The sequence below is a fragment of the Chiloscyllium punctatum genome, chromosome 2 (assembly GCF_047496795.1).
Source record: "Chiloscyllium punctatum isolate Juve2018m chromosome 2, sChiPun1.3, whole genome shotgun sequence".
NCBI lineage: Eukaryota > Metazoa > Chordata > Chondrichthyes > Orectolobiformes > Hemiscylliidae > Chiloscyllium > Chiloscyllium punctatum.
The window spans coordinates 83258430-83330518 of record NC_092740.1 but is presented as its reverse complement, the minus strand read 5'-3'; the positions used below and the strand labels follow the sequence as shown (position 1 = coordinate 83330518).

The 72089-nt window shown below is 39.0% G+C and overlaps 1 protein-coding gene across 1 annotated transcript; it reads right to left on the bottom strand.

The window, feature by feature from the left end:
• Positions 1–18884: 18884 nt before the first annotated feature.
• On the bottom strand, positions 18885–70178 carry tmc1 (transmembrane channel-like 1). Its single transcript, XM_072591762.1, has 17 exons — positions 70066–70178; positions 62605–62695; positions 57282–57363; positions 55973–56079; positions 52793–52891; positions 52472–52614; positions 46784–46928; positions 43807–44001; positions 36311–36490; positions 36053–36208; positions 29825–29953; positions 29625–29692; positions 27856–28095; positions 27229–27354; positions 25460–25538; positions 22374–22461; positions 18885–19318 (listed from the first exon to the last, which is right to left on the bottom strand). The coding sequence occupies exons 1-17, from the start codon at positions 70161–70163 to the stop codon at positions 19062–19064; spliced, it is 2283 nt and encodes a 760-aa protein (XP_072447863.1). The 5' UTR covers positions 70164–70178; the 3' UTR covers positions 18885–19061.
• Between the last annotated feature and the right edge of the window lie 1911 nt (positions 70179–72089).

The following is a 72089-nucleotide window of genomic DNA, read 5'->3' as shown; positions in this document are numbered from 1 at the left end:
ATTAGGTTGTTCAAGCTATTATTTAAGGCAATAGCACAAGCTCAACAAGTGCACATTTGAAGGAGCTGAGTGTTATCAATGTGGGTGATTAGGAAATTTCAAGAAATAATTATCAAACAGCAGAGTCTATATCACCACAGAAACAGAGGGTAAATCCTATTAATGGAAAAATTCCTGACAAAGAGAAATTATTTGGAAAAGAAAAAGTCTAGAAATTAATGACAAAGATCAACAAAGTAAGCCAACATTTCTAGATGAGGTCAAACATAGCCAGCAGAAAATCTCGACTATCATCTTAAAAGAGCAAGTGTTAGAAACAAATTTTAAATTCAACACAAAGGTGGATATTTCAATACTGGCTGACACCTTTGCTGACACCTAAACTGCAACCTGTGAGCTAAAGCTACGAGGTCCACAGGCACAGACCCTCAGTTGCGTGGTCAATTTACCACTAAATGATGAGAAATCATTGAGAGTCTGTGAATACAACAGAACCAGAACACTTCACTACTAAGTAGAATTGCATGCAATGAGCTAGGTCGCTTAGAGATTGTGGATACAGTGCTCCACACTGACAATGAAAGAGAATTTCAACAGGAATTTCCAAAGTTATTCAGAGGTTTGGTCAATTTTTTAAAAAGGCGCAGCACATTGCTCTACAAAATAATGTTAAGCTGGCCTGTCATCTCCCTCCAAGGAAAGTTTCTTCCCCATTATTAGAAAATGTGAAAGGTCATTTAGACAGCATGAAAAAATGTGTAAGTTGCAGTGTACAAGCCACAACAATTCATTGTTTATACATACAAAAACTCAGCAGGTCTGGAAGCTTCTGTGCAGAGAAAACAGGATTAGCATTTTGTGACCTGCTTTCTCTTCACAGATGCTGCCAGACCTGTTGAGTTTTTCCAGCAATTTCTATTAATTGAACATCTCTAATTGCACAGAGGGCTTTTAAGAATCAACCATGTTGCTGTTGGTCCAGAGTCACATGTAGGTTAGACCAAGTAAAGATGGCAGCTTTTCTTCTTTAAAGTAAACCGGATTTTTTAAAAAATCAAGTGATTACATGGTCACTTTTACTTCCAGATTTTTATTGAATTCGAGGTTTCACTCCTACACTCATTCATTGACTACCTTTGATTCATTAACAGTGAAAAGCTGTTTAAATATCCCAAAGCCTTCCAGAATAAACAGTGAGTGACAAAAAAAAGGTGTGACTTATCTTCACCCCCAACAATCCAGATCTACAAGGAGGACTTTGATTTCAGATATAATTGACATTAGTAGGAAAAAGTAGGAGAGGAATAGCAATCCAATTGTGGTTGCCACTCTTCGGGAGATTCAGCTCATAGTGTTCTCCAGCAATTTACCTTTGTGTTTCTGGCTTCCAACAGCTGCATTTGTTTTGCTGCTAATTCATGTTTAACTTACGGTGATTCTTGTTTTTAAAGTATAGCATTGAGTGTTTTCTTTATTTGACTCTTGTATGGTTAGATGATTTCGTTGAAACAACAGAATTTTGTAATTTTATTCTTTTAGTAAATAACTGGGATTTTTCTAAAGAAAAATTGATTTGCGTAACTTAATTGACCAGTACTGAAATGGAAAGAAAAAGATGCCCAGCGTTCCGTGAAGAACTGGCCTTGATCTCAACAAGTAAGGTGGTATAAAGATTGGACTGATCATTGTTGAAATTGACATACAAGCGTATCTCTTTCACTTTACTCTTAGAGCCAATAATGTGATTGGTAGATTTCTCAGACCACATGCAAAATAATTATTAGATGTCTGGAAATAGACTAGCAAGAGCAGACTCAATCACATTCCTCATATTTGTTTGGATCAAAAATATCAGGACAAAGAAGCAGTCAAGATCTTTGTTTCTTTAGGCAGAACGATGTTGTGCACAGTAATGATCAAAATTCAATAGAACATGTATTTTTTAATTTATTTTACTGGTATTTTATACTAAAAACTCAAAAGTGCTGGTGAAACTTAGAAGGCCTGGCAGCATCTGTGGAGAGGAAAACAGAATTAACATTTCAAGTCCCAGATGACTCTCCTTTGGATCCAAGTGTTGGTATACATTTGGTAAAGTAGATTTCATTGATTCATTGCAAGGTTTGCCTTGAACAAGCACAGAAGTTGTCACAATGTCATTAACAATTTAAGGTGCTATTTAAATACAAATGCTCTCCTTCCCTTCTCCTAACTGTGTTGCAATAGCTCAAAACTGTTCTTTACCTCAAATGTGGTGCTCACAGTAGCCTTTGTGTATGACTTACTTGTTCCACTTCTCGAGTAAGTAAATAATGCTGGTTTTTTTAATACATTGCTTCTTACTTAATATTTTGACTCCATACAGTGCTTCAAATAAAAATGGATTCTCACTAACGTTCATTAAAATCACCGAGGGTATCTGGCAGCCATTGATCCCCCTCCTTTTTTTAAAAAAATTGCCTTTCAGACCAACTATAAAGATCTTTCACAACATTGTAGACAACCTGGGTGGCACAGTGGCTCAGTGGTTTGCACTGCTGCCTCACAGCACCCGGGTCCCAGGTTCGATTCTAGCCTTGGGCGACTGTCTGTGTGGAGTTTGCACATTCTCCCCGAGTCTGCGAGGGTTCCCTCCAGGTGCTCCAGTTTCCTCCCACAGTCACAAAGACGTGCAGGTCAGGTAAATTGCCTATAGTCTTAGGTGCATTAGTCAGAGGGGAATGGGTCAGTGTGGACTTGTTGCGTCGAAGGGTCTGTTTCCACACAAGAGGGAATCTAATCTAAAACCTGGATAAAATTGAAGGTACTTGCAGTGCTATAGCTAAGGACAGAATCATTGCCCTGTGTTGGTGCAACACCAACTCGAGAGAATAATTACAATATATCTATTTTTAAAAAAAGGGTCATCAGTAGCGAAGCACAAAATTAAACACAAGTCTTCTAACCTAAAGGTGGATTGGCATATGTGGTGAGAGTTTCAACATCAGAAAGAGAAAGAGGGGAAGAAAATGAACTGATTAATCTCCATCTTCACAATCAGAGGTGTCTACCCAGAAGTGGTCTCGATATTGATGTACTTCACCTTTGGGTAGCTTAAACCAATTACTTTTAGATATTAAACCAGTTCACAAGACCATTCAAGAACTCAGCAGTTATCACTAAACCAGTAACCTCCCTTGGCTGGTCTCAGAAACAAAAATTCCCAACACAATCAAAACAGCTATTCCAAGATTGGTTTAAAGTCAAATTATTCAGAATAAGAAGATGTTTTATACTGTATCTGGCTGTGTTGTATTAGACCTGGGATTTGAAAGTTTGTGTGCAAGAAAAGCAGGCAAGTGTTGAATTTCCCAGGTTAGCATTCTGTACCACTTTGAAAAATATCCATTTACTCTAACATCAGACTTGGGTTTGACATTACCAGTAGATTTCACTATTTGCCACAATGCTGGCAGGTAGGCAGGTGTTTAATGTGTTCCCAGGTCTCTGCCAACATCACTCTGAGTCTGCAGCATGAAGGTCCACAAAGCAGAGTGACAATGAACATGCCTCTATTATTTCACACCCAGAGATGAAGAAATTTAATATCTTCCAAAGTAGCTTTGCTAACATTTACAAATGTGGATGATCACAGCCATAAACCAATAACCCACCTTTCATGATATCAAGTCTGGAACCATTACCATTGTATTTTGTTTTCTGGGGTCTTTTAAACCAAAAACAATGCAACATGTTGTATCTGGTTTCATTTTGCAATAGTGTAAAACAATAGGTAACACTAGCTATTTAATTTTGGCAACACCAGTGTTTCATTAACAGCCAAGTATCAATTTATTAATGTGCGTATTCCTGTAACAGTTCAATACATTTTGCATGAAGGGCAGCTATCAATTTTACAACACTCATAAAATATTTACATTAAAAACTCAATGAAGCAGTTCCTATTCTTCCTCTATATCAGGTTATGTTCTGTCCTTAAAATATACTGTGCATTAAAGCTTTACAAAGCTTTTCTGCAGAACATTTTGCCACCTATTTTATTTCACATTTGCACATTTCATTTCACAAATTTCTGGATGGAGTTCTTAGCTGTTTCAGTTTACAACATCATTTATACAAAGCTGTTAGAAATCAAAGATTGAGATGTCAATTATTTTTAAAATAAACTGTGAAAAAGATTGAATTTTCATTGATTGACTGTTTTTCTTTAGAAACAAACTTACTAAATGAACAACCTTCTGGCCCAAAAAATTCATCAAAAAATAAAAAGAATATTAATAAAAGGTAGGCCCGACAAGGACAGAGAGTATTGGCCAGAGGTGGATTCAGAAGGTGATGGGCATTCTCATTTGGACCCATGTGGCCATCAAGGAACCTATCTAATGAGATCCAACCAAGAGGGAGATCTTCTACTCCTTCTCCATCCAAATAGTCTGCAAGTACTGCATGAAGTTCCTCCATGTGTGTATTCTCTTTCCAGGATATTGTCATAACTCCTTTATCCTCCACTTAATCTTCCAAGACATCCCGCTTTGTTGAGTCAAATTGTGGAGGTTACAAAAACCAACTCAGCTGTGAGACACTCTGGGGTGTACAGCATTTTCCATCCTAACTGGTCCAGGTATCTGAATCTCACCTTCACGAGATTAATGGTCCCACTTCTCCTGCTGGGCCCTTCCTCTCCCTTCACAGAAGTCACCCATACCCTGCTGTTCCCTGAATGTCTCACATGAGGCCATACACTCCTGCTCCCCACCTTCCAAATACCTGACTAACTTCATCCAACTGCACTTCACTCTTGTGACCATTCCCTCCACCATACCAGCACCCCACCCACCACCACAGAGACCATGTCCCAAATATTGCTCGAGATAAGATGACATCCTGGAACAGATTTCTCACCATCTTGGACTGACTGCATGTCAACAATATTTAGGCACACTGCAGCCCAGATGGATTGGAGCTCAACCTACTCCCTGTGTCTGAAGAGAAGCCCCACTCCGCTGATGCGGACTGACTGACTGCAGCATGAAGCCCCAGACTGACTGCAGCACTACCCCCTACTCCAAACTAACTACACTGAACGCCACCTACTCACCCACCCAGACAGACAGACAGACCGCAGCATACCCTTGACTAACACATCCTTCCTTTCCTTCACTGCTTTCATGGTTCCATGTGGTTCAGCCCTTGTCAACCCCAGCTTGCAATGTGTGCTTCAGCTTGCACCTGAGCTGAAAGCTGTGCCTTTCTTCCATGTACCAGTGGGGCTGACAGGCTGACTGGGTTGTCTTGGACGCGTCGACTGTATTCGAAGAAGTGAGAACATGTATGACTGGGAACATTATCTAAAGCCATATCTCTGTGAGCACAAAGCAGCAAGTGTTTACCCTGAGGTAAATGATGACCATGTAAACATTGTTTATTGTCATAAATACCAACTTTAGGGAAAGAAATTGGCCATCATTAACTGGTCTGGCATATTATGTGATTCCAAATTCACAGCAATGTGTTTGACTCTTTGAGGAATAAAGGGCCTTGGTGTACATTTATAGATCTCTGAGGGTGTCAGAATAGGTAGATAGAGTGGTGAAGAAGCCATACGAGATGCTTGGCTTCATTATCGGGAACATAGAATATAGGAGCAAGGAAATCTTGCAACTCACCAGGCACTCACTTTTTTTGCTGTTAGTTTTTTGAAGGGTCCAGTTTCTCAAATGGAGTGAATTGGAAAGACACAGTTAATTCTACCTTTTGTTCCAAGGAAAACTAACCTAGCCTGCTAATCTCTCCTTATAGCTGAAGTTTTCCATCCCAGGGATTCACCACATCCTGGTGAATCTCTCTGCACATTCTCCATACAATCACATCTTTCCTATAGCGTGGTGAGCAGAACTGCACACATTATTCCATCCCTGGCCTAACCAATACTTTATAAAGTTTTAACAAGATTTCCTTGCTCCTATATTCTAGGCCCCCGATAATGAACCCAAGCATTTCATATGCCTTCTTCAACACTGTATCTACCTGTTCTGACACCCTCGGGGCCCTATAAATGTACACCAACGCCCCTTTGTACCTGAAAGAGTCAACCACATTGCTGTGAATTTGGAGTCACATAATATGCCAGATCAGTTACCCAAGGCCAATTTTCTTCCCTAAAGTGAATCAGAATGGTATTTATGGCAATCAATAATGTTTACATGGTCATCATTAGACGAGTAAGTACAGCAACTTCAGCTTATTTGTCCTCAGAGAACCACCCTGTAAAATTACTATCTGAAACACATGTGGTGCTATTTTCTATGCTGTTACTTGAAAAGGTAAAGGGAAGTCTATTCTCAAGAGATTTCAGTCTAAGCATCTGCAAAGCCTGAAACATTTAGGTATAAAAGAGTCAAGGTTAAGATAATGCTGTAACAAGAATTCTCTTGTGTGTGCAAGCAAAATGAACATGAATTGTTATTTCATCTGAGGCAATCAGTCTTCCCAAAGGAACATTTACCAACATAACTTGATTGCAAATATTTGTAGTTGACAATATGATTGTTTTAATTTGCTAAGAACATCAACATAGTTTATGCCATTATTTAAAGCATTGGCATAGGTTCAGATGCATCCACTTACAGTGAATGTGCACAAGCAAAGCATGGTATATTTTCAAATGAGTTCTGAATGAACCATAAGTACATGATTGACTATTTCATATTTACAAAAACATTGCCACGATTTGTACTGTCTGCATGCAACTCACTCGTGCAGGGAAAAGTCAGAAAAAGTGGCAAATGATACATTCTGGTGTGACTCATCTTGTATAATTATTAATGCAGCTCCAATAAGCCTAGTACATTTATTTCCATGTATTTCTGTTTTACTTTCCCTATAGTTACTGCTATTGCACAGGAGAATTTTGGAGTTAGATAGTCACATTGTTTGAGGAATTAATTAAATTGTGTTGGTTATTAGAACAATAGAACCATAGAAAGGCTGTAACACAGTAAGAGGCCATTCAGCCCATCAAGTGGGCAGCACAGTGGCACAGTGGTTAGCACTGCTGCCTCACAACGCCAGAGACCCAGGTTCAATTCCCGCCTCCGGCGACTGACTGTGTGGAGTTTACTCTTTCTCTGTGGGTTTCCTCCGGGTGCTCCGGTTTCCTCCCCCAGTCCAAAGATGTGCAGGTCAGGTGAATTGGCCATGCTAAATTGCCTGTAGTGTTAAGTGTAGGGGAATGGGTCTGGGTGAGTTGCTCTTCGGAAGGTAGGTGTGGACTTGTTGGGCCGAAGGGCCTGTTTCCACACTGTAATGTAATCTAATCTAAAGTCTGTACTGGAGGAGTAAACTGTCCACTGTTATCCTGCTATCCAGCACCTGGTCTGTAGCGTTGCAGGTTACAAATGTTCAAGTGAAAATTGGAAACTTTTTAAATCGTTTGAGGTTTTCCACCTCAACAACCAAGCTGAGAAGTAAATTCCACACACCACCAGCGTCTTGATGAAAATGGTTTTCCTCAAGCCCCCTCTAATCCTTCAACCAGTCATCTTGAATGCAACCAGTTAGACTTCCCCACTGGGGAAACAAGTCTTCCCTGTCCATTCTTACCAAGTCCCTCATTACTTGATACACCTTAATGAGAACTTACAACATCTCTCAGCTTCCTCTGCTTTAAGGAAAACATCCATACATATCCGATCTTCAGAACTTCATTAAAAGATGCAAAAGTTGTTCCTAACGTCAAGGTAGGCCTCATTGGACTTTGTGAGTGATTCTTCCACACTTCTCACCATACCCCATGTCATTCAGGTCCCAATAATATTCCAAAAATTCTTTGTTTAAAAAAAACCCTCCAAATCCAACTTGTTATGCCCACATATGCTCACAAAAGGATCTACAGAATGACATTGCAGCAAAAGACCACATTCAGACTCAGTTGCCTTTGCTGACTTTAATTTGTCACACTTTCATGCTTCCCCCACCACTACCCTAACCCCTCAGTTTTTTCACTTTCTAGCTTATACCCAAATCTCTTTTGAAAGTTACATTTGAATTTGCTTCCCCCAAACTTTCAGACATATCATTCCAAGTCATTATTCATGATGAAGAGTCAAATAGAAGGGTATACTAATAGGGTTAGATGAAATTAGGCATGAGGAATTACACCTCAGAGCCATGAAATACAATTTATGTCTATAATTTCCAATTATAGCTTCCTAATATCATTTCCCATAACCTACTTTCTATATTTAAGTCAGCTTTTGAATAGCACATGGAAGGATAAAATTTGGCATTTATTGCAAAAGGAATAGAGTATAAAAGTAGAGAAGTGTTGTTGCAAACAGCACAGGAGCATTAGTGAGATCACAGGTGGAGTATCACGTACAATTTTGGTCCCCTTACCTGAGGAGGAATGTAGTATTGGAGGCAATTCAGAGAAAGTTCACTATATTAATTCCAGAAATAAGGGGTTTGTCTTATAAAGAAAGATTGAGAGGTTTAGGCCTATACTGTCTGGAGTTTAGAAAAATAGCAGGAGATCTAATTGAGATATTTAAGATGTTAAAGGGGATTGACACAGTAGACATAGGGAGGATGTTTCCTCATGTGAAATCTAGAATGAGAGATCATAGCTTTAGGATAAAGGGTAGCAGATTTAAAAGAGAGCTGAGGAGAAATTATTTCTCTTAAAGGGTCATGAATATGTGGCATTCACTACCCTGGATAGCAGCGGATGTGAGACATTGGGTAAATTTAAGGAAAGACAGACAGAGTTTTAATTAGTAAGGAGTTGTAGGGTCATGGAGAGCAACCAGGAAAGTGGAGTTGAGGCTGAGTTGAGATCAGCCACGATGGAGCAGCTGACTCCTGCTCTTGTCCTTACGTTCTAAATGTAAAAGAAAATGAGTAACAATAAGATAGGTCAAATTTTGTGTTTATTACTGCAATATTCTTATTGCAATCAAAATCTGTTTGGTAACCATTTTTAAAAAAAACATGTTTTGTATAATTACCTTTGGCTTACAAAACATGTATCAATGAAATAAACACCTTAAATTTACACAGTTGAAAAATAACATATAACGCAACTCTGAACCCAGCCAGGCAAACCAAGGTGTATTTAGAGGTCCAGTGTTTTACTCCGTTTCTAAACATTAGTGAGTCCAAACAAATTTTGGTTACCTAAAAAAGTTAAGGCAATGCAATTGGTCAAATGGGAAAGGGGAAAGTGCAACAAGACTTGGGTGGATGCCAGTCAAGGAAAGTAAGATGCAAGTGTAACAGGCAGTGGAGAAGACAAATGGTATGTTGGCCTTCATTATGGAAGGAATCGAGTACTGCATCCGGGATGCCTTGCTGCAATTATACAGGGCCTTGGATTTCCTGTAGTTATTTTTCTGGAAAACATGATTGAAAAAGTGAAGAGAATTTTAACAGGCGTAGTCAACAACAGGGTATTGATATGCCATATATCAGCTGCTGGTATCAATATTAGGCAATGCGTTAGGGCAACACAAAAGTACCTTTATTCTTAAATTTATATCTTTTATTCCTGCTTCATTTGCTTCGTCCGCTTCAAATCCTTCCTCAGTATCATCAGCCTTCACTCTTGGTGTTTATTTGAAGATGTAACTTCCACTGTCAACAGACTTCAGTGCAAGGAGCAAGACATTTAAAAGGCACTGTTTTAAAAACCAGTGGGGACAAAATAACTTGCAAATGAGACAAATTAGTCTGACCTATCTAGCAGACTTCAAAATAATATGTTTGTCTCCAATATTACTGATTTTCCATCTTAGAAAGTGCCTTTCTCCTCTTCCAGTGTGTTGACAGTAAACAGACTCAGACCAATTCCTGCCCTTTGTTGTTTAAAACCTTGCAGGAGAACGATACTGCCCTCCAGTGGCAATATTTTATATTTCATTCTTCTTAAGTCAGTTTTCAAACATTCATATTTTAATATTTGTTCATTTCTCACAAAAATTCCATTAATTTTCTCCCTTTCGTTTTGAGGCACTGCTTTCAAGCCCTGTGATCCTGAACATCGAAACCCTGAGTAGAACCTTGAGAAAGGTGAGAGGGGGAGATTAATTGAGCCAGAGACCTCTGACATTAGCTTAACGCTTTGGTACTAAGTTCTCAGAACTTCTAAAGCAGATCGGCCTTCCTGACCATGATGATTGAGAACATCTTTTCAAGCCTTTCTTGTAAATATACATCAATAGCCCAGCACATAGGAATAACACTTGCTGATGTAATCTTGCCAGGCAAAAGCTGGAAAAAAAAACTTGCTCACAAGCCTGATCATCTATTAGGAAGACTTTTCCTGACAGCTCTTGAGAGTATGCACTTCTTTAGTGGCCTAGGTCCTTTATAACCAAGGCATTCTTTCCTTGGACTATTACAACAGAAAGGATATATTTTGACTAGTCCATTCAGCTCATAAGAAGTCTCATTTACAACCATATTGCAGTTGGAGACAGTAAGGACTGCAGATGCTGGAAGCCAGAGTCAATAGATGTGAAGCTGGAAGAGCACAGCAGGTCAGAGAGCATCTGAGGATCAGGAAAGTCGATGTTTTGGCCGAAACCCTTCCCCAGCCCTGATAAAGGATTTTGGCTGAAAACATTGACTTTCCTGATCCTTGGATGCTGTCTGACCTGATGTGCTTTTCCAGCATCCCATCTAATTACTCTTACAATGTGTAACTGTTGTCTTCCAATTACAGTGCAAGGGATGCAACTGACCAACCCATCCAACCTGTCCAACTGAAGCTGCTGGAGTCAAAGGAAAGGGGATCAACAGGTAAGTGCAGAGAGGTAAGGCAAAGAGATTAAAGGATGTATTTGCTATAGTGCCAAAAATATCCTAGGGAATGGAAATAGGTAACTCAGACAAAAAGGGCAGAGTATCAGTGATGGGGAAAGGGGGGCAAGGAAGGGTAGAAGAGAGTGGGAAACAGTATAAGGTCATGAAGTGAACTGGTGAGGGTGAAGAAGCAGGTGAATTGAAGAAGGGCGAGGATGAGTGTGAACATGGGACACTGGATGGGTGTTAGCTCATGGGAAAGCTTAGGAAGATTGGGAAGTTGTGAGTGGGTCAAAACTTACAAAGGGAGATTCATGCATGATACAGGGGATGCCAAAGGAAAGCAGATTATCTACAGAGAATGGTGGCAGAGGGGGAAGGGAATGAGTGGACATTAAAGGGGAAGAATTGAGGGTGAATAAATCAAAAGAAAAATTCACACAAGCCATTATTCTCTTCAGGTCTGTCAAAGAAATAATGCCTCATTCTGCGCATAGGCTGTAGAAATAAGGGGGTCTGAGGTTTGTTTGCATCTGTTCCTGCATACCCAAGGTATATGAAAGAGAGCTAAGGGGCGACATTTTCACACAGAGGATGGTACGTGTATGGAATAAGCTGCCAGAGGAAGTGGTGGAGGTTAGTACAACTGCAATAAAAGGCATTTGTATGGGTATATGAATAGGAAGGGTTTGGAGGGATATGGGCCAGGTGCTAGCAGATGGGACTAGATTGGGTTGGGATATCTGGTCGGCATGAACAGGTTGGACCAAAGGGTCTGTTTCCACACTGTAAGGAATCTAATCTAACCTAATCTAATGTAGCAAGCACTGCTGTCCATCTGATAGTTTACATTCATTTCTTTAGTTATCATTCTAATAATCATGAACATTCATCACCTTTAGGCCTGTTGAAGCCAACCTGTTCTTTGAGTAAATTGTTATATCAGAATCATCAACTGACATCTCGACAGCAGCCATCTGTATGGGCTCGTTTTGCTTCGTTTTAGTTACGCACTTGTGTGTGTGATGATTCAGCTTCTTGCAGTTAGAACATTGCTTTCCCCATGTGAGATATGCTTCTTTTTTTCTTTTGGCTGATGACCCTTCCAATATTTACATCCTGCTTCTGCCTTGATCTTTCTGCAAATACTTATTTCTTTTTCCCAATCTATTGTTGTTTTTCAGCCTGAAACAACTCTCGGCATAATGCAAAGCCATGTCTGTCATCTCATTAATATGCTCTAAGATCATGATTGACAATTTCAGAGCTTTTTCAGGCCAATAGCTTTCTTGAAAGTAAGTTTCTCCTCTCTCAGTAGATGCGCTCTCATGGCAAGATCTCTAATGCCTAAGATAATGCTAACACTGATGAGATCATCTTACAGTCATCAAACCCACAGGATACAGCTAGATGTATCACTATTGAGACACTGGTAAACTGTTTCCCTGTGAAGTTGGTTGTTGATCAGATATCATTCCTACATAAAATTATTACAGGGTTCAAACTGTGTCTTCAAATCTTTTAAATTTCCATAATTTTTTTTTGCTCTTCAGTCTGATATGTGTTGCAATGCAGCTTGTAGCGCTCTTCCTGTAGCACTGATTGTTGTGTTTCAACCCTTATTTGCTCAGATGTTTAAATTAGTTCTATCGCTATATCAGAATTTTGCCACAAAGAGTATAAAAATACCGATTCTGTCCCACATGAACCATTTTGAGTCACCCAGTATCTCAAAGTTGTATTTTTTTCTGCAGCTGACTTTCTTACAGCTCTGAAGATCCATGCATTTCCACCTGCTCCACTCTGACACCATGATCAAAGTGATCTGCGTTTGGTGGCTGCCACACACCATACACAGAGACACTGACAACAAATGCAGAGGCCAGATAACTACAGCAAGCCAGCTACTCCAGTAAAGGTATAATTACATGTCTTCAAACAGTTGGCTTATTGGTACAGCAAGCAATTTAGAAGGGCAAAATACATGTTGGTCTTTATTGCAAGGGGATTAGAAAAAAGAATTATAAGTCTCTCTACAATTGCTTCAATGAGATCACAACCAGAGTACTGTGTGTAATTTTGGTTTTCATGCTTGAAAAAGGTATATTCCCATTAGAAGCAGTACAACAAAGGTTGAGTACCAGAATGACAGGATTGTCCAATGATAAGAAGTTGAATAGATTGGTTCTATATGCTTTGGAGATCCAAAGAAAGAAAGATATTTGCACTGGAACGTGTAAGATTCTCTTGACAAGGATAGACAGTGAGAAGTTGTTTCATTTGACTGGCAAATTGGAACACAGGCACAATCTCAGGATAAGGGGCTATCATTTAGGGATGTGCTGGAGGGAAAGTTCTTTACTCAGAGCTTTTTGAATCCTTATGATTATCTACCTTCAATGTTCTATTGTTGAATATGTTTGAGGCTGTGATTAACAGATTTTTGGTTTTTCAGGGAATCAAAGTATATGGGGAGCAGATAAGAAGTGGGGTTCAGCTAGGTGATCAGCCACAATCATACTGAATGACAAAGAAGATTCAAGGGATCATATAAAGCACTCCTCCTATTTCTCATGTTCTTATGATTTTATCCCATTGTCATTTGGGTGTGGGCTTACAACTTGCACCCAAAAAGGAAGGTGGTTTGCTGCAAATTGGACCTTAAATTTCATCTATACAATACAGGCAAACTTTGTCCCAAATTCAGCATTCTGATGTAGTTCTTCTTGATGTGGAGTGAGAGGGGTGCAAGTTGACATCTTTACCCTATAATTGGTAATAATAAGAAGAATAAACAGAACTTACCTGGGCACTGCAGTGGCCTGTTGTGGACATTGAAAATTGAGAGAAACATTTCCAGTGCTATGCTATATTCAGTATTTTTTCCTACTTTTCCCATTAGATTCCAGAAACATGTCTCATGCTGCTGATTACCATATCTAAGAGACCTCACACTCATCCCCACAGCTTGCTGACATCAGGAATACTTCTGGGAGGGATTGAGGCACAGGAGAGTGTGGCTGCAAATTAATAATGGCTCCTAATAACAACGAAATTATGAGCTCCCTGAGCAATGAATGTCCTTTATGATATGACTTTTCTCATTTAACCAAAAGCAACCTTGTTAATCTTAACAGCTGTAGGAAATTGCTTCATGACGTTATTGAATGAAGCTAAAATCTGATGGGGTTTTTTCTGTCTTTCAGATTTGCATAAGTACATTAGCATCACTTCATAAAACAAGGATGATACAGTGTAGACAGAATTAGTCAAAGCTTCAATTTTAGAAGAGTCCCATGGAGAGCAAAACTGAAATAAATGAACTAAAATCAGTTCAAGGTCAAATTGACAGGACAGCATTATGATTAGAAACAAGACTTAAGCGTATGAACCAAATTATTTGAGAATGTCAGAATAAATCTGGTCAACACTAATAACGAATAAATCAATTAATTCTAAAAGATTAAATGTTGTTTGAGTGCTAGTGAATATTAAAATAGTTAATCATGAAAACTTGTGATGACTTGAAACAGGCACACAATATAACTACTAACACTTCACAATTACTATCAACAGCACTACAAAACATTAAGAAATAATTTTATTTTATATATTTAAGTATTTTCTCAATTTGTGCTTTATTCCACTTGTTTCGGTACCGTTTCAAGTTTCCAAAGGAATTTATGCAGACTCAGATTCAGTACAGATATGCATTCTATTTAGATAATTAGACAAATTGAAATGACTGGAAGTTTTAATTTTGGGCTTGGAGGTAATTGTCTTTAAAGGTACCATGGCAATGAAGTGGTGGGGAAATCAAATGCCAATGGTCTCCTCTTCCTCCTCAGCGGTTGCACTGAATATCGACTCACTGTGACAAAGACAATCTTTCATCAGAAAAACAACATGAAAATATCTGAAATCCAAGCATTGACACTTTCTGAACCCAGCAAAGAAAGGATATGTATATCATCTCATCTATAAATGATGGCTGGAAAGACCAGAGACTTTTATACTCCACATGAGCCAATGTTGACTCTCAAACATGTATGATCCTCAAAGGAATTCAAGAAACCTCATAAAAGCCCATATTTTTTTCAGAATGTAAAAGCAACAAAACAATTCCGATACAACTTTTTTTTCCTGTCCTGCACTCAGAAGGTTTTATGATGGTAGTGTGGAAGGACTTTGAGAAACGTTCAAGTTTGCAATCCAAGAGAAATGCATCAGGTTTGAAGCTCACAAGCACCAAGACTGGTTCAATGTGAATGATATGTTCAATTGGAAACACCAAGCCCCAACTGTTTTCTGGGAAAGAGAATTCCAGGGATTAACAACTCTCTGAGTAAACAAAAACCTCTTTAAACTCCATTTTAAAAGTGAGATTTTGTTTTCTTCTGATGAAGAGCCTGTTTTTCGACTTTTCTTAAACTGTGACCCATAATTCTTCTCTCCCCCACAAGGGGGAGCATCCAGCATAACACAGTTGGAAACTGACCGTATAAACTCTGGCGTTTGTGGAGAAGAAATGCAAGAGAGCAGAAGCCTAATGTGAGAACATTTCCAACCCCCATCCCTGAACTCACCCCCTTCCCTTAGAGAAATGCCAATCTTCTTTGCTCAAAGACTTGTAGCTCCAGAACTGGCCTGCAGAGTCATGTGAGGAGACATGAATTATGAAGCCTAATATGAAGGAATTAATTATGTTTCTTTGGCTAAGCTAGGTGACTCAGAGTAAAGCAAACAAACTGTGGAAGTAGCTGGAAACTGGAACTGTAAGTATGGATCAGCATTTTAAAAGCCTGTGAATAAAACCTGTCGCACTCGTATTATGTCTGCAGTGTCCGGGGCAGACAAATGTGCAGCAAAACTGAAAAATGTGTTGCTGGAAAAGCGCAGCAGGTCAGGCAGCATCAAAGGAGCAGGAGAATCAGCAAAGTCAATGTTAGAGAAAAGTTGAAATGTACTGGCTCCAATACTATTTATTTCTTCCCCAAGTGCAGTCATGTCATGGGACTAATAGATTTCAGGGATCATGACAGAGATGGACAGTCTGGATGCAGTAGTGATCCACAAGAAGGTGACAGATTGTCTCAGAGCAGAATGCACATATCTTTCCTTCTTTGAGTATTTCTGAAATGTGTCTTCTTTCAGCAAGACTCAAATTTTATGCTACCAAATGTGGGGTGGCTCAGTGATCAGCACTGCTGCCTCACAGCACCAGGGACCTGGGATCGATTCCAGCCTCAGGCAACTGTCTGTGTGGAGTTTGCATGTTCTCCCTATATCTGTGTGGGTTTCCTCCGGGTCCTCTGATTTCCTCCCACAATCCAAAGATGTGCAGGTTAGGTGAATTGGCCATGCTAAATTGCCCGTAGTGTTCAGGGATGTGTAGGTTAAGTGCATTGGTTAGGGGTAAATAAACTGTAGTAGGTCTGGGTGGTTACTTTTCAGAGGGTCAGTGTGGACTTGTTGGGCTGAAGGGCCTGTTTCCACACTGTAGAGCTTAAAATTCTAACTGTCTTTCCTTATTTACCAGATTTGAGAAGGTTAAGATCTTCTGCAGTTCATGTTCACACATCAATTTCTCCACTTTTGCAAAACTTGGAACAGTTGCCATTTGCAATCAATCTCAAAGTGTCAGATGAGCTGAAATGACTGTAAGCAAATGTTGTATTTGAGTTTATCAACTTATGGTCATGGTTATCAGGCCTAGTTATTAGACAACACAAAAATATCACATTTAAACTATGTGTCAATTTAAGGTCATCAACAAAGTTATCAACCCAGACAAGTAACCATTTCCCATAATCCAAGAACTATCAGCATCATTTTATGACTCCAGCTTCCACAAAGCTCAATACTTAATGCAGCAGTTTCTAGCTGCCTCGAGTAGAGCAAGGTAGACAAGCAGGAGGCTAGAAGAACATAGCAAGCCAGTCAGCGTCAGGAGGTGGAGAAGTCAACTTTTTGGGTGTAACCCTTCTTCAGGACTGTTCTAGTAGAGCAAAGCCAACACCTTGCTGCTTGCATTACTCAGAAAGATGTGCTTTTAGCAGCACAGAATGTTACACACATTAAAATCTGCACATAGCACATTCCAGAAGATTGTTTCTTCCATCTTGTCAGGCATGGAGATGCTACTTGATGGCAACATTGTCCATGAAGGGACAAAGTAAAACCCATTCAGTAATTATCAATGATGCTCACTTGATTTACATATCACAATTTGTGCTCAATAAGCATAAATGTAGGTTTTTGGCATTCAAGTTTGACACTCTAGGGTTATAGTGTTACAGCCTTTAAGAAAGCCTACACATAACAAAATCAAAGCTGTTCATGAGTTTCCTGCTTCATCTCGTGCAAATGTTGCAGTCATTACCAACTTCCATCCCTAAATTTTGAGAGAACACAAAACGTCTTTGGAAGCTCCTGCAAAATAATGCAAAATGGGAATGGACAACTGTGTAGCCGACAACAGTTTATATATAAAAGGTGAAAATAGCATCACCATTAATCTTCATTCATTTCAGGGAAGCTAAAATGCCATTAGAACTATACTTTCACAGAACATTGTAGGAACTGAATGATCCTTCACTTCCATGTCATGGTTATTGTCAGAAACTGAATGCAAATAGTCCACTGGAGAGCAGGAAGCACTTCTTCCACGCTTGTGAACATTGGTATATGTATCTATCTGATGGAAAATTCCCTCTCCTCATCAATCATCATGCACTGACTATATTGGCAATTACATCAGGCTTTGCTCATCAACACCTGCGCATCTACAAATAGTCAGATCAACTTCATCATCATAACTTCAAGGTTGAGTATGTTGCAGTACCACACACCGAGGGACTGCAACGTCCAGTTCATACATCTCAGCAATGGTATCATGGATCTATATATCTCAAAGAGCATTTCTGAGCTTAGAGAAAATGAACAACACTGGTATGATGTTATTGTCCAGTTGAGGGAGCAATTGGGTAGGGACACATTGTGCTTTATTCAATACGGAGGTGCCTACTGCAGTTGTGCAAGTTCCAAAGAAACCCAGGAGAAGAAGAATTGCAAAAGACAACAAAATGTGATCAACCAACTCACGACTGATGATCAATTCACGAGGTGGTGTAGGGGTAATATAATTGAACTATTAATCTAGAACCTCAGGTTAATGTTCTGGGTACATGGGTTTGATTCTCACTAGGGCAGATGGAGAAATTTGAATTAGCCTTATAATTACCAGTCTTTGTTGTCAATTGTTTCATTAATGCCTTTTCAGATAAGAGATCTGCTGTCCTTACCTGATCTGGGCTATTTATGACTCCAGACTCATTGCAATATAGTTGACCCCCATTTTCGTGCAAATAAATATTCCCAAGTAGACTTAGCAGCTTTTGATCTCTTTTCGATTAAATACTTCAGTTATGTTTATCCTTTATTTTCTTCGTCTTTATTTTTCCTCATACTAGACACAAGTGAATCTATACCTTATTTAATAATCCAACACCTTTCATACAACAATGAGACCAAGACTGCACACAGTACTCAAACAGAGGATGATTAAGGTTTTACAGTCCCATCACTACAGAGACAATTGTAGAAACAGTTATTGCATGTATGTTATTTATCAGTATGACATTTTTGTGTATTTTCCTGTTGTAGCAATTCCATAGCATTAGACTAATTTTTTTTTTACTGCCTGTTTAGTGTTTATGGTATAAGCAATAAAGGATCATGCAAATCAGAAAATTATGATTTATTTCAAATCTTTAGATATTAAATCTTCTTAGATATTATTAGAAAAGTCACCAAAAAGTATTTCTGTAACATATATACTGAATTCAGTTATAGTTTAATTTAGCAGTGAGTGCATACACAGCTTTATTACATTGTACTGATTTGGAGGTCCCGGTGTTGGACTGGGGTGGACAAAGTTAAGAATCACACAATACCAGGTCATAGTACAACAGGTTTATTTGAAAGCACTAGTCTTCAGAGCACCGCTACTTTAACAGGTAGTTGTGGGATCACCTGATGAAGGAACAGTGCTCCAAAAGCTAGTGCTTCTAAATAAACCTGTTGGCCTATAACCTGGTGTTGTGTGATTTTTAACTTATTACATTGTACCATTGGTTTGTTCTTGACTTAGGTACTTTCTTCACAAAGAATCACCCAAAACATCAGCATGTTTTAAAATTAATGTTATCTTAGGTTTAACGTAAAGTAAGTTTGTTTCCAGTCGTGTTTTTTTCACATTATCTATAAGCAGCACCACCTCTGGGCATCCTTGGGTGAGCTCCATGGTACTGCTGTGGTCCTGGGTAATGAGGTTGCCCTGGCAACTGGCCAGGTCCTCTTGGTCTTGGTGGTCGAGTCACAGCTACACGTGGTGGAGGAGCAAGTCTCATTCCTCTTCCATTGGGTGGATAGGCACCCTGAGCAGAAGGCTGATTAGAAGAATTAACTCCATTTGCTTTTTTATCCACATCACCACCTGTTGCTCTTTCGTTGACTGAATGGAAAATAGGAAGACAAATTTCATGGTTGTTTACTTTTTATAATTACTGTTAAAAGCTTTTCTTTGCTTTATGGCTGGACAAAGTATATAATTAAGTTAAACCTATAACAATGGTAAATACATCCATTTAAAACAAGTGTATCTCTGTATGAATATCCTGTTGTAATTATAATTAGCTAAATATTATTACAATCTTATTTTCTAGAGTTATAAGCTGTAAATATCAGTGCAAATGAATTTATATTCAAATATACAGAGTGTAATTTTCACCTCAGTGTCCAAAGAAATCAGGGATGTACATTGAACCGACTCTATAGTGAGTGAGTCTCAGGTTAATGTTCAGGGGGTATAACTGAAAAGCACTTCCACAGACCTCATGGTCATCTCTACTTAGATATATGGATCTGGATTTTTGCCAAGCTGGGCTGATTTGGAAGACAAAGTACAGGGCCTGATTTCAGAATTCCTGCCTCCATTTCTGTCCGAGGATCTTTTGTTCATTACATTCACCCATTACAGGTTTCTCACACATTTTGTGCAGTCAGAACCATTCTGTAAATAGCTGTGGGTCATGGCATCCTCGAGGAAACTGAGTTCAGCAGCAGCATGGCTTGCTGCTGCTGAAATTCTTTGCTTAATAAACCAGTTGCTTTGAAGTTAAAAAAAAGCTATTTTAGTTCAAGAGGTTGCATGGAGCTATGATGGCATAATTGGATAAATGAGCCTATTAACATGAATGCTTGGCTAAGTTATGAAAATTTTAAAAGAACATTTATTTCAGCAGTCAAGTACACATTTTGATGATCAGTTTTGCAATGTCATGAAAGGATTATCTGTCTTTGATGTGCTGAGTAGATGCTTGTTTGTTTTTGCAATGTAATGAACACTTGAAGCGGATTTAATTTCTTTTTCATTGGATCTTTCATTTAATATGGTGTGTATGAATGACAGGTCTTCTGGATTGTCGATTTTTTTGTTCACATTTCAAAAACCTTCCTATTGCCATTAAGTAACTCCTGAGGTCTGTCTATAGTGGATACGTGTGAGTGGCATTGGGCAATATTGCCAAGACATGGAGTATGGTAGGGCATGGAAGGCATGTAAGTGGGATAAGGGGTAAAGATTTGAGATTCTCAAAAACCTGACCCCATGAAGAGAGCCTGGAGTGAACCTCCTGACTAGCTGTTTGAAAGAGATAATCAGACAATCTAGTATAGCTTTGAAGGGTTAAGGTGTGGAGTTAAAGACATATAATACTGGCAGGTAGGCAACATAATTTGATGTCAAAAATTTTACGAGGTTTTCCAACCAAACACTGTGGTTGACAAAACCCTCTGAATGACAGGTGAAGTTTGTGTTGTACGTTTAGTAACTTTGCATTGTGGGTTAGACTGTGGGCTACCCAATGTTTTAGTCATTCTTTAACTCACAACACAAGACGGCATAACATGATTAAAACCTAACACAAGGGAATTAATTGAGCACCAACACTTTGCAAGTCCTTGAAACACGACACCAACGTAAGTTTTCTTGTCCAAAAACAGAAAAGGTAAAATTGCAAATCAATAGGAGTATCAGCTTCCTCTATGTCTATTTTTCTTTCTTATTGGCTCACAAATAGCATATAAATGTCAATGCTACAAATGCGTGCAGAGGATTATGCCAGGACTACAAACAATGACACAATAGGTGTGGTACAGAGGTCAGCACAACTGTCTTACAGCTCCAGGTACCTGGGCTCGATTCCAGCCTTGGGTAATTGTGTGGTGTTTGCACGTTCTTCTTGTGGATTTCCTCGCAAGGATGGTAGGTTATGTGGATTAACCTTGGTAAGTGTGGGGTTAAAGGGTAGGGGTGTGATGTTCTTTTGAGGGTTAGTGTGAACTTGATGGGCCAAATAGCTTCTTTCTGCACTGTTGAGATTCTATGTAATTAATCTGTCAGTCCTTATTTATAAACTAATGTTTACCTTAATTTTATAATTTGCATATGGACTGAACACCATGCACATTTGGGAAGTTTATTGCTTTCTGGCTTAGTATTTATTTCAAAAGAAAATTTATCAAGTACTTGAAGACCAAATAAGAAACCAAATGACTTAAAATAATTTAAGTTTTCTATATCATTCAAAGGTCAAAGGCATTTTTTTAAAAGTAAGGACTAACATTCGTTTTGTTGAGCCCTCATAAAGAAAGTCTTCATTAGTTCTCTTCCTTCATTGTTAGGTAGAAGCTGTATCGTCGAGATTGTGGTGCTGGAAAATCACAGCAGGTCAGGCAGCATTGGGGAGCAGGAGAATCGACGTTTTGTGTGGCGATTCTCCTGCTCCTCAGATGCTGCCTGACCTGCTGTGCTTTTCTAGCACCATATTCTCGACTCTGACCTCCTGCATCTGCAGTCCTCACTTTCTACTAGAAGCTGTAGAGACTAATAAAGTTCTATCATCCGTATTCCACAGAGAGAGAAGTCTCTAAATTTAAGTCAGACAAATTGACCACAGTTGTCTATGTTGGAGGAGAATTTAGTTTTAATGAGCTGGGAGTTACTGTCTGAGAGTGGAGGAAACAAATTCAACTTTAATATTTAAAAAGGAATTGGATAAATATTTAAAATGGAAATACTTGCAGGGGTATAGGGCTAGTGTAGTTGGATAGCTCTTTCAAAGAGCAAACAGAATTATAGCTTCAATGGTTTCCTTCAGTGTGAAATAGTTTATAATTTCTCGGTTGACAGAATAAAAAGTCTTTTTTTTCTGTACATAAGTGAGGGAATAAGGCATGTATCTGTGCAAAACCATGGAGAGCAAGTTAATAGCTAGCATCTTTTTACTGGTCGGAGAAAGTGAGGACTGCAGATGCTGGAGATCAGAGCTTAAAAATGTGTTGCTGGAAAAGCGCAGCAGGTCAGGCAGCATCAAAGGAACAGGAGAATCGACGTTTTGGGCATAAGCCCTTCTTCAGGAAAGGGCTTGTCTCTATGTCCTGAAGAAGGGCTTATGCCCGAAACATCGGCTCTCTTTTTACTGCTCACTTAGATTCCTTTTCCTTACCTTTCTGCATGGAATTCTGTAGTTCTTCCATCTGATTCGCTGCAGCTTTGGCATTCTTTTTGTTTCTCTTTTTATTTTCATCACTTTGCTACCAATAATTTCAACAAAAATGAATTAATTATCTGTCCAGTGTGATTAAAGAGGGGGCAAATGATATTCAATTTGCATTCTACTAAGTATTATAAAAGCGGCAGCTTGTTCACTATCAAATCACAGAAGTGTTAATGCAAAGAAGGCCATTCTGCCCATCAGTCCTGAAGAAGAGTTATACCCAAAATGGCACATGGTTAGCACTGCTGCCTCACAGCACCAGGGACCCAGGTTTGATCCTAGCCTCGGGCGACTGTCTGTGTGGAGTTTGTACATTCTCCCCGTGTCTGCGTGGGTTTCCTCCAGGTGCTCTGGTTTCCTCACACAATCTGAAGATGTGCAGGTTAGGTGAATTGACCATGCTAAATTGCCCATAGTGTTCAGGGTTGTGTAGGTCTGGTGCATTAGTCAGGGGTAAATGTAGAGTAGAAAGGTGAGGGAATGGGTTTGGGTGGGTTACTCTTCAGAGGAGATTTGTTGAGCCTAAGGGCCTGTTTCCACACTGTAGGGATTCTATGAGCTTCTCCACCTTCTGATGCTGTCTGGCTTGCTGTATTTTTCCAGCCTCCTGTTTATCTGCTTTGGATTCTAGCTTCTTCAGCTTTTTTTGTCTCTAATTCAGCATCATGTCCACATCAAATGAGCACTTTGAAGTAATGCCATTCTCATACATTTTAACCATATCCTTACACATTGTGATTATGTTTGAGGAATATTTGACCTTTTCTCTCACTGAAAACAGTTGAGAATATATTAGATTTAAGTGCTCTGTTCTAAATTGAAGTTTTCATGTAGATTTAAAATCCTTCTTACAGCTGCTGAAATGAAGACGTGTAGGATCAAGTAAAAATTCCCAATGGCGAAAACTTGGGACACTTCAAAACGTCTAAAAGGTAAAAGGGATAAAATACACAAACACAACTCACAGAATGGAGATAGCTGCCTAGAACCATTCTTCAGCCTGGAATTCCAATTTACACCTCCTCCCTAAAAGGACAATCAACCTAAACCGACAGATTATAACCCCACCTCCCCCCCCAACCCCCACCCCGAGACAGTTTGTACACCTCGGGCTACTCAGCACAGACAGTATGGAGGTAAAAACAATGACTACAGATGCTGGAAACCAGAGTCAGGATTAGTTGTGCTGGAAGAGCACAGTAGTTCAGGCAGCATCCAAGGAACACTAGAATCGATGTTTCAGGCAAAAGCCCTTCATGAGGAATACAGGCAGAGAACCTGAAGGGTGGAGAGGTAAGTACAGACAGTATGGAGCCTACAGAGATAATGGACATTCAATCTCAATCGAAATCCAATCACACATACTCTATCTATTAGAAAGCCAATTAACTTCAGAAGGAAACAACAGACCTCAACAAAACCTTTGATGGGAGATAACAGGGCACACAGTCAGTATAACTGCCAGCCTCGATCTCACCTGAGAGTGGCTTTATCCAACAGTTAATGCAGACATAGCCAATCTATGTTTCTCTTCATAAGTCAGTCCTACCATCCCAGAAATCAGTCTCATTCCTGATGAAAGGCACATGCCTGAAACATTGATTGTCCTTGTGAAGCAAGGAGGAGATCTTCTTCAAAGTGGGCATCGTTGAAAGACACAGGGTCCTCACTTTCTCCCAGAAATCAGTCTAGTAAAGCTTCATTGCATCCCCTCCATAGTCAAAACATCCTTCCTCAGACAAGAAGACTAAAATGACATATTATGCTCCAGATTCTCACCAAGACCCTGGACACTTGAAACAAGACATCCCTGCTCCTATACATAAATCTTTTCTCTATGTAGGCAACCACATCATTTGTCTTCTTCAATTTCGGCAGCACCTGAATGCTTACTTTCAGTGACAGTTGTACAAGGGCACCCAGGTCTCCTTGCACCTCACTCTTTCCCAATCCATCACCATTCAGGTAACAATCTGTCTTCCCATTCTTGCTACTCAAGCAGAAATTTTGTAATGTATCTAGCAAGGGATCTTGATCAGATGGAACAATGGGCTAAGGAGTGGCAGATCGAATTTAATTTAGATAATTGAGAGGTGTTGCATTTTGGGAAAGCAAATCCTAGCAGGACTTATACACTTAATGGTAAGGTTTTAGGGAGTGTTGCCGAACAAAGAGACCTTGGAGTGCAGGTTCATAGCTCCTTGAAAGTAGAGTTGCAAGTAGATAGGATAGTGAAAAAGTCATTTGGTATGCTTTGCTTTATTGGTCAGAGTATTGAGTACAGGAGTTGAGAGGTCATATTGCAGTTGTACAGGACATTGGTTAGGCCACTGTTGGAATATTGCATGCAATTCTGGTCTCCTTCCTATCAGAAAGATGTTGTGAAACTTGAAGGAGTTTAGAAACGATTTACAAGGATATTGCCAGGGTTGGAGGATTTGAGCTATGGGGAGAAGCTGAATAGGCTGGGGCTGTTTTTCCTGGAGTGTCGAATGCTGAGGGGTGATCTTATAGAGGATCATAAAATCATGAAGGTCTTGGATAGGGTAAATAGACAAGGTCTTTCCGGCACTAGAGGACATAGGTTTAGGGTGAGAAGGGAAATATATAAAAGAAACCTAAGGGGCAACATTTTCATGCAGAGGGTAGTGCATGTATGGAATGAGCTGCCAGAGGAAGTGGTGGAGGCTGGTATAATTGCAACATTTAAAAGGCATCTGGATGGATATATGAATAGGAAGGACTTGGAGGGATATGGATCGGTTGCTGGTAAGTGGGACTAGATTAGGTTGAGATAGCTGATCTGCATGGACATGTTGGACCGAAGGGTCTGTTTCGGTTCTGTACATCTCTATGACTCTAATAGAATCTAATTTTAAAATTCATACAAAAGTGTCTTCTCTCACTCTATCACTGCATGGTATGATGACAAATTGTAGTGACAATGGAAAACTTGAGCATGCTGTTATTTTTTAAACTTTTTAATAAAATTTAGGTGGTGGGGTCACTGTTCCTTTGTTAGATGGAATACCTACATTTTGTAGTTTCTTCTTTAATTCCAAGTTTGCAGCCTTATATGATTCAGAGGTTGCCTGAAGGTAATAGATAGCCAAACTGCAAAAAAAAAATTACATCACAGAATTACTTGATATCAGAGGGCTTGACTATTGTTGAAAAAACTAGATGTGTTGTCAAAGCCTTTTGTTCCCACGTCAGGATAGGTGCAAGAATGCCAAATTTCAAAAGGAACAACAATTTACACTGTTTGAGAAAAATGTACTAATTTATTGGCAAATCATAACTTATTGGCAAGTTGGTTAATTGAGTTGTTGCCATGGAAATTGAGCTCTATACTGTCCTCACTCCAAACATATGAATCTTCAGCAAGGATATTGTCCTCCTGGCTTATGATTAATTCAAAAAAGGCATAATACCTCAATAAATTCCTTTTGCATGCAGAGCACAAATGAATATATAGAGCTTTAGCAGGCATAATTGAGCAACATTGTGAGCCCAACTGAAAATCTTAAATTGCATTGGTCTCAGAATAATTCTAACAACCAATTTAAGATTAGCACTTGGGCTTGCATTTATTCTTGTGTGAAGCTAAATGTAGTCATATGCAGGCACTTTTCCTTTGCATATAAAATAAATTTGTTCTGGCATCACACCTTTGTTGAATTAAACAAAAACATACTGCACAATAGTTTCCTAATACATTCTCCATGGCAACATCTTGACCAATCAGAGCTGAATAACTAACTAACCAGCACTCTTTTCTCATGTAGCATTAATTGTTGCACCCTTTCAATTTTGGCATTCTGATTAGTGCATGTCAAAAAGATACGACTACATATCCCTTTTTCTTAAAAATGTACAAGATAATTGATTTCCTTAATCTAACCATGGGAGTTTGCATCTCAGATGAATAGTCAGTGGATTATATAAGAACGTCGCCTCATCAAGATCTGTACTGATCAAGAGGGATATCACAAATGTAGATATTCAAATTGATCCATGCGTCTTCATGATTTATTAAAAGTAACACTGGAACCTCATATTTATCAAATCTACTCATACTTTTCACCACAATTGCCTCATGAAGCTATTTCAGTGATCTGATTCAAAACCAATGATACATCATGGCTTTCCTTTTGAATAATTACTCCCAAGTGGAACATGCATGGAATTAAATGAGACAGTCCTATCAATGATTTTATTTGAATGGCATCCTTTTGAATTTCATTGTTTCTGCTTATTTCTTTCACCTCCTGATCTGTTGAAGGTCCACCTGACTTTGGTTATTCATTGTCTGTGATATCTTGGCTGAGTCAATAAGTTATCTAGGAGCTTCAGCAATGTCAGCAAATTATTCATTAATAGTTGACCACACAGTTGAAACCTATACTATCCACATTCTTTGTGAACCTTCAGCAGGGACATAGGACTAGTGATTGAATACATATTTACTTCCATAACCAAGGACATTGAGGTCAAAATTAGCTTCCCTACTGCCAGTCACTCAAGGTCATCTAATTCACCACAAACAAGAGCTAAAATTGGGAGCCTGAGGTCTCTCACTCATGAATTGCTCTCTTAGCAGCAAAGCTAGTTCAAAACCCTCCTTTAAGAGTTCTACAGCATTATTTTTATTGAAACAGGTTTTAGAATTTGAAAATATAAAATTTTAGAAATATTTTAAGAGACTTACTTATAACGAAAGATAACAAAATCCAAATGACAACAGGTACCAATGCTTTAAAAACACAGAACTTGTAAATAAAGTTTAAACCCAAATACTTACCCCATAAGTAAAATGAAAGACAGAATCAAACCAGGATTTGTTGCAGCAGTGAAAACTTGCCCAAACCATGCTGGAAAGTCATTGTCCAGTGTTTCTTGAATAACATCAAACATTCTATCTTTCCCACTGTAAAATAGGAATTAATGTCATTTAGGAGTTATATTTGGTTTATACTTGCCTTGATGTTTGCTTTGCCTCAATGGTATAAATTGATATCATTTAAAGATCATTTGATGGTCCATTCTGTAATAAAAATTAGCCTGAATTTGCAATGCATTCTTCTGATCTCCTGTCATGTCTCACAAAGCTTTTAAGCAAACGGTGAGTAAAATGCACTTTTTAACCATTTGCCCAGTTCTTCTGGGAATTCTGCTGATCTCTCCCATAATAATTCCAAGAATATTTTTTCAAGTGTGTAACTTAGACCAAAAGATCCTAGGCCTTATTCTGAGTGAGTCAATCTCTGCCAGAGAACAATAGGGGTCCCTTCAGATTGAGAGGAATACTGACTGAAAATTTTGTCAAAAGTTCTTCATCTGATTGTTATCCAATGGCTGGAAAATGCACGTGTGTGGATGACAAGTGGTTAGATAAAATATTGGTCAATTTCTAAGCAATGATATTCACCTAAATGGCCCACAATCAAAGGATGGTGGTATTGAAACAATGGTATAAACTGCAGGCAATGTTGACAGGAACAAGATGATCAGCAGCATGGCCATGTAGAAGTTATTTGATCTTGAAGCCTTGAACACACGTTCATGTGGAACATTGGTGCACATGACAGCCCAGCACTGTAGATACATGGAAGCCAGGAGACGTAGAACATTGATAGCTGGAAGGCATGGAGCGTAAAAGGCACCCATCCTAAGGGAACAATAAAATGAATTATTGCTTAACTTCCTATATCACAGATACCATAAAATTTTTTAGTCATGATCTTATAATTCTAAACTCAGTAGGAAATTTCTACTATGCAAATAATGTTACATTAATGCTCTTTTAGGGATGGATTTACTTGGACGAATCAAGAAATACTACAAACAAAATGTTCTAATGAAATGTGATTATCTGTTTTTTTAAAATGTATTTCAAAGTTTTTCTGCCGTCTTAAATAACTCTGAGATATGTTTTCATTATTTCCCTGGCAGTACTGTGAGGAAGCTTCTAACTTCAGTACTTTCTACACTTTGGTAGCAAGAACAGGAAGACTGAATGACAATAGAAAAGGAAAGGGGGCGGTGCAGTGGAAACTTCGGTGTCCTTGTACACCAATCGCTGAAAGTAATTGCGTAGGTGCATCAGGCATTGAAAAAAGCAAATGATATGTTGGATTTCATGGTGAAAACATTTGAGCACAACAGCAGGGATATCTTGCCGCAATTGTACAGGGCTTTGGTGAGACCTCGCCTGGAGTGCTGTGTGCAGTTTTGGTCTCCTTATCTGAGGAAAGATGTTCTGGCTATGGAAGAAGATGCAAAGAAAATTTACCAGACCGTTTCCTGTGATAGAAGGACTGACGTAAGAGGAGAGATTACAGTGGTAAGGACTATATTAACTTGGGTTTAGAAGAATGAGGTGCGATCTCATAGAAACCTATAAAATTGCAACAGGACCAGACAGGGTAAACACAAGAAAGATAGTTCCATTGATTGGCAGTCCAGATGGGTTGAGTAGGGATAAACTTTTCCCCTTATTAGAAAGGTCAACAGCAATTTTAAGATAAGGAGCCAAATGTTTGGAGGGGATTTGAGGGAAAAAATTACCCAGAGTGTTGTGGGTATCTGGAACTTACTACCTGGACCTTTAAGATATTTCAGAATTATTTAGATGAACATTTGAAAAGATAAATATTACAAGGCTACAGATAAAGTGCTTGCAAGTTGGATTAAAGTAGATGGATGTTTGGTAGCCAGTGCACACATGATGGCCTGAAGGGTCTCTTTCCAACCTGAAAAACCTCTATGACTCACTGTTGATCCATCATGATATTCTAACTGATCAGATTCCTTGCTCACAACTCCAAGTTGGAAAGCTACCTATTAAGTCTCAAGTGATTCTGCCAACAGCAGGGCATTATCTACAAAAAAGAGTATCACATTTCTTTCAGAAAATCCCAGAATAGACATTCTGAGGCACTTCTTTCTAACATCATTCACTACATTAATGATGAAGATATTGAATTGGAAGAATAACAGATATTTGTCTTCATGTATTCTCTTTTAAGAAAGGTAGATATCACTGAATTTCTCATCCCCCTTCATACATGGAAATTAAAGCTGCTGTACATAGCATTTGGTTTCCAGCTTCCTCAGGGGGGAGGGCATATGAAGCATGCTGATAACAATCATATTAATGTCTCTGAAAACAATGTGTTACCTTTATGCTTCACCCACCATATCATTCCTTGATTGAAGATCAGACCCAGAACATTCCCACTGATATCAAATTCTGCATAGGATGGCTAGACAAAATAATAGTTTTTGTTGAATGATTTATTCCAAGCAGTTATTACAAATTACAGCTGTTTATATGCATCATAAACAGTAATCATATGTGTATTTGAATATAATGCCCATAATTAGTTAGTACTCACAAATCCATATTCAAGGTCCCAACACCAGCAGTAATTAACAAATCTGACAAAAACAGCACGAAGGAAATCTCCAATCAGTATAGTTATGACTGTAGTCAATGTATCAGAAACAGTGAGCCGTACAAACTCCTATGAGAAAGTGAAAATGAATCTAATGCGGTTACATTTCTCAGACTCCAGTAAAGCTCTCAGCTACCAATAACAATTGTTTACTTCATAAATTTGGACACTTCTTCCCTTGCATAAGATAAGACAAAGCTTATATTTTGAGCAAACTGGAGATCAAATGTTCTATTTGCACTAACTATAAGAATTTCTTCAAGACTTAAACAGAAATTGTGACCAGAATTTTATGCTCCATTGAGTGACATGGGCAATGATGAGAAAAATGGCAAAAATGGGAAAAAAAAATCAGAATCTTTAAGTCAAGAAACAAATTCCAGATCTTCCCCTTCAGGGTTAAGCAGCAAGTTCAGAACCTTGCTAAGGAGTACTGATTATCTGATTTCTATATATACCTTGTCTACTAAAATCCAGTCAGATCAGTGCTCAAATTTCCTGCCCAAAGTATTTCAGGAAGTTATGGGTAAACTGAGTGTGATCCAGTGGAAGTCTTCCGCATATCTGTCTCTGTCGTGGGGGCACTATAGCAGCACCACTAGATCCTAAAAACAACAATCAAGGCGTACTGCTCTGAGTACTTACAAGTTTGGGATAAAGGGCCAGATCTTCTCTTCACCACTAGGGATTCACCCAATGATTCCATCATAGCGAGTTTTGAGAAGATTTGTAGCTCAGGTTGAGGTTCTGGAAATAGGTTTGCTCGCTGAAAGGATCATTTCCAGATGTTTCATCACCCTACTAGGTAACATCTTCAGTGGTCCTCAGGTGAAGCACTGCTGAGAATTCCTTCTTTCTATTTATATGTTTGGGTTTTTTTGGGTTGGTGATGTTAATTCCTGTCACTCCATCAGTTTTACACCATTTAAATTATTTTACATGCATCAAGTACAATGGCCTGTAACTCTACTCAAGGAGAGGTGTTTTAGAACAGAAGGAGAATGTCTCCATGTTAGATTATGTAGCAGAGTTCCACTCTTGTGAGCCTGTGAAATGGAGTAGGAACACTTGTAAATCTACAAAGCAATGATAAACTGACAAACATGTCAGAACTCAAACAATTCATCCAGGACACTACCATTTAGTCTCCTATCTACAAGCAAACCCTTACATTGGAACTATGAAGCTCAGTGAAGTGAATCATCTGACCAGGACTCCAGATCAGGAGGAATAAAAGCAAAGGCTGTTCCATGACAATATAATATAGCAATGTCACTGGTTAGAAAGGGGCAAGCAGGTAATGGTCTGTCTTTATCGTTACCAACCTAATGGAAAGGGTAGCAATGAGAATGAATTGAAGGGAGATGACGGTGAGGTCCACATTGAACCTTCTACTACCCAACTAACTCAGAAACTATAGCAAACTTAGACTCTCATTGACACACCAAGTGCAGGACAGTGAGCAGAGCTAACAAGGCTACATCCAAGGGTCTGTGAACGGGCAATCCACTTTACCTCGACATGATTTCGATGTTGTCATAAAGTAACATCCATATTGACAAGGCCCGGCAAAGATGTCCGAAGTTTAGGAGGTGATTAATTTCACTATAGAGCACCAATTGATAAATTAGCCATGAGGTAGTTGGCTAGTTCGCCAAGCTGCTGGGTTACCGTGCAGATGTTTTGTTACCATGCTGGGAACATCACCAGTGCGACTTCCGTGTAGCTCTATTATTCTGCCCTGCTTGGGTTTATGTGGTCAGGTCTGCTGGGGTGAGTGTCTTCTCTGCAGCAGTTTTACACTGGGTCTATCTCTGGTTGTTTATTGATGGCGTTATTGGTTGTAAACCAGACTTCCAACAACTCTCTGGCATGTCTCTGGTGAGCTTGTCCTAGAATGGTTACGTTAGCATAGTTGACCTGATGGCTCTCTCAATCTTTATGTGTGGAGATGAACAAGAGCAGATCCTGTCGTTTAGTTGCCAGTTAATGTTCATAAAGTCAATAGCTACTTTTCTTCCCATTTGTCTGATGTAGAGTTTGTTGCAGTTGTCGTAAAGGATTTTGTAGACCTCTTTGGTCCTACATGTTGTGTGTATGGGGTCCTTTCTTCTGGTAAGTGGTTGGTGCAATGTGACTGTTGGTTGGTGTGCTATCATAATACCTGGTGGTCATAACAGCCTGGTTGTTAATTCTAATATGTTCTTCACAAAAAAGGCCACCAACAAACACAGATATAGACCCAGTGTAAAACCGCTGCAGAGAAGACCCAACAGTGACATTCACCTCAACAGACTGGACCACATGAAAACCAAATGGGACAGAACAACAGAGCCACACTGATGATGTTACCCCAGCATTGCAACAAAATGTCTTACATGATAACTCAGCAGCTCAGTGAGCTAACCAACTACCTCATCCACAAACCAAACTAGAGATCTTCATTAAAACCTTAAAAATGATGCAGAAGTGCTGGTGTAGGACTCAGGTGGACAGAGTTAGAAGTCACATGACACACTTTATAGTCTAACAGGTTTATTTGAAATCACAAGCCTTTGAAGCACTGCTGCTTCATCAGTTGAAGTCAGGTAGATTAGCAGCAGCCATGGGAGCTCCTTAGTTGTACTCATAGTTCATTACTGGCTCTCAAACACTTTAAAGTTTTTTTTTCTTGAAATGAGTGTAGAGTACATGACAACAACTCATTAACTTTTGTGGGAAATCTTAAGTTGCAGAATTTCAGGTTATTCTGCTGGAGCTTGTTCTTCAACTGTACTACTTAAAAAATCATCCAGGAAACTGCAGACAATCTGTACAGAATTTAAAGTGACCAGGTTGGAATTGAATATATAATACTGATCAAGATGATGAGAATGAATATGTTGCTAGTGTGACTGCTGTTCTTTATGATTAGATTAGATTCCCTACAGTGTGGAAACGGGCCCTTCGGCCCAACCAGTCCACACCAACCCTCCGAAGAGTAACCTACCCAGACCCATATCCCTCATGCATCTAGCACTATGGGCAATTTAGCATGGCCAATTCACGTAACCTGCACATTTTTGGACTGTGGGAGGAAGCCAGAGCACTCAGAGGAAACCCACACAGACACGGAGAGAATGTGCAAACTTCACACAGACAGTCGCCTGAGGCTGGAATTGAACCTGGAACGCTGGTGCTGTGAGGCAGCAGTGCTAACCACTGAGCCACGGTGCCGCCCTATTTTTTTCTCAATTACTCTGATGGGTGGGAAGTTTGAAATACTACTGGTGAATTTAGCCCTAAATTCCAAACATGTTTTTAAAAGAGGACTGTTAAAGAGCCAAAATAGCCATGTGTACATTCAATAGCTAGCTGATTAGATTACATTACATTACAGTGTGAAAACAGGCGCTTCAGCCCAACAAGTCCACACCGACCCGCCACCCACCCATACTCCTACATTTAACCCTTACCTAACACTATGGGCAATTTAGCATGGCCAACTCACCTGACTTGCACATTTTTGGACTGTGGGAGGAAACCGGAGCACCCGGAGGAAACCCACGCAGACACAGGGAGAACATGCAAACTCCCCACACTCAGTCACCTGAGGCGGGAATTGAACCGGGTCTCAGGTGCTGTGAGGCAGCAGTGCTAACCACTGTGCCACCATGCTGCCCACTAATGTAACATCTATGTGGACCAATAGGTTGTAACATCTAACGATGTCAAAGAAACTTCAATTGGACTAGACTGTGACCTCTTGCAGCTGCAAGATAATAAGCTGCTAACAATTACCATCACAACAACAAGGCACCGCTAAGTATTATGTCTTAATCTGCTGATGCATGTAGTGGTTTCCCTGTTAAGAATACATAAGGACAGGAATTAAGAAGCCATTTTCAACTCTCTTGGAGTGTGTTAGTGAGCCTGAACATTCTCATGTGTATCAGCACAGGTTCAGATGTTAGCCTGCTGTGAAGGTCACAGTTGAAGAATTATCTTTTGGTCACCCCAGTGTTTCAGGTAAAGAGTGTCTCTTATGCTGAGCACTAGAAGTCAAAGGAACATGGGATTTATGAGGAGTAGGTAATTCATCCATCTGTGCCCATTTTGCCATTTAACATGATCATGACTGATCTAATCCTGGTCTCAACTCTGCTTTCCTGCTTTTCATCAGAAACACATCTATTTCTATCTTGAACCCATTGATTGATTTTGCCTCCACTGCACTCTGGGACAGTGAGTTCCACAGATTCATAATTGTCTGGGAGAAGTGGTTTCTCCTCATGTCAGTTTTAAACCTACCTCTTCTCACTCTATATCTATGACCTCTTGATCTAGACTATCCCAAAGGGGATTCATCTGTTCAGTATCCACATTATCAATCCCCTTTTGCAATTTATACACCTCAATCAGATTCTCCTCATTCTCCTGAACTCCAGTGAGTACAAGCCCAAGCTATTCAACCACTCCTCATACAACAGTCTTTTCATCCCTGGAAACAACTTGGGGGACCCCCTCTGAACTGCCTCCAATGCCATCCCACCATTCTGCAAAGAGGTCAAATCTAGACACGATACTCCAGGGGTGGTCTCACCGACACCTTATGTAACTGTAATAACACTTCTTAGCTCTTATAATCCAGTCATTTTGCAATAAATACCAAGATTCCATTTGCCTTTCTTATTATAGAACAACCTTAGTTATCCAAACATCAATTATCTGAACAAGATCTCAAGGTCCCATAAAAATCCTTAAATATAATGCGAACAATCAGTTATCCAAACAATCAGTTATCTGAACAGAATACTCCCCGCCCATCTCGTTCAGATAATCGAGTTGTTCTGTATCTGCTGCACCTATATCCACACGTTTTGCAATTTAAGCACAAGGATACTCAGATCTCTCTGCACTGTTGAATCTGCTTTCCATTTAAATAATAATTTGCCATTTAATTTGACCAAAAATGGATAACCTTGCATTTATCCACATTAAACTCCATCTATCAGGTTCTGGCCTATTCTGCTAATCTATCAATATCCTTCTGTTAATTCTTGACCTCTTTTTCACAGCCTGTTTTCCCAACTATATCAGTATCATCCATGAATTTTACTATATTACACTCTGTTCCTGTTTGCAGATCATTTAAATAGATTGTAAATAGTTGAGGTCAGTTCGTTGGCAGCCAAACAAAAGAGAAATTGGACAATGAAGGAACTCTCTCTCATCCTGGACACTGAACCTCAATCATGGCCGAAAGGAATCTGGACCACAGATACTCAACCAATCTACAAATCATGATTGTGAAACTAACTGTTCAATTACCACTCTCAGCACTAAATTTATCACTTACTGCAGTGTTTGCAATGTTCAACTATATACTCATCATGAACTATTCATAAACTGGTCAGAATACCTGTTTCTTTAACCTTTTATTTTGTTGGACTGACCTCTTATTTCTAATCTCCCTGTATGTGCACTGTGTTAATATTGCTTCTAAAATCTAGTACAGTCAGTTCTTCTGTAATGCGATGGTTGCGTTCTTGTGCAACCCCGCATTATAGAAAAATCATGCTTTAGAAACATGGCTTAAAGTGCTGGCGGTGGTAATTGCGTTATAGCCAACTCATGTTTTAAAAGTTCATGCTTTAGAAACAACATCCCCAATTTTGTCAATTGCATTCACAATACACACATTATAGCAGAACAACCTGTAATTAATATGCTCTTTTTATTTATTCAAGAAAGGCTTGTTAAGTTGACTCCTTTTTAATTGCACATGTTCATTTCATCTGGAAGAGAGGTAACCACAAGAAAAGCACCCTTTCTAAATTAAACTTGTTGCAACCAACTAATGGGGTGGATGATAAAAGAAGGGGACGGAGTTCATCTCTACTCACCAAAGAGATTAAAGGTTTGGGGATTCTATCTGGAACTATGTCAGCCTGGTGAATCTGACCTAGGGTCTGGACATAACACTATGATTACCAATCCCATAAATATATGCCCAGGACTTCTCAAATACTAATCAGAGGTTGGCACACTGACCTGTCAATCTCATGAAAATTAAAACCTATTTCAATTAACTGACTTAGTGATGAAGATCTTGGGAACCTAGGTTCAAATTAAACAGACTTTAGCATTGGAATGACTTATGTAATAACTTTTTTGACAAAATGATACCTGCCCCACCATGGTCTCCCAGCAAGGCCCTCTGGGTACAATTGCAGGATCAATATCTAATGGAGGGCGTGAAGTTGAGTTCTCCAACCAAGTTCCATTATAAAGATTCTTCTCCCAGATAGTAATATTGTATTTAACAATCTTTTCCTCTTCGAGCTGAAATAAAATAAATAATGTAAAGAGATACAACTTTTTTCAGCCTAAAACATTAATTGGTATGTAAAGTTATATAATGATAAACTATTGCATTACTCTTGCCTTAAGGTTAATTTCATCCAATAATGCGATAATAAATGTGTAGAGGTTACCAAGAAACAAAGCAAAAATGCGGCCCAATTGCCACTGGAGTGCAATTCGTGGATGGTAGTTCTCTAAAGGACTAATGATGTCGAATAACATAGGACAAAACATGCCCAGCAATGACATGACCATATTTACCTAAATTAAGAAAGCAGATACAATTAATCTCATCACACAAATCTTAACAACATGAAAAACGTATAAAAGAAGCAGCATGACATTTCAATCTTTGTGAAAGCACATGTAAGGCACAAACATCAAGAAACACAAAATAAATCTTGTTCAAAGTGATTTTTAAGTGCAACTAACTTTAATGAGCCACCATATCAATGCACAAGTATTTGCCAGTTGTTTTCTCATTTGAAAACTTTTATTATGTGCACATAAATCTTAATACCTTATTTTTATTGCATCTATGAATTCAATAAATATAATAACCAGAACAATGCTTCCCCCAGGGTGACAGAGTGTGAAAATTCCCAAAAAGTATACAGGTCCTCCATTAGTGATAAGGATATGAGAGTGTAAGTTGTCTGTTGTACACAATGTTGGAAAACTCTGCTGGAATTGTACGGTCACCCATCATATAACTGCACTGTTGATCCTGGTCAATTTATTGTAAATCCCAGTTACAACTTTAGCTGGCACGATCAGGTATTTGTATTACAACATGGTTAGCCACTTCAGATGGGAAGGGGGAACTATAATGTAGCATGGCTACAAAATCTAGTAGATAGGCTAAATGCTTGAACTAGGAGATGAAATTAAGTTGGAATCACTTTGTCTTACTTATCGCCAATTTAAAATTTAAAATATAAATTTCCCTACAATCCCATAACAACCTTAGATTGGAAAAATATATTTCATTATTAACACTCTGAGTTCATGCAGTACACATGAAAGGAAATGTATTATATGACATCAGTTAAAACTCAAAGGTTGAGGGGAAAAGGTATAAAAGAGACCTAAGGGGCAACCTTTTCACACAGAGGGTGGTACGTGTATGGAATGAGCTGCCAGAGGATGTGGTGGAGGCTTGTACAATTGCAACATTTAGGAGGCATTTGGATGGATATATGAATAGGAAGGGTTTGGAGGGATATGGGCCAGTTGCTGGCAGGTGGGACTAGATTGGGTTGGGATATCTGGTTGGCATGGACAGGTTGGACCGAAGGGCCTGTTTCCATGCTGTACATCTCTATGACTCTACGACTTTATGAGCAGAAATATTATACACTGATTTGTGAGTTGTGGGAATTCCTCAAAGTAGTAGATAACAATGGAGCATGTCTTTCCTGAGTTCCATTCTCGGAGAAAGTGAGGACTGCAGATGCTGGAGATCAGAGCTGAAAATGTGTTGCTGGAAAAGCGCAGCAGGTCAGGCAGCATCCAAGGAGCAGGAGAATCAATGTTTCGGGCATGAGCCCTTCTTCAGGAACGAGGAAAGTATGTCCAGCAGGCTAAGATAAAAGATAGGGAGGAGGGACTTGGGGGAGGGGCATTGGAAATGCGATAGGTGGAAGGAGGTCAAGGTGAGGGTGATAGGCCGGAGTGGGGGTGGGGGCGGAGAGGTCAGGAAGAAGATTGCAGGTTAGGAAGGTGGTACTGAGTTTGAGGGATTTGACTGAGACAAGGTGGGGAGAGGGGAAATGAGGAAACTGGAGAAATCTGAGTTCATCCCTTGTGGTTGGAGGGTTCCTAGGCGGAAGATGAGGCGCTCTTCCTCCAACCATCGTGTTGCTATGGTCTGGCGATGGAGGAGTCCAAAGACCTGCATGTCCTTGGTGGAGTGGGAGGGGGAGTTGAAGTGTTGAGCCATGGGGTGGTTGGGTTGGTTGGTCCGGGTGTCCCAGAAGTGATCTCTGAAACATTCCGCAAGTAGACTGCCTGTCTCCCCAATATAGAGGAGGCCACATCGGGTGCAGCAGATGCAGTAAATGATGTGTGTGGAGGTGCAGGTGAATTTGTGGTGGATATGGAAGGATCCCTTGGGGCCTTGGAGGGAAGTAAGGGGGGAGGTGTGGGCGCACGTTTTGCATTTCTTGCGGTTGCAGGGGAAGGTGCCGGGAGTGGAGGTTGGGTTGGTGGGAGGTGTGGACCTGACGAGGGAGTCACGGAGGGAGTGGCCTTTTCGGAATGCTGATAGGGGAGGGGAGGGAAATATATCCCTGGTGGTGGGGTCCGTTTGGAGGTGGCGGAAATGACGACGGATGATACGATGTATATGGAGGTTGGTGGGGTGGTAGGTGAGGACCTACTACCCCACCAACCTCCATATACATCGCATCATCCATCGTCATTTCTGCCACCTCCAACCACCTAGGAACCCTCCAACCATAAGGGAGGAACTCAGATTTCTCCAGTTTCCTCATTTCCCCTCCCCCCACCTTGTCTCAGTCAAATCCCTCAAACTCAGCACCACCTTCCTAACCTGCAATCTTCTTCCTGACCTCTCCGACCCCACCCCCACTCCAGTCTATCACCCTCACCTTGACCTCCTTCCACCTATCGCATTTCCTATGCCCCTCCCCCAAGTCCCTCCTCCCTACTTTTTATCTTAGCCTGCTGGACACACTTTCTTCATTCCTGAAGAAGGATGCATGCCCGAAACATCGATTCTCCTGCTCCTTGGATGCTGCCTGACCTGCTGCGCTTTTCCAGCAACACATTTTCAACTGAGTTTCTTTCTCACCTATCTCAGATCAGCCTAGAGTAAAGCCTTCCCTAACCTTTCCTGATGATAATAAGTGACATGCTTGAACTGCAGTAGTGGATCATTCATGGATTCCTTGGATGTATAAGGGAAAATTAAATCTGAAGACAATATCTGCAAATAGGAGAGAACAATTTTAACTTTGTGTGACAGGGCAAACAGTTCAATCACAGATCAACTTCTGATCATACACTGTACTTCAGTGGAGATGAAATAAGAGGTATATAACTGATCTGATACCTCACATTTCACACAGTCACACAAGGTCAAACTGAACCCAATAAATATGACGTGGAGGTGCTGGTTTGGACTGGGGTGGACAAAATTAAAAATCACACAACACCAGGTTGTGGTCCAACACATTTATTTTGAAACACAAGCTTTCAGAGCACTGGTCCTTCATCAGGTAGCTAGTGTGGCACCTAATAGGGATCCTGTGCTATCAGCTACCTGACAAAGGAGCAGCGCTCCAAAAGCTTGTACTTCCACATAAACCCATTGGACCATAACCTGGTGTTGTGTGACTTTTAACTTTGTCCAATAACTTTGAATATTGATAATCTCAATAAGAACAGATTTAAAGAATAAACATCAGTTCAGTTTTGTAGTAGGTAATTAAAAATAAATGTTCTTAAAAGGCAGTTATCCTGTTGAAATTATTCAGTATTAGCCTGGCATAAAGATGCACATTATCAATTCTATAGCTAACAGTTGTGTTTGATTGAACCTTCATGGTCTGTCAATACAATCCAAATTTTACTTGTATTAAGACAGTTTGACTAGTATACATCAAAATTCAAGGATACACAATTAGAGATTCCAAACTCTAGTGCCAAACAATTCCAGCAACTATTCCATGTACTTGTCGATTATTAGTGAGCTCTTCACCAACTCATATGAAAGGAACCAATCTGAAACTGGTTCAGTCAAATATATTTAAAAAAGGAAATACTTAAGATCTTACCCAGTTCAGATTATTCAGGTTCAAATAATCTGCATTTTTAAAGAAAAATATGCTGTGAAATATGGTTTACTGATAATTATCTGATCTGTTCTTGTACTATATTGTTATTCCTCTGTATATCTGCAGCATTAGATCAACAATTGGCTTAGCAATGTGCCTCCACAACTTGTTTCAGGTTCCCTAAAATACAAGTTTAAACTTTTTTCATATTGTTACTTATGTTCTTGTGACCTGTGCAACAATCCAGCAGCTCCCAGTTCAATCAATGTCATAAATTATAATTCTGCATTTTATTCATTTCCCTTTGCAAGTATCTTTCCAAACTCTGACCCATTTATTTCTGTTTTTTACTTTCTCTATCTGTTATATATCTGTATAATCTTCCATCTCATAAAAGATCCAGGTGAAAGATCATAGCTTTGGTTAAAAGAAAATGGGAGATATATCTGCGGCAGCTGTATAGGACATCAGTTAGACCAAGTTTAGAATATTGTATGCAATTCTAGTCTTCTTTCTATCGGAAAGATGTTGTAAAACTTGAAAGGATTCATAAAATGTTTACAAGGATGTTGCCAAGGTTGGAGGTTTTGAGCTATAGGGAGAGGCTGAATAGGCTGGGGCTGTTTTCCTTGGAGCATTGGAGGCTGAGGGGTTACCTTATCAAGATTTATAAAATCATGAGGGGCATGGAAAGGATAAAAAGACAAGGATTTTTCCCTGGGGCGGGGGAGTCCAGAACTAAAGGGTGAGCGGGGAAAGATACAGAAAGGACCTAAGTGGCAACATTTTCACACAGAGGATGGTGCATGTATGGAATGAGCTGCCAGAGGAAGTAGTGGAGGCTGGTACACTTACAGCATTTAAAAGGCATCTGGATGGGTATATGAATAGGAAGGGTGAAGAGGGATATGGGCCAAGTGCTGGCAGGTGGGACTAGATTAGGTTAGTGGGCGACACGGTGGCACAGTGGTTAGCACTGTTGCCTCACAGCGCCAGAGACCCGGGTTCAATTCCTGCCTCAGGCGACTGACTGTTTGGAGTTTGCACGTTCTCCCCGTGTCTGCGTGGGTTTCCTCCGGGTGCTCCGGTTTCCTCCCACAGTCCAAAGATGTGCAGGTTAGGTGAATTGGCCATGCTAAAATTGCCCGTAGTGTTAGGTAAGGGGTAAATGCAGGGGTCTGGGTGGGTTACGCTTCGGCGGGTCGGTGTGGACTTGTTGGGCCGAAGGGCCTGTTTCCACACTGTAATGTAATGTAATCTAAAAAAAAATGTAATATCTGGTTGGCATGGACGAGTTGAACCGAAGGGTCTGTTTCTGTGCTGTACATCTCTATGACTATGATTTTATGACTGAAACTTTGGACTTAGTTTGCAACTATCAGTTTTACCCTAATACAGGTAAAGTCACCATAATCCTCTCCTTAAAGAGAGAGCATCAGTGGTGGTTTAACCTGAGGGTCACAAAGTCTAGGGCATGGGGAGATGTTGAGAAGGAGAGTCCTTCATATCAACCTCAGCTGGTACAGGAATTGAACTCATGCTGTTGAAATCACTCTGTATTGCAAACCAGCCATCCAAGCTAACCAACATATAGTTTTACCCTATATTCCTTGAGAAAATTTGGAAGACAGATAATGCTTCTACACCAGTTAAGGTGCAGCTATGCAAATTTTATGTTTATGTTAGGACAATATCATGGGTGTGATACCCATAAGTAATCCTGTATGAAGAAGAGTGGGAGTTAGGCAGATAATAGAATGCAAATACTGAAACTTACTGCTCCCTGTAATTCAACTTATATTTCTTACATGATGCCTCTTACAGGAGCAGATGTGGGTGAGAGTTTAAAGAGTATTGTCCTAATGCAACAAAATTTCAGTTCTGTCGACCCATTTACTATTGCTTCCCAGGGCCATCATAAAGGATGTGACTGTTGGCCCAAAGAAGCATCAATGATGGTAGTAAAGTTCCTTAATGGACGGTTTTGTAGTTGTGTTCTGCTCCTTAATCTGGTCCATGATATATATATTGGCCTATGCCTTCAAAGGCTAAGATGCTCTGATCTTCAATACGTTTCTGACTTTTTGATATCTACTAACAGCTCTTCTAATGTAGTTTCAATTAATATTAATATTTCATTCTATTAATATTTCACTCCTCATACTAGTGTGTTCCCTTCTGGCAGAGAATTAACAGAATTACAAGTAGCAGTCAATCTCAAAAGCTAGGCTCACCCAACATTGTTGTAAGAGATCCCCGTTGCAAGAGAGCTCAATAAGCAGAGTGTATCATCCCAGAAGATTATTGATTCATAGATCCATGCAGCTGCATTTCAGGAGGTTTCTATATATAATGTGATATGAACAGAAATTTTTGGAGCAGTTGGTTGATCTAGAAGTCATCTTGGACAGAAAGATTTTACAAAGAATTGTGGTCTGGATAAGCTGCATTTATTTGTCTTTTCATGATACTTCTCATTACATTTTGCAGCTGTGCACTAGGTTTTAGCAATTTGTGAACATCGTCTCTGAATCCCTTTCTTCAACACTGTTCTTAGCATTTCACTATTAAGAAATTGTTTAGATCATGGATCGAGAGTGAAAAATGCCATATTTCTCAATGCAACATAGTCTGCCATAATTTTCAATACTCAGGTAGTCTATGTTTTTTTCTAACTCCTTGCTCAAATCTACACAATCTATTATATCTTCAATTTAGTTTAAACTCTGTTTGTAGTTATATCTATCTATGCTTTATCCGTGTGTTCATTATTTATGGTAAAAGCTGAGGCTATGGACGCATCCACATAATATATTACTTATCATACCCCACAGAGAAGAAAGATTTCAACCCTACTCTGGGTCACCTGGTGGTGCTGTGTTACAGACCACTCAGGGAGTGCAAGTTGCTGTGGCAACATACACTTTTGCATGCATTTTGTAGTTCAAGGCTATGCATAGTTATTGCAGCGGCTCCAAATTTCTTTTCAGCACATGGATGATTCAATGTTTTTTACCCTGTCTCCTCCCTCCAAATAAACTGTTAGTCCTTGTCTCAAGGTTCAAATAATCTACATTTTTAAAGAAAAATATGCTGTTAAATATGGTTTTACTGATAACTATCTGATCTGTTCTTGTACTATATTGTCATTCCTCTGAATATCTACAACATTAGGTCAGCAATTAGCTTAGCAATGTGCCTCCACAACTCATTCCATGTTTTCTTTGATGATTATTTGATCAAGTACTTCAGAAAATGTGCTAATGAATATTAGCATTTGAATTTGTCATCTAAATAAGAAGGAAATCCTCTGATTTTGTTTTATATAGGTTAGCAGAATAGTATTTAATATTTTAGTTATTAATGAATTTAAGCCAGTGACGGATTACGGATAAATAGGAGTAAAGCATCTAAAGTGAAATGTAAATCTCCATAGTCCCAGAAGATAATAGGCTGCTCTCCCATTACAGAGAGAGACAACTGATGGTGAGTTTAAACTGGGGGTAAGATTAACACACTTAATACACTTCAGGTAAGATTAAGAGTGACCTAAGCCAGTATGGAAATTGATCCCTCAATGGACTTGCTGACTTGCAATGTAGAGAGAGGCATTTAAAATAGAATTGGGCAGAATTTAGGTTTCTATAAATCATATGGCTCAATTTAGATCAGAATGTCAAATAATTAAACTCCATGCTTCAAAGTACAGTAGAATTATACAACTGTTCCACGTGTCAACCTGCTCCCAGAGTTGTGAAAAATACTTTGTGCACTAACTTCATTTCTTTCCCACCATCCATAGTCATCCAGTCCCTCCTGTGCAAACTTTTGAGATCTTCTGACAACGAAGAAAATAAGATAGCCACTTCCAGCAAGAGTGAGGAGTACCAAGAAGTTGGCAAGAACACGTAAGAATCTGGTTAAATGGATATTTCCTTCCTTCCGGTTCTCTTGTTCTTCAAGTATAGATTCCTGTATGCAAATTAATTTTCAAAGCAATTTGTAAATGTTTCATGAAGAATTCATCTGCAGGACAAACAACTTATGGCATGTGAATCTTAAATAAATGTGTTACTTTAGTTACACATAAGCTCAATGATCCATCAGAGTGATACAATGTTAATAATCTAGGCATGCTATTTTTAAGGTCTGTGCTTTATTAAAATATTACTCAGCATATGGATCAGCACGTTGTCCCCAAACATCATATATAACATAAGAAATTACTTAGCAGCAGTAAGATCATGGTTATTCAGTGGGATTTTTCATTATTTTGTATTAGTAATAACAATGGATAAAACATTTATGAAATAACTTTGTTCAAAAGTTGTGAAAGGAGGTAGAAATAGAGAAGCAAAGGTAAAATCACTATGGTATTACCATGGTCTTACCAGACTATAGGGCTGCTTTCTCATTGGAAAGAGATGACTGGTGGTGGTTTTACCTGAGGGTCACCATGCCTTGGAGTGGGGAGAGGTTGTGAAGGAGAATCCTTCATTGTAACCCCAGCCAGTGTAGGAACTGAGCTCACACTGTTGGCATTACTCCGCTTTGTGAACTAGGTGTTCAGACAAACCAAGCTAACCAATCCCCAAATAGACAAAGCATAACCTAGAGGTTGCTTTTGCAATTACTGAAATTCAGACCTTTACATCAAATGCTACTAGCAAAATATACTGATCTTAAACATATATTATAACAGAAACTTGAGAACACCTTGGTTCTCTGGCCCATGTGTAACAAAGTTCTGGGTTTTGACATTTTAAATTACTTTAGCTTCAACAGCTTTTGGCGGGAGAGATTTTCAGATTTCCATTGCTACCTTAATGATTAATTGCTTATTGATATCATTCTTCAACTGCCAATTTCTAATTTTATGGCAATGTGAAATTATTCTGGACTTTTCAATAAGAAGAAATAATTTAAACTGCCCTCTCAAATACTTTAATCACCCCCTTAATATTCAATACTAATGAGAATACAAGCCTTACCTGTGTAATCTACCTTCATAATTAGCCCCGGTATCAAACAAGAATTGAAAAACATTGAATTCTGTATACTCATTCATACAGAAAATTGAAATATAATAGCATTAGATTATATGCAATAAAACATTTACTTATATATTCTAACTGTGTTCTATGATACCTAAATATAGAAAAAGTTTTGGTCAATAGGTGAAATCAGCTGCAAATAGAAGTTCCACAGGATCTGTCCCAGATTTCTTTTTATCTCTACTATCTGTAAGTGTTAGGAGGGCACACTTAGAAATATTGGGAGATAAACAGGTCATCATTGCAACTGTTTTCCTATTACTCAATGATCTTTTGGAAACATTCACGGCCATGCTGACCTTGGCTATCTAAAATAGTGTTTGATCCTTTGCACATGGTAATGGGGATTCCAATGCCTTTCTTTAAACTTCACAGCAAATTGAGTTTGCCCTGAATGGAGCAGGCATTCAATCTGCTATACACAGGGTTACTCATGTGAACACTGAGGAGCAAGAGTTCCTCTCGCAATTCTAAAGCAATCCTAATCGTCATTGATATCTGAAATTGCCCCCGATTCCTGTTATCCTCACCTGTTTAGCTTACCTAAAGTTCACGCCCATTTAGCAGTCTGAAATCTATTGAAATGAGGCATAATTCTGAAATCTACATTGATTGCATTCTATACTGGTGCACATGCATGCCTGCCTAGAAAATCTCGACCCATAAAGTTTTCTGACACTGAAAGACTTTTAAATAAAGTAAATGTTCAAGATGCAGAAACGGTAGTTTCAATGTAAATACATTTGCAATAACATAAATCTCATCAGGAATCATGAAACCAACAGGGTTAGGGACTACCCCACAATCTGAATACACTCAACCCTATACCCGCATCACCTACCAAAGTGCTGTGCCACTCACCCACCGAACCAGCCACTCATTCAATTACCTTCCCACTCACTGCCATCACTAGTTTCTCGCTCAGCCATTCACTCATTCATCTACTTATCCATTCACCCTTCCATTCACTAGTCCATAATCATCCATGAAAAGACTGCCAGAAACTGGAAGCTAGTGCTGTAAAATGGTGGTGTATTTTCTGCATTGATCACCTTCACAAGTTTCTGAAAGGATAGCTGTACTGAGGGAGTTCATCTGGAATCTGTATCAGATGTGTGACCTTTTTCAACATACACAAACAAATGCACCATTTTCTACCTGTCAGCTTCAGATGCAGCAATGTTGATGCTAACTGGAAGATTTAGGCCAGCGTCTCAAAAGTAAGTTGAGGTTTGGATATATTTATGCTTTTTTTTATTAAGAAGGACTTGAAAGTAGAATGGACTTTGATAGAGTTAAATAATAAAGGGGTCAGTTAGGTTTGAAGTTTTGCCCATTACTTAAATCACTGGAAGCCATTTCTGGAGTGTCTTTCAAGATTTCACTTGTGGATAGTTGCTTTATTCAAGCAGACAATGGAGTAGAATGGGTAGAATCTATGATAACAAACTACATGATAAGCTCTTGGACTTTATATTCCAAAGGACCTTTCTTCTGCCACACTTATGCCGTTGTATTAACTGTCTCATGGGCAATTAATGTGTCATTTAATGCACCAAATTATAGACATACTTCAACAACCATTGAAATGAATCATTTCAAATGTCTGCTGTAATTTGAAATCTGATGTAATATGCTAAGCGCTGAAATGCATCAGTTGATTTTTTTATAAAAATGATAAATGGAAAGGAATTCAGTACCTTAAAACTGGTAGTGATTGAAGCAAATTTATTGTCTGCAGTTTCTGCATTGCCAATCAAGTAGTCCCAGCTTGTGAACATCTTCCAACTGAAATTAAAACTTGTGTCATCTCCGCCACCTTCTTCATTTGCATTGCTTGCCATTCTGAGGAGCAGATGGAAGTGTTACATTGTTATCTTATTAGGTGTTGTAGTTATTGTCGTGTTCAAGAAAACAAAGAAATACACATTAGGTGATGCAACAGTGTCAAGCCACAATGAACTGTTCGATACTTGGGGTTCATTTGAGCTACAGGATGAAAGTAAGAAGGCTACCCTGCCTCCATTAACATTAATCCATTGTATACGTGGTGCACCAATGCAGAGAGAGATTAGCAAACACACAGAAGCGTTAGACCCTCCTGCATGTAGACATGCAATGATATATGAAATTTCAAATATCTCATCAAAGAATAACTTCCTTTATTGGTCTGTGCACTGATTTTAGAAGTTGCCAGGTCATGTTGCAGCTGTGCAGGACATTGTTAAGGCCACTTTTGGAAAATTGCATTTAATTCTGGTCTCCCTGCCAAAGGAAAAATGTTGTTAAACTTGAAAGGGTAAAAAAAAATTTGCAATGTTGTTGCCAAGGTTAGAGGGTTTGAGCTAAAGGGAAAGGCTGAATAGGTGGGACTTTTCCCTGGAGCTGAGGGGTGACCTTATAACGTTTATAAAATCATGAGGGGCATAGGTAGGGCAAACAGTCAAGGTCTTTTCCCTAGGATAGGGGAGTTCAAAACAAGGAGGCATAGGTTTATGGTGAGAGGTGAAAGACTTAAAAGAGATCTAAGGAGCAACTTTTTCATGCAGAAGGTGGTGCGTGTATGGAATGAGCTCTCAGAGGAGGTGATGGAGGCTGGCACAATTCCATTTAAAAGGAATTTGGATGGGTACATGAATAAAAAAGGTTTGGAAGGATATGGGCCAAATGCTGGCAAATGGGACTAAACTAAGTTAGGATATCTGGTTGGCATGGATGGGTTGGACCAAAAGGTCTGTTTCTGTGCTGTACATCTCTATTTATAACTATCTATGACTCTAAACTGTAACCAAGGTATGCCATCTGCTGCAGCCAATACTTCAGCATTTTCCTGAATATCAACAACACTGCCAATGACAAAGGTGACCCTAAATTTTACTGTGCACCCATAAAGCAGTGGTCTAGAGATTTAGAGATGCAGCATTGTTGGATAGTAATAGGCCCACTAAGTCCCCAGTACAAGGGGTGGGAGAAATGCACACGAATTTCCAGCCAAAGCCTGCCACCACCATATTGAGAATGCAGGTTGCATTGGTGGATTCCACACAGGCAACATTTAATGTCAAGGACAAGTTATTTGAATCGTGGTCCTGCACTTTTGCATGACCAGTTCTGGATTTTTGAATGTCCCAGTATTTCACTTGTACGGCACAGCGTGGAACTGAACAGCAGGAAGGCTGTTTCCTAGTGTTACTTTCAGAATCATGCAGTTCGTTGTTGTTCTAAAGCTTTTTTCTGGGTACTGCTTTAACTTGTTTTACTACTCTGAATATTTCTCTATGTTGCAGGGAAAGTTTTTGATGGATTTGTAAAGTTGTTGCCATCTCTTGAGGAAGGAAATTTGTTCCCATCTCCTAAGGAAGGAAATTTCTTATGAATTCTTTATATTATTTATTAATAACTATTGGTTGCACCAGTTCTGGACTGATTCATGAGTGGAAATGTCAAACTAAGTTCACCATATTTAGAATACTTTCAGCAGCCAGAAATATTTTCAATTCTGGGATTCTGTGAGAAGCAAAAGTGACATTTGATTCAATAGAAACACTCAAAAGGGAATTGGACTGTTTCATGAAAAGGAATAATTTATGGGGTCAAGGCAGAAGGTGAGAGGAGGATACTCTGTGAGTTGCTCATTCAGGGAGGTGGTTTAGATACAATGGGTGTAATAGCCATTTTCTGCACTGTAACAATTTTCTCGATTCTGTTATTTTACACATGTGTAATCAGGCTGCCACTGCAAGATGACTTCTAGATCAATTTTCTGGAATAATTAGCATATCACCTCCCATTCTGTCTTCCAATTAACTCTGACAGGAGGATTCAGGTGCAGGAACTTTCAGCCCTCTCAATAGCTACACCATCAGTTTGTTGCTCAAGTGAAAGCCTCAAAGGAGTGTGGAACGCAATGTAAGTGAGGAAAGGCTCTGTGTTCTGACAGTCATCTCTATATCCCAAGCACTGTCTCTGAGGATAATCCCCAAGATTTGCTATTGCGAAGGCAAGTCTCTGCTGTGTATGCTCTCAAACTTACCATCTGTACCACTCAGTCAGAGCATATTTCATTTTTATCCCACTCTAGTTTCCCATTGTCTCGCCAGCTTCTCTGAGTACCTAAGGCTCTGACACAATAAAAGTTGCGTCACCCTAAGAAACCTGCTTCCAAATGCTAATTTAATAAGTTTAATTGACTTCATACCACTGCGAGACAGTAAGCCATCATTACATAGATGCTGCGTCCAGAAGAAAATCAGAAAAACAACAGACTCTTGTCTGATTTTTTTTTCACCGTGCACAACCTCCAAGCCTCTCTCTGTATGCCTGGTAATATTACCCCTCATTCCCAGCTACTCTACATCCATCCTATTAAATTCTTTCACAATTTGAAAGACCTCTAGTCTTCTCTTTTCTTGAAAAACTAGTGACTTTCTGTCCAGTTTTTCTGGAGCTATGTTTCCATATGCTGTACAACTAAAATCAAGAAAGTAAATCCGTTGACTCACTCCCACAAAAAACCTGCTTTGAAATTAACCAGTAAAAGGCACAAGGGGGAGTTGTGTTCAACAGACTCTCACCAGTGCAGCTCCAAACGTTTCTTCAGGGGAACTAAAGAAAAGAGAAGTTGGTTCCAGAAATGTAGTGGAATGCAGTATCTACAATGTATGAAATTAGCATTAACGTGGAGGTTGGAAGTTCCTGCTTTTAAGTTATGCTCCAGTGTTTCTGAATTACGTAGGAGAAAGTGAGGACAGCAGATGCTGGAGATCAGATCAAGAATGTGGTGCTGAAAAAGCACAGCCGGCAAGGCAGCATCCAAGGAGCAGAAGATTCGACGTTTCGAGCATAAGCCCTTCATCAGGAATTAGGCTTGTGGCCCAAGGGGGCAGAGAGATAAATGTTTCTGCATTATGCCAGTATGATGATAACCGCTTAAGGGACATTATTTATACCTCGTAAAGTGATTAATTTGGCACTGATGAATTGATTGCATTGAGCTTCACATTGGATTATGGCAAAGTTTTGAGTCAATCTAATTCTTTTGTGTCAATAGAATCAGGATACAATTGTTGCTAATAAAGGTAGCTCTATACCTGCTGTTGATTCACTCAGAATAATCTACTCAGTTGTTAGAAAATGATGGGTAAGATTAAATCAGTCTCAGCTTCAACTGTCAGCTTGAACTGACCTAATCTGACCCACATTGTTTGAATTTCAATACCATCATTACCATCACAGTTGGAGCTCAGCAGAGAAAAATAAAGCTCAGCTCTTTTTTTCCCCTGTCAGTTTGTTGTTTCAATATTTTAAATTAAATATTAAACATAGAATTCTATTGTTTGTCATGACATGTTGCATTCGCAAACTCATCAGTCTTGGGTTGATTTATGTTTTTGGTCCAACTGATGTCTGACACAAAACTGTAATATTTATATGCTGCATTGTTCATTTCTGATACACATATTATATTAGAGTTGTTCCAATGTACTGATTTTACAACTTGTTCGAGGTAAAACTTAATGCTGTCTGGGGAGTTGGAAACAATTTGCACAATATGTTGAATTAAGTGGGGGATGCCACATTAAACTTCTGATATCAGGATATACTATCCTTGATGGACCGAAGCGTCTCCCTGTGCTATATGACTCTATGATTCAATTTGGGCGGTACAGAGGAATTGGGACAGTGATGTTGACAGCAGAAAGACAATTTTAATGGATTAACATGGCATTACCCTCAGTAACATGGAATCTTTCACAATTAAATTATATTTTTGAATTTAAATGTGGGGATCATGGGCTGTGGAGGGGAGGTGAGTTAGTTCATGAGGGGAAGAGAATACTCTGGAGCTGCCTGTCACAACCCACCAGTTCACTTTGAAGAAAGGTAAGCAGGCTGTGAATCATCATGGAAAAGGACAAGGTTAATGGGAGACCTCAGGTCACTGTAGATAGGAGAAGGGTCACTGCTATTTACTATTACAATGAAACCTTGCCCAAATCTACGCAGCTTTGGAAAATTAAAACCAATGCAGCAACTGTCTCAATAGCCACTTCTTTTAAGATCCTCAGGTGAAGTCCATCAAGGCCTGTGGATTCGTGAGCCCACAGTTCCAACAATTTGCTCACTACCCCATCCCTGGTAATTGTGATTTTATTGTATTCCTCTCTCCATCCCATGTCCTGATTTAGAGCTATTTTTAGGTTGTTCCTTATATTCTTTACAATGAAAATCAATGAAAAATATCTATTTTGCTTATCTGCCATCTCTTTATTACCCCATTATCAATTCTCCAAACTCACTCTCTTTCAAAATAAAGTTAATATAATTAATCGTTTTATTTTAACATCTATACTAACAATTACTTTCAATTTTTATATTTGTAGCTAACTTTCTCTTATACGCAAATCATTTCCCACTTTAATTATGTTTTAGCCAAACTTTGCATTTTATATATTTTGTTCTTTCTTCTTACATGCCACCAAATTGTGCCGATAGATCTCATGGCTGTTAAGCTTTGTTACAATCTACACTCAAACTCTCAGGTGGGAATGCCTCCTGATGCTGTTTAGTGAGGAAGACTGTGTCCCGCTGTTCTCAGATAGCCCGAAGAAGAATCTGCAATGAGGCATTGCTAAACTGTGGGCTGATCTTTGTCTGCTCTGAGCTATGTGTTATTGGATAGTATCTTCTCAATGACCGTCACAGAACAGGCCAAATATTGAAGTAGTATGATCGTTCTGCATTGTGTGGCCACATGGCTACTCAAAGATCCATGCAGAGCAGTGCAAATTAGAGGAAACATAGAGCTGCAGCTTAGTGTAATGAGTTTGGAGTTCAATTGAAGAAAATAAGATGAAGCCTGGACATTTGGTTGAGGATTGTTCTTAAATTCTGCAACATCAAAGCTGCTGCCTTTTTGTCACTGCTGGCATGCCAAGTGCTGCATACAAATGTCACCCAAGCCTCCAACCCTATCAACTGACAGTGGGTTCAAAAACTTCCTTCCCAAGCCTTCTGCATTAGTCGCCAAAACCCATGCTTGTGCCAGGTTTATTAGTTGACTAATCTTGCTGCTGCTGGTAATGCCATCACTTCCCGGTCTGTTGTCAGCACCCGCATCAGAACAAATAAATTCCGCCTATAATGTCACCTGCATTTGCATCATTCATCAAAGATTCATCAATAAAATCTTTCATAGTGTCAATGATTTATTAAGGTACTAAATTATTTCAAGTAAATAATTGTGCTCACTTATGATAAACAATAAAATTTTGAAAAAATTAGGGCTAAAAGGTTTCAACATGCTGCGCAAGTTATTACATTAATTGGCTTGGATCCTTTTGACAATGAAAAGGTTGAGAAAAGTTGAACTTGGAAGTTAAACTTACGTCCTAATTACTACCATGAAGCTGTATCCGATTGTACCGACTCCCACCAGGAAGTAGCCCAAAGGTAGCCTGAATTTCAGCCATCCAATTGTCCGCTGATTATTATAGTAACCATAGAAAAGGACAGAATATTGTGCATAGCCCTGGAAAACGTATAGAGTTTTCTTTTTCAGTTAACCTTCACAAAAACAACGTCAGCAAATAAGCTATTCTAACATCGATCTTCATCTTGCTATGAACTAGAATTCACAAAACTAATGATCTTTCCTGCTCGCATACATGTTTTCTTCATGGACATTTTTCTAACAAAATTTAACTTACCCCAAAATCCCACAATGTCGCAAAATTCATGGCTGAGTCTTGCTCACTCATTGGAACTGTTTTTCTTGGCATGCTGCCATATGGCTTTCCCATCAGAGCCTAAAGTTAACAGATTAAAATATTAAAGTATTATTTAGAGAGATTTCAATCACACAATTATTTACCCATCTTAGCAACTGATAATTAATGTCATGGAAATGCCTGAATTTAAGGATAAAATTAAAACTTCTTTGGTATACAATGATGCTTAATCAAGTTAGTAAGCAACGCAAATGAGTTAAGAGGTTTGCCTTTTACACCAACAGTTCCCTCAGGTAATCTAGTTCACCATTGCTTACAAAGCAAGTGAAGTAAAAAAAACTCTGAGCTCACTGGATGTTTTGTGAGACTCCAGTGTCAAGACAACCCAAGTCCTGTCATAGTCCACTCTAGACAACCAGAACAAAGAAGAAGGTTGAAGATCTCTAAGCTAAGTTGCAATGAAAAAGGTAGAGATATTGCGCATCTTAAAAAGTATTAAGATAGACAGGTCCTCGGGTCCTGATGGAATCTATTCCAGAATATTGAGGGAGGCAAGAGAACAAATTGCTGAAGCATTGACAGACAACTTTGAATCTTCTTTGGCCATAGGTGAGATCCAAGAGGACTTGGCAATACCCAATGATGTCTCGTTGTTTAAAAAAGGTAGCAGAGATGATCCAGAAATTTACAGGCCTGTGAGCCTCACATCAGTGGTAAGGAAATTATTGGAAAAGATTCTCAAGGACTAGATCTATACACATTTAGAAGCAAATGGACTGATTAGGATAAACAGCTTGGTTTTGTTCGGAAGGAGGTCATGCCTCACTAACTTGGTCATTTTTTTGAGGTAGTGACACAGATGATTGTTGAGGGAATAGCAGTTGATGTTGTGTATATGGATTTCAGCAAAGCCATTGACAAGGTCCCTCATGGCAGACTGGTACAAAAGGTGAAGTTACATGGTATCTGGGTGAGCTAGCAAGATGGATACAGAACTGGCTTCCTCATAGGAGACAGAAGGTGATGGTGGAAGGATTTTTTTGGAATGATGAGTGGTGTTCCACAGGGATCAGTGCTTGGACCTCTGCTATTCATGATCTACATAAATGATTTGGAGGAAAACAAAGCTGGTCTAATTAGTAAGTTTGTGGATGATACAAAGGCTGGTGGAGTTGCTGATAGCAAGGAGGATTGTCAGAGGATACAGCAGGATATGGATCTGTTGGAGGGATGGGCAGAAAAATAACAGATGAAGTTTAATCCGGACAAATGTCAAGTGATGCATTTTGGTAGGTCAAGTACAGGTAGAAATTATACAGTGAATGATAAACCCCTTGGGAATAGCATTAAGAATAAGGATAAACAAGTTATGCTGCAGCTTTATGGAATTTTAGTTAGGAATATTGTATATACAATTCTGGTCACTGCACTACCAGGACGATGTGGATGCTGTGGAGGGGTACAGGAAAGGTTTACCAGGATGTCGCTTGGTATGGGGGATTTTAGCTATGAAGAAAGGTTGGATAGACTGGGTTTGTTTTCACTAGAACGCAGGAGGTTGAGGGGTGACCTGATAGAAGTTTATAAGATTGTCAATGGCATAGATAGAGTGGAAAGTATGAGGCTTTTCTTTCCCAAGGTGGAGGTGTCAATTACTTTGGTACTTTTCAAGATGTGAAGGGGGATGTTTAAAAGAGATGCGCGATGCATGTTTTTTAAACAAAGGGTGATGAGTGTCAGGATTGCACTGCCAGAGGAGGTGGTGGACACAGACACAATAGCAGCATTCAAGAAGCAAATACATCACTCAGAATGGAATAGAGGGATACGGATCCTGGAAGGGCAAAATGTGTTGGTGCAGGATTGGAGACAAAAGCTACTTAACTGTGATTTCACTTAGCCTGCTGTCAATAACTGTCATACTCAGGGATGGAATCAAGGATTTTGGATATTGCAGTGATGTATTGAGCTGTATTGTTCCTTGTTTTTTGTTCGTGTGACCTCGGAAGATGCCGAAAAGAGGAAAGACTCAAAATAATTCATCAAGAGTAGTAGCATTTAATAACACTTCTAATGGTTTTCTCATACTTGCAATATGGATACCTGGTAAAATCAGAATGAGCTGTCCCTGCCTAATTGTTGCTGTAAGTGTAGGCAAAAGTGAGGACTGCAGGTGCTGGAAATCAGAGTCTAGACTAGAGTCTAGATCAGGAAAGAAGGGCTTTTGCCTGAAACGTTGATTTTCCTGCTCTTTGGATGCTGCCTGACCTGCTCTGCTTTTCCAGCACCACTCTAATCTAGTTCCTGTAAATGTGGCAATGAGCTACGTCTTGCATACAACTGAGAAGCTTGCTAGGACATTTAGAGAGCAGTTAACCATCATCAAATGCTGGTCTGAAGACACTTATAGGTCCACCCAGGTAAAGACAACAGTTTTTCTTTCCAAAAGGATGTTCAAGAACTCAATGGGTTTTTACATGGTTAAGCTTCATGCTCATCGTCATTTAATTCATTCAAATTCCACAGTTAATTTAAATACTTGAATTCCGATTTCCGGGCTGGCATTTCAACTCTGTCTTTGAATTAATAGTCCAGCATGACAGTTAGGCTATATAGTCACAATGCTACCATAACCCCAAATGTAAAAGCTGCAGAAGTGAACACATACGCCCCGATTTTAACCTGAGTGCAAAGGAAAGCAGTTCAATGAGGTGAAAGGTGAGGACTTTGGCAAGAGCAAATTGGCACAAGTTGCCACCAGAGATTGACAGAAATGGTTCCTGAGTGTCATGCAAGTGGATCTTTGAGATCCCAAGTCAATTTTTTTTATACTATAACAATATATTGTCTTTAATATTGTTGTTGGAGCTTCATAAATGCGAGAACTGCAATATACAAAATGGACCACAGTCTTTTCCACAGGGTTAGGAATGGACAACATGTATGACCTTGCCAAGGTAATCCTAATTTTGGAAGCACATGATAAAAACAACTTTAATTCCACAGAAGTTTGTAATTCATGAAGTGGAAAACCTGACTGAGAAAACAAAATTTAATTATCTTTTGAAAACTTATTCTGTTTACTTCATAAAGCATAGTTTAAATTCAAGGTATTTTAATGATGAAATTAGCAGCTGTGTTTTTTTTGTTAAAGTTTACCTCAGGGATCATTACCAAACCAAAGGTCAATCCGAACAGAACCATATTGATTCCATACATCCATCTCAAGAAGATGAAATATGAAGCAACTGATGAACCAAAGTGACCTGGTAAAAACAAGCAAAAAATGTTATTACCCATTGCAAGTAGTTAGTTATTTCAGGAGTTAAAAAAGTTACTGAAATGGGAAAAAATTGGTACAAGTGTTTGTCTTAATCCTCAATTGCAAAGGCCCTCTACTCCATTCATATGAAACAGGTTGTGTTAACCCTGTTGTTATACCTAAAGGACTATTTGGGCAGTGTTGCCTTAGTGACACATACAACCTTTATATATAACATGATAATCAAGTTAAAGCCACTTTATCTAAATGTGCAAAACAACTACAACAAAGATGGATGAACTAATGGCACAGTTAAAAGTAAATGGCTAATCACCATTAATGAGGCATGATTACAGGGTGACCAATGTCGAAAAATAAGTATTCCAGGGTACATAATATTTTGGAAGGGCAAACAGGATGGCAAAAGAGGAGGGTAGCTTTGATCATAAGGGATAATGTAAGGACATTAATGTGGAATGAACTTAGTTAAGAGAACCATGAAGTAGAATCAGTATGGTGGAGATTAGTAATAACTAAAGTCAGAAAATGCTGGTGGGAGTAGTTTAACATGACTACTAGTTGTTGTACCATTAGACAGACATTTAACAATAAATTATTGGAGTGTGTAACAAAGAAGCATTACATAATATAACAATCTGTCCTCCAGCGGATCACTGAGATTGCTGAGGTAATGCCTTCATCATGCAACATTAATGCTCCTGTCACTAAAACTCAACCCATGTCCATTCTGATGCTGTCAGTTCTGGTATTTTTGATATAATTTTGTCTTCCTGAGTTCTCTGCCTGAAGGCAGCTTTGACTCACAGCATTGCAATCTCCACCATAGATAGGGCCAGAAAGCAAGTCCTAAATCCAACTGAGCTAGAAGAGGAAATGAATATCATGCTGTTAGCACCATTCTGTTCCACATCATCCATCTAGCCAAGACTTCTGGCATTCCAAGGAGTCCAAATTACTGTGGCAATGTGCATTTTTAAATACATGTTGTAGTCTGGAGATATGAATAGCAATGATAGAGGAGAACATTTTCTTTCCATCTCATGGCTGACCAGGAAGAAAATATTTATTGTAAAGATGTTCAGCAATTTTAAAAATACCAGTTGCCATGCCAGATCAGCTTTATTGCCTGACAATCGAATAAATTCATTTTGTAAGAGACTTGTTAGTACAGTTTGTTTCACTTACTTTCAATCTCTTTTATTTTCATTTCCCATGGAATACAAGCAGTTTTGAAGTTCTCAAAGTCACGCTGAAATTTCATCCATTTCTGAAAGTTAAAATGCAAGATATGTAGGTTTTCTGTCAATGAAAATTAGCATTTTCATTTACATCTCAATTAATTTTCTCTTAAATATACTCTTCTTTTACTTATTTATCCACTAAACGTGATAGTAGAAATACAGCTTGTTTCTAGATTAGTGCTAGTTTTGAAATGGGTCTGGAAGACAAAAGAGAGATAAACAGGTTAATATTTCAGTTAGACCTTTCATTAGAATGAACTTTCTGTCTTTATTTCAGATTTTCATTATCCACAGTATTTAATTTTTGTAATTGTGTCATTCTTAAAATGAGTTATTATTAATTAATTTTTCACGGCCATTGTCTGTAGCTTTTATTTATTGATTTACATGAGATGGACCTCACAAACCATTTATTGCCCATTCCTGATTAAGAAGCTGATGATGAACCACTTTCTTGAGTTACTACACTTTGTGTGCTATTAGTTATGGAGTTAAAGCATTTTGACTCATCTTGATGATGAGGGAATAGAGACATATTTTTGGATCATTTGATATCCCCACTTGGTGAGGAAATTGGAGATTCTGATGCTTCTGCTGCCTTTGTCTTTCTAGCTGACAGAGGTCATGGGTTTGAAAGGGTTGCCAGAGAAGCTTTAGTATGTTAGTTGCTGCAGTGTATCTTGCAGTAATACAAACTACAATCATCATGCATCAGTGGTGGAAGGAGTGAATATTTAAGCTGTTGGCTGATTTGCCAATCAATTGGGCTGCCTCATCCTGAATGAGCAAGTGAAAGTTATTTCAGTCACTGCAGACTTGTGCCTTCTAGCTGTCAGAAAAGATTTGGTGAGTCAGAAGATTTGTCCCTTACTGCAGAATATACAGTCTCTGACGTGCCCTCATAGCCCAGTATTTAGTTCAGTTAGTCCAATTTAATGATGAATCTAGGTTTTTGATAGTGGTGGATTTAAGAATAAAAATTCTATTGAGAGATGTTTAGTTTCTCTTCTGGAGATAGTCATTTCTGTTACCTGTCTGATAAAAATGCTTTTTGCAACATATCCATCCAAACTTAAAAGTAGTTTGGGCTGTGTGCAGGAACAGATAGCTTAATTATTTAAGAAAGTGTGAATTAAACATCAGCAAATATCCCCACTTTCAGCTTTATTTTGGAATGAGTGTCATTGATGAAAAGCTGATGATTTCTTGAAGGAATGTTGCAAACCAGACTGTTCCAACTTTGACATGTTATTTGATCTTGAGCTGAATTTCCAACATGATAGCCTTTACATTACCAAGTCTTCTTTCTTTCATCTACAATATCTCCCCTTTCTCCATATCTGCCTCAGCTCATCCATTATTGAAATACTCATCCTTGCCTTTTCTAGTTTCAGGCTCATTTTATTCAAATTCTCTTTGGTTGATTTCCCATTTTGCACCTTCTGTAAATATAAGTAACTGCAAACCTCTGTTCAAATCTTAATTTATACCTGTGGTCACTGACATACATTGGCTTTCAGCCACTTTTCAGCATTGCCTTCATTTTAAAACAATCATCCATGTTACTTCATCTCTTCATGGCCTCACCACTTCCTATCTCTGTAAAATTCTTCACTCCTACAGAGTTCTCAGATTCAGCTCTGATCTGTATAATCCAGATTTCAATCACTCTACCATGGTTAGTCATGCCTTCAACTGACTAGGCTGAAAGCTGTAAAAATCCTTTACAAGACCTTTCTTATCTCAGTATCTTTTTTATCAAAAAAAAACAACCTGACCAAGTTTTGGACCATCTGCTCTAATAGCTTGTGATGTGGATCATTATTAAGTTAAGTTCAATTTGAGAAGTCTTCAAGAGATCACACTTGTGACATTTTACTATATACTAATTGTACTGCAGAAATGGACACTTTTTTTTGCATTTTTCTGCAGCTCTCTGCAAATAGCATTGAATCTTGACTTGGTGTTTCTCAACCATCTCGGATGATGTAAAGGTTGTATTGTATAAGCAAATCAAAGATTTATTTACCTCCTACTTACAGAAATAAACATTGCTTTGGACTGAAGTCAAGATTTAAACATAAATATCTGAATTTACAACTTTAACTCAAAATTTCAACTCCAACCTTACGTTTAAAATCTGGTATATGTTCCAGTCCTGTATGTGGGAACTGGAGTGTGTCATTTGATCCTTCAAGACTATATTTCCATTTGACTGGATCATGGCAAGATGAACTTTATTTACCTTCTTTTGCACCAACTCCCAGGATATCTTTAACTAATAACAATGGATTAATCAGATCTTTTTGTAAGAAATTCTTACAAATGTGGGCCTGTTTCTTAACTAATCCAAGATTAAAAAGTTCAGTAGACTCTGAATAGCACTGGTGACAAATGTAGGAATTACTGAGGTGAGTTGCATAGGACCTAATGCTGAATGATCGATTGAAATATCCACATTTTCAGTTGGTACATGAAATGTTTCACTTTGTATGAATAATGGGAATTGGACTTGGGACTCTTGCTTTATTTTTAAATCCTCAATGGTATGTGGCATCAGTGGTTAGGTTGGCTTTCGATGCCCATTCTTAATTGTCCTTAAAATGATGCCGGTGAGCTGCCTTCTTCAACAGCTGCAGTTGTTGAGATTGTGGTAGACCCATTGATGCAGAATTTTGAGCTCCGCCAGTCAGAAAGTTATTTTTGCAACATTAACTGAAGTTGTGCATCGGAACTGTGCAGAATCCCTAACACAGCTGACTCAGTGGGAATTACCCAAGAAATTAAATTTTCCAATGACCAGTTCATCTATATCTGGAGCCCTCTGAAAAAATCCATTAAAGTTGGAAAGGTTGGAGGCTTCAATGTTAATTAAGCTAATATTACCCAGGAAAAGAACATAGTTTACTTTTGGATGAATATTAAACTGACTTTTGGCTCACCACTGACACAAATCCACACCTACTTTGACCCCATACATCCCACAGGCACCAGACAATCACCTCCCAAACAGACTCCAAACTAGCCCCAGCCGGACCCATTTTCACACAACCTTCTGACTCCTGGCCTGACCCTTCTAGATCCGAACACACAGACAAAACGTCTCCTGATGCCATCTTCCCCCACTGGTAGGCTGACCTCCTCCCCAGACCTGACATTTATCCCTTCAGCGAACTGATGACATCATAAGTGGTGAATTGTAAATGTTTCACTGTCCTCATGTGAGTACATGCAACAATAAAGTTAATTCAATTCCATGGATTTGCAATTTTGAGTTGCTAATCTGTTTAAAATCTCTCCCCTTTGGCATGGTTGTCATGCCATATAACACAATGGAGAGAATCCTCAATGTGAAGATGTGACTTAGTCTCTATAATGATGGTGTAAATCCTACACTATCATAAATAGATACATTTATGACAGGCAAATTTGTGAGAATTAGGTCAAGTATGTATTTCCTTCTAGTTGGTTACCTCATGAACTGCCACAGACCCACTCTGGCCTATCTGTTTTAGGACTTGGTCAGCTCATTAAGTAATGCTGTGTCATATTTCTATCGCAGTTTGACTTAATGGGTATGACAGAAAATGAAGCTGTTAAGAAACATCTTTTCAAGCCAAATGACATAATGCCCCGCACCTGAGGCTTCTAATACCTAAAAGAACAAGTGTACCAGAAGCATGGAAACACCATCACCTCCAAGTTCCCCTTTAAGTTATATAGCATTCTGACTTGGACATGTTTTGTCACTAGATTAACAGCCTGATCTCCCTAACTAATAGTATTTGAAAAATACTTTAACTACATGACCTGCAGGTATTCAGGAAGAAAGCTCACTATCACATTCTCATTGAAAAATTAAGAATAGTTTTAAATGGTTTGACAAGGATACCCATATCCTGAGAATAATTTTTGAAAAAAAAATTGAAGACAAGGAAGCATGAAGTGCTTGAATTATTAAAGCAAATTAGGGACAATTTGACTATGCACTATTTCAAAGGTATTCAAATATTTTCACATCAATGATGAAACATATTCATGGCAAGAATCTGCACTTCATGTTTTTTAATATGGCAAGTCTGTTGTGCTACAGTTACCACACAGTTTGACATACTCCTGTTTATACCATGTGACATAGACATAGATTCATAGAGCCATACAGTCATATAGCATAGAAACAGACCCTTAAGTTCAACATGTCCATGTCAACCAAGTTTCCCAAGCTAAGCTAGTCCCACTTGCCTGTGTTTGGCCCATGGATCTCTAAGGAGAAAGTGAGGACTGCAGGGAAGAAGGGCTTATGCCCGAAACGTCGATTCTCCTGTTCCTTGGATGCTGCCTGACCTGCTGTGCTTTTCCAGCAACACATTTTCAGCCCATAGCTCTCTAAACCTTTCCTATTCATGTACCTGTGCAAATGTCTTTTAAATGTTGTGGCTGTACCTGCATCTACCACTTCCTTTGTCATTCATCATTCCACATAAGAGCCACCCTCTCTATGAAAAAGTTGCCCCTTCGGTCCTTTTTACTCCTCTCACTTTAAAGCTATGCCTTCTAGTTTTGAACTCCCCCATTCTAAGAAAGAGAGCTTTACTAGTCATCTTATCTGTGACCCTCATGTTTTTATAAACCTCTATAATCACTACATTTAACTGCATAAGTCTGTCCTTAATTGTTTCACCGAAAAAACTCATATTAATCCAAATTAAACACCATCTGCCACTCCTTAGCCCATTGGCCCAATTGATCAAGATCCCTTTATAATTTCAGAGATCCTTCTTCACTGTCCACTATACCCTAAGTTTGGAATCATCAGCAAATCTGCGAACCGTGCCTCCTAAACTCTCATCCAAATTATTTATGTAAATGACAAACAGCAGTGAAACTTGCAACCATCCGTACGGAACACCACTTGTCCAGGCCTCCAGTCCAAAAAATAAGCCTCCATCTTTTTCTCCTAACACCAAGCCAATTCTCAGGATTTACAGATTTATTATCAACCAGGTTAGCCATGTCATGACACACCATCTATGACTATCAAATCCAGAGGTAGGACTTGAACATGAATATCTGTCCCATTGGTTGAGCTGCTGAACATCATTATGACATTCTATATATGTCGATTAAGATTAAAAAACTGAATTAGCGTCAATCAGCAAATATGTAGAAATATTGCAAGAATTTTTTCCATATAAACTAAGAGCCAGACAACATGATAATCAATCAAAAGATACAGATGTATTTTCACCCAAGACTTTGTTACTTACTTTGGTCATCATCACTTTATAGGCATAAAACTTTTTGCCTTTTCCTTTCCCAAGTGCCCCTTCAAATTTCTCCACAAATTCCTGAGCTTCTCTGAAAATTGAGCAGAAATAACACAATGAAATAAAAACTACAACATATTATAAATGTAGCAACTAATTGCATTAGAGCCAACATGTAAACTTAGAACTTGAGTAGAATTTGTTTGTCACTGATTAGTAATGATATCATTGTCAAAGTTGTTTTCAGATGAAACAAAGTATTGCCTCATCTTCTGCTTAAGATATAGCATGAAACTAAAAATAGGTAAATCCTATATGCTCAGCCAATTCATACTGGAAATGGTGACCTTCACAAGCTAGTAACAATTAATGGCAATTTCAACTTTGCTAGAAGACAAACAAAGTAAGACCAAAAATACATTTCTGCTGGAAGATATTTTCATGTATTACTCAAAATGTCAATAAAAATCGCTTTTCCAGTGCAGAAATCAAGCATCTCTGACATTGGTGAAATAGATTTGTAGCTAGTCAGCTATGCCAAAAACTTAGCAGAGTTACTTGCTGACGGAAAATTAGGTCATTCCCAAATTGATATGTGTATGCAAATAACTGAATAAAGAGAGTAAAGCTGTTCCAGAGTGGTAGCAGCAGATGCTGGCTATACTCGGATTTCTTTTCATGGAGGGCGCAGACCCAGAAAGAATGTCCTCACCCACTATTTAAGACTTGTGTCTTAACTTTTTAAGGCTTGGCCTTTGTCATAGCTGAAAATTATTTGTTATGATTATCTTTCAGGCTTTTACTGCCAGCATTATCTGGAACTACTCAAGATTTCCACTGAAACACTGCTCAGGTTTTGCCTTGAGCAACAGAGGCATCCAGTTTCTTTGCAGCTAAGATCCTGCAGGACTCATGTTCTGTATAAATAAACAACTTCAACGCAGGAAAAATGAATCCACATCAAGGTGATATCTGGATAGTGAGCAGAAGGCCTACCTCAGCTCAAAACCACTACAAAATAGAGAATTCAGCTCCAAAAGTTGTCAGGCCATTTCATGCTGGAGGATATCACAGTTTGGTTAAATTCTCACACATGCAAACTTTGCAGCTCAATGCATTTAGCCACCTTAATGTACTTGTTTACATAGATTAGGTTTATCGAATATGGATGTGAGAAATTCCACTTACATCTTTATGGAAAAAAATGTTTAGTAGTAAAGAAAGTTTGTTGACCACTAGAGCAGATTTACAAGAAAAATCAATTTACAATACTAGTTGGGTTACAAAGACTACTTTGGAGGAATTATGATAGAGATGGGGAATAAATGCTCACCTGGCCAATGGTACCCACATATCTTTAATGATATTAAAAAAATCACTCTGAAGTTCAGGCCAGGAAGAGAAATAGCTCTAGCAGATGTTTTCACTGCAGAAGAAACATAATTGAAAGATCTAAGAATGAGGTTCCATCACCTGATTAAATTAAAGCTGTGACCAGCAAAGACAAGAACTGAACAATGGTCTCTCAGTGAGTGGCTCTGGGATTGTCAAAGAAATAGCTAATATAGAAAGCAACATGGCATTATTTGTGTGCCAGAGATAACGTATTGCTAGAAGATGGTGTTTTTGTTTCTTTATACTTTTGTGGAACATGGACTAGCTAACAAGGTCAATATTTATTGCTCATCCCAAACAGTACTTGAACTGAATGGTTTGCCAAAACATTTCAGAGAGCGATTAAGAGTCAACTATATTAGCATAGGTCAGGCATTACATGCAGGCCAGTCAGGCAAGATCTCCTTCCCTGGAGGGTATTAGTGAACCAGATGGGTCTTTACAGCAATCAATGCTAGTTTTGTGATCACCATTACTGTATATAGCTTTTAATTCCAGGTTTATTAATTGAGCTTAAATTCCACCCGCTTCTATGGTGGTTTTTGAACCCATGTACAAGGAACATTAACTTGTCTCTCTGAAATAATAAGTGAGTGATGTTTCCACTACAATACCCTCTCCTCCTGCTGGGTGGTTCCAAAGCAATCGGCCTCAAAGAAGGACCTCTCCAGAAAAATCAAGAAGGCCACATGTGAATGGAAGAGGGTAAGCTAAAAGCCAAACCATTTAAGTACTGGATAGGCTTCAATGAAGTCAATGGAAAAATAATGTCTGCATACCTCAAATACAGAAATATACATCAGAACGAGGAGATGGTAGCTACTGAAGTACCATCCAGATCATGGTATCCTCTGCCAGCTAATTTATTCACTCACAATCAAGAATGGTACCTCAAATGTGCAGGCTACTATTCAATGTTCCCTTTCATGTCAACAGTGAAAAATGTGAGAAGCAAAACACGCATTCTGTTTATTAATGAAACGATTCCTGAAACTGTAATATGTGACAATGGAAGCAGTTCACCTCCAGAGGATTTATGGAACTTGCTTATCAGTATGTGTTTACTATCACCACCACATTACACAAGAGGACACAGGGTTACATACAGTGAAGAGAACCCTCATGAAATACCAAGGCAAAGGAAAATCTAATCCTTGCCTTTTTCTGACTTCTATTGCCACATTTGAAGGGTGATATAAAGTCATGTGCATAGCTATTAAAAGAAAAAATGGTATAAGACAACTCTGCAAAACAAATAATTCCTCCAAGTGACCAGGATGAAGTAAGAGAACAGTTCACAGATGTACAGATAGACGGATTCAAAATTTGAAAAAAAAATAACAAATCACTGTCACAGTGTTTGAAGGACAAACTTTACCTGTACAGGATCTAATCATGAAAACCTGAAACCCAGAAAAATTTGTTGATGATAAGTAGATCATTGAGACTGAAACTGGTGAGAGAATGAAAAGGAGCAACGCCCACACATGACCTATAGCTGAGCTGGAATTGCATAAAAGATCATCAATAACCAGCAAGCCAACATCACCAGCATCAACAAGTGGTGAAATATCGATATCACCAGCAAGTGGCACAATAGTGACATCAAGCACGTCTCCTACAACATGAGGATGAACACAAACAGTTGCCAATCCCAACTTATCCCTGAAAGCAATGAACACTAAATCCACAAGATGGAGGCACAACATCCTCTCACCTAAGTAATACATAAGTAATAATTTCCCAAAAGAAACATTCTATAACAGACTCTAAATGTGTTCTGTTTAGTTACTAAAGTTGATTGTTAATATTCTCTATGTAACATAAGATTTGGACGTAGGTATAGCGGAAAGAACATGAAACAAGGATTCTGTATTCCACTGGCATCGGGTCATTTCAACCATGAAGAGAAATTAAGGTTGAATAAGCAAATATGTAGATGGATTTACACTGCAATGAGAAACCTTGTGTCTATCTGTGTTTTCTTCCAAAGAGGCGTCTTTCCCCTAAAGATATCCTTTTTTCCAGAGAGGTGCTCTTTCAGCCCTCTCTCACCATCACTTTCTGCTGGTCAAGCCTCCCAGCTCAGCGCTCTCTTTCACAATTGCTATCCACTGCTGAATGTTGTCTTGCATAAAGTTATATAGAATATATTTTTAGAAGCTTATGATTGGAACAGTATAAAAGATCCATTTTTTAAAAAAACAAAGAAAGTTATAACATTGTTAATTTTTTTGTGAAGAGTTAAGAATTAGCTATTATGCAAATATACAACCAGCCTGCCACATTTACTACTATACTTCAGGTGGCCACTGAGAATCAATGCATTGGTCTACCAGCCACATGGAGATCTATAAGAAATACAATAAATGAAGCTCTAGCATTTTGAGTATAGAGTGCAATTATGTCAAACTCAAGGGAACCAGAAAACACAACACTAATAACTGATTTGAGGTGACATAGTGATAATGTCAGTGGACTACTATTCCAGTAGATCCCAGGCCAATGCTTTGGGAACACAGTTTCAAATCCAATCATATTAGCTAGTAGAATTTAAAGTCAATTATAAATCTGGAACTAAAAGTTAATTTAATGGAGCGCATGAAACCACTGCCCATTATCATAATAACACAAGAAGTTCTTTGATGTCATTTAGAAAGGGAAATTTATCATCTTTACCTGGTCCAGTCTATGTGTTACTCCAGGCCCACAGCAATGTGGTTGACAATAACTACCCTCTGAAATGGCATAGCAAACCACTCAGTTGGATCAATGTGCTATGAAGCCTAAAGAAAAGACATAAAACTGGACAGATCTCCTAGCATTAAGCTAAGCTCTGGAAATTACAACAGCAGGCCCAATTTTGCCAACCATGACAAATCTTCCTTATTAATACCTGGAGCTTATGTCAAAATTGGGAGAACTGTCTCACAGACTGGTCAAGCAGTAGCCTGTCATCCTCATGGAATCACACCTGAAAGCCAATCATACCTCACAGAAACCAGCAATGCCATTCGGATATGTGCACTTTCAGTGTCAGGACTGACCCACCAGAGATGGCACTACAGTACACAGTTGGCACAGAGATCTCCAATGAGGCTTGAATATTGACTTTGGACCTGACAAAGTCTCACAACATTAGGTAAAACATGCGTAATGAAACTTCCTGCTGACTACCACCTACAGCTTGTCCCTCCACTCCAGGCACTGCTTCATGTTAAGCATCAATTGAAAGAAGCACCAAGGGGATTTCAATGCCAATTTCCAAGTGTGACTCAGTAGTAACACAACATATTGAACTGGCTGAGGCTGACATTGATGTCTGTTTGAGACAGGTCGTTTGTAAGCCAACAAGACAGAAAAAACGACATGATCTTGTCCTCACAAATCTATCTATTGCAGATGCATCTGTCCACGACAGTATTGGTAAGAGTGGCAATTGAACAGCCCTTGTGGTGTCAAAGCCCCATCATCATGTTTTGGGGAGGCACTGTCATGTTGCTAAATGTGTTAGATTTCAAACAGATTGAACAAGTCAAAATTTGGCCTCCATGAATTGCTATAGGCCATCACTAGCAGCAAACTTGTATTCAACCACAATCTGTACATCCTGACAATTATTATCATCAAGATGAGGAATCAACCTAGGTATAACAAAGACATAGACATGACTGGAGCAGCAACTGATAAATCTAAAAGTGATGGAAACCACAAAGTAACTGGGTCCTGACCAACATTCCTGCAATCATACTTTGCTCCAGAATTCGTATTATCCTTAGTCAAGCTGTTTCAGTACAGTTATAACTCTGTCATCTACCTGTCAACACAAGAAAATGTGCAATGTTCAGCAATATTTATAATTTCAAGGATAGATAATATTCAAGTTTGGGCTGATGAGTGGCATGTAATGTTTGGATCAAACATGTTGGCAAGTAATGTTCGTTTCAAACTATCTCCCTTTGGCATTCACTGGCATTATTATTGTTGAATTCCCCATAACCTGTGGGTTATCATTGACCAAAAACATGACTGGACCAGTTAATAACAAAACTGTAGCTACAAGAGCAGGTCAGAGATTGGAAATTCTGCAGAGAATATCACCTCCTGGTATATTTATAATCGGGTCCATCATCTACAAGGCACAAATCAGAGGTGTGGTGGAATACTGTCCTCTTGTCTGGATGAATGTACCTCCAATATCCCACAAGGAAATAGCACCATCCAGGAAAAACCTGACTCACACTCAATTTGTCACCAATTCATTCACTCCCTTCACTACTGGTAGCAATGCATAACATTTACAAGATGCATTACAACAACTCACTAAGTCTGCCTTGATAGAACTTTTCAAATTCATGACCTCTACCAATTAAAAGGGCAAGAGCTGCAGATACATGGAAACAACACCTCCTGCAAATTCCCCTGCATGTCCTTCATTATCCTGACTTGAATCTATATCACTGTTCCTTCAGTATCACTGTGTCAAAATCCAGGATCTGCCCCCATAACATACTGTGGGTGTATTTATACCACAAGAACTGCAGCAATTTAAGAAGGCAGCTCATTACCACCTTCTGAGGAACAATAAGGGAAGGCCAATAAGTGTTGGCTCAGCCAGTGATGTCACATTCCGTGATTGAATGAAAAATAATTACATTGCTCAGGATAATCAGCTTTGTTAGTATCAACCGCTTCACAGCAGTTGCATGAACATATAACCTAAACCAGGCAGGATTTTCATAAGTTTGTGTAAATCAGGGTTTTGATACATCAATGGGACCCTAGTGTAAATTAAATCAGACACTGACCAGGAGAGCTTTCACAGTTTTGTTGGTAGGCATTATTAGGCACCACTAGGCCCAAGTGAGTCTACAAAGGCTTTCACCTGTCACTTGTTGTTCTGTACCTGAAGGTGGATTTATTCATTGAAACAAGACCTGTCTTTTTTTCTCAAATTTCTCCAGTCTTCGGTTGATGCCGTCTTCACTAGACTAGGAAGATTTCACCACACAGTCTCCATTCCTGGCGTATTTAAGCTCCAGGCCTTATTTCAATGATCAGATCCATTTTAATATGCATTTTTAGGGTGAACAGGGTGCAGAAACAATAATTAATAAGTGCAAATCAGACTGTCTTTGTTTATCCATTAGCTTCAAGTAAATGAAACAGAGGGGTTTTTTGGGATAATTTCAAGGGAGGGGAGGGTTTAAGAATATTGGGCAGAGAAAGCAGCCGTTTTTCTCTTTGAATGTCTGCTAAAAATGCCTAAGAACAAAACTTCAATCATTGTCCAGGGATGTAATGCATTCACGACTCCATACAATCTCCACAGAGGCCAGTTAGCAAACTCTCCAGCACGGATGGCTTGTCAATCTGTATGATTAAGTAACCATTTGTGGCCTGATTGGTGATACTGCCTTGATCTTGGCTACTATCCCCTCTTCTCCATGCTAACCCCAATGGGAAAGTGCGTGAAGGCTATTTGCCAATAAATAGCCTTGAGTGCTTCTATTTTTAAAGCCCACTGGAGTCACAGCCATCAGCAGGCCACAGTTGCAGCCTCTCAACATCCTGTGAAAGATTTTCCCCTGCACAGGGATGACCTGTAGGTACTATTACTTTATTTAATTATAACCGCTTTAGGAGGCACCTTAATATGCAGATATCCTTATAGACCCTTTCTGCAGACTCACAGCCTACAAATGTCAATGGAGCCACCTCTCTTTCAAGGCTTTTGGCCCTCTGATTGGACCTTCAAAGCCACACTCTGCATCCTTACTTGGATACAAACTCAAATGCAATTTCTTAATCCATCACCTCCAGGCAGTATCTCCCAGGGAGACAACTCAACTGAATTCAGAAAAAGATGCCACCTGACACTTATGAGCAGAAAATTACACTCACCGTAAACACTTTTGGTATTCACCCCTGTCCTCAAATCCCTGGAATCCAGTTTGAGCTAAAACCAATTCCATTATTTTTATAGTGTTAGTTATCTGTTTCAAAAGTTTCATGACTTTAGGTTTAACCTGAAATTGTTACAACATATAAAACAGATGCACCCACTTCAGTAATTGTAATTTCTGTTTCATAGGTGAGGGTTTGTTTCGTAAAGTTGCAATTAATTTCTTTTTTTCTTCAACTTGATCCTTCAACTTGGCCATATCTTCTTCCGTAATAACTTCTTCTTCTTCCTCAGATTCTTCTTCTGAGCTAGAAACCAAAAGAAAACTATTTATCAGCACACTGTGGATTTCTGTTATTAAAAATACTATAACCAAAATGACTTAGGTAAAATCTAACAAACATGCACAGGATTTAGCTGTTCAGATATTCAGAAATATCAAAGTCTATCTTAAGTTCCTGCTCCCCACCACCGCATCTCAATGTGAATCTCTGATAAATAAAATGGGTCACTTTCCCAACATCTTCCCGCCCACGCCTGACTTGTTTTCTGTGATGAAGGTGTTCATGACATATTATCATGTTAAAAACTAGGGTTCTAAAGTGAACAAAAGTATGTATATATTTAAGTTAGCTTTTCATTTTCATCCCATATGTGTTAAGGGAATGCACAGTTTTCATTTCATTTTTGAATTCTCTGAGTAGTCTTGGGTTGTCTGCAAAGTTATCAATATGCAAAAAATTAGACTTTTAAAACAAAAGCCTTGAAGTGAATAATTCAGTGCTGCGAAAAACAAGGAGCAGAAGAGAGGAAAAAATAGTACATTGCCTAATGACAAGGTAACCTGTGGCACAGGGAGATGGAATGATTGAAAAATTATTTTAGAAATATAGAACCATTCGGAAGATCAGTGGATTTCTTACAAAGACGAACAGATCGCTTAGAGTGGAAAGGCCTATTACATCAACTGTTCAACTGGACAGTCTCCAGAACCAACAGGGCAGAAGAAAGTAAATCTTAAGTGGCTTAGAAGCTAGCTAGAGAAAAGCTCAAAAAACAGAAGGCTCGAATGTGTCAGAAAAGGAAACCTCATCCTCCAAAGTTGTTGAATGCATGAATTTAAGGAACATATATTAAGGAATAAATGAGCTAGGAAGTGTATTTTTTTTAAGGATTTTATCAAGAGAAACTAACTAAAAAGAAGTATCAAGTAAATGTCGATGTTTACTTGAAAGAAAAACAGTATGGATGTGTCAACTGATTAGCCATCCCAAACATGGAAATAATGTGATCCTTCACCTAGGTTTAGTTGTCTGTAAGTTGTTGCTCAGGGGAGCAGAATGGAAGCTGGTATCTGATATTTGTAATCAGACTGTTTCAAATGGTTCTTATAGAGATAAAATAGGTTTTGTTTTCTTTTGTGCACAATTAACTTTGATGTTCTTTTGTTAACACTATACTAACAGTCTCTCGTGAATGTGATCAGTGACTGACCACCACAGCAAACAAATTGCAAAAATGTTAAAAACCATGATCTATCAAGCCAGGCATCCCTTGGGACTCTGACTTGTTCCAATATTACCATCAGTGGGGATCATAGCACTCCCACATTATGACAGGTAGGGATCGGCTACTTTTTGGTCTTATTCTCCATCTGGGTTTATATCACATGAAGCAGGGGAAGGTGAGGGCAAGGAGAATAGCCCAGCAGTTTTCATTGTGCAGGCAACTATCAGGCAAGACAGGCAGGGATACATTCCTTCGAGACACCTTCAAGAGCACCCCACTAAGATTTGATACCATCCATCTTCCTCACAGGGATTTGACATTTGAGTTTATCCAAAATACTGGAGTTACCTGGGAGCCTGGCCACATGACTCTTCTTCTGCCTTTACTTCTTTTAACTACTTGTAGTCCCAGCTGTGGCCACTGCACAAACCTGGCACTATAGAGCTCCTGGAGGCCAAGATGGGACAGAAGTCCCATTCTGACTTAATTCAGACTGTTCCAGCATGGTATTGCAGTGGAATCAAATGAGAAAATGCTAGAAAATCTCAGCAGTTCTGGCAGCATCTGTAAGGAGAGAAAACAGCTGACGTTTCGAGTCTAACTGACCCTTTGTCAAAGGGCAGCTAGCCACAGAGTCGATGGGCTCACAATTGACTTCTTTATTGACAGCAACAAC

Excerpts from the sequence above, each read along its gene's own strand:
- tmc1 (XM_072591762.1), bottom strand. The coding sequence starts at position 70,163 with ATGGCCAAGTTGAAGGATCAAGTTGAAGAAAAAAAGAAATTAATTGCA. Across the intron at positions 46,929-52,471 it reads TTCATGGTAGTAATTAGGAC|AATGGCAAGCAATGCAAATG; the intron begins GTAAGTTTAACT and ends TCTGCTCCTCAG. Across the intron at positions 44,002-46,783 it reads CAATCACTACCAGTTTTAAG|GAATCTATACTTGAAGAACA; the intron begins GTACTGAATTCC and ends ATTTGCATACAG.